We start from the raw sequence: 72,089 nt of genomic DNA, 5'->3' as shown, positions 1-72,089 counted from the left end.
TACATGAGAGGGGTGCAGAGTGTATAGCGGTGGGTAGTATGCACATGAGTGGGGTGCAGAGTGTATGGTGAGGGGTAGTATGTACATGAGAGGGGTGCGGAGTGTATGGTGGTGGGTAGTATGTAGTATGTACATGAGAGGGGTGCAGAGTGTATGGTGGTGGGTAATATGTACATGAGAGTGGTGCATATAGGTGGGTACTAGTATGTACATGAGAGGGGTGCGTATAGGTGGATAGTATGTACATGAGAGGGGTGTGTATAGGTGGGTAGTATGTACATGAGAGGGGTGCGTATAGGTGGGTAGTATGTACATGAGAGGGGTGCGTATAGGTGGGTAGTATGTACATGAGAGGGGTGCGTATAGGTGGGTAGTATGTACATGAGAGGGGTGCGTATAGGTGGGTATTATGTACATGAGAGAGGTGCGTATAGGTGGGTAGTATGTACATGAGAGAGATGCGTATAGGTGGGTAGTATGTACATGAGAGGGGTGCGAAGTGTATGGTGGGGGGTAGTATGGACATGAGAGGGGTGCGGCGTGTATGGTGGGGGGGGGTGGTATGTACATGAGAGGGGTGAGGAGTGTATGGTGGGGGGTAGTATGTACATGAGAGGGGTGTGGAGTGTATGGTGGGGGTAGCATGTACATGAGAGGGGTGTGGAGTGTATGGTGGGGGGTAGTATGTACATGAGAGGGGTGCGGAGTGTATGGTGGGGGATCGTATGTACATGAGACTACAGTTCCTTGGTCCCAGAGAATAGTAGGCATATGCAGTTTAAGCCATGGTAGACCCAATACAATGGGGAAGAGAGGAGATGGGATAACGTCAAAAGACAAAAATTCACTCGGGTGGATTCAGGTACGACTTGAGCGGACGCATTCTCGATATGCGCCGCGTAAGTACGGATTTGCGCCCACGCAACTATGCGGATGACCCAGAAAAAGAGCTACGCCTGAAATTAGGCTTCTTCCTACGGATGTAGTTTGTCTCCGCCTGCGCATTTAATGTGCATTTTTACGCTGGGTGCATCTTGCGCTCTCATTGTTTTCCCTCAGCAAATATGCAAATGAGGAACAAACGCTGATTCACAAACCTGCGCATGTCAGCCGCAGTTTGCGCACAAAGCGCGCAAGCTGTTCGGCCAGGGCAAACTTGCTCCTCATAAAAGCAGGGGCAACTTAGCAACAGACGTCCACAGGTCAGCTGGAGAGCAACTACAGCACCACCAATACGGATGAGCTGAGCAAGCAGAGCACCCACTCTTTCTGGACCTCACATCTGTGTGCCAACATGCCAGGGGCAGCCATGGTCCTAGCAATACTACTGAGTGAACCGACTCGTAGGAGGGCACGGGAGAGGATATACCGAGTGCGCAGGAACATCTTTGCCATGGGGATTCGGAGGTGTTTCGCATGTTTAGATTCAGCCCTGAAGTCATCCTGGAATTAGCCACAACCCTGCATGATGACATCACCAGCAAGACACATCGTGGACATGCAGTGGAGCCACTGGTCAAGGTAGTGGCAACCCTGCATTTCCTGGCAAGTGGATCTTTTCAGCGTACAAGTGGAATTGTGGCTGGGATGTCGCAATCCTCCATGAGCAGATGTGTGCACCAGGTTGTCCCCGCAATCCTGAGACGCATGTCCCACCACTTCATCAAACCCACCCAGGAGGACCTGCGGCAGAAAGCAGTGACAGATTTCTATCAAATTGCCAGATTCCCACACACCGTGGGGGCCATTGATTGCACACATGTGGCACTACAGCCCCCCGGTGACATAGAGCACATATACTTCAATCGGAAGCATTGGCATTCAATCAATGTCCAGGTGATAGTGGATGCCCATGGCCTCATATGGCACGTACGTGCCAAACACCCCGGGTCCTGTCATTACAGCTTCATATACCGTCAAAGCAGCATCCCAACAGAATTTGAACAGAACGTGTATAGGGACAGCTGGCTGGTTGGTGAGTGACATGGGTGTCAGGCATGTCTGCCCCCCCCCCATGATGCAGACATCACGAGGGGCACATGCATGACTAACATCCTCCTGTCTTTTCCCTTCCAGGTGACTCTGCATATGCACTGGGACCCCATCTTATGACCCCATTCTGGAACCCCCAAACCCCAGGAGAGGAAAGATACAATGAAGCACACGCACGTACCCGTGCAGTGGTGGAACGCACATTTTGCCTCCTGAAGTCCCGTTTCCGATGCCTGGATAAGTCTGGGGGTACCCTGTTGTATTCCCCAAACTTTGTGTGCCAGATCATCGGTGCATGTTGCATTCTGCACAACTTCGCCATGAGAAAGGGCCTGGAGATTGAGCTACGTGATGACCTGACCCCCCAACCACACAATCCCCCCCCAAGAAACTCTACCGGGTCTACTGAGGGAAGAGCAGTCAGGAGTTGTCTCGTGGAACATCTCTTTGCACGTTAAACACACACCTTAATCATGTCACAAGTAAAATGCACGCGTGCACACCACTGTGGTCCCTAGCACACACACCCCACATGCACCAAAAATTGGATTAGACCCAAGGATACCGCACGGTATTAGGGAGCAGCAATGCCGCGCCAAGGCTCCAATTATGTTGCTGTACATTCATACACCTTTCACATGGCAGAGGGTGACACCCCTTTTCCAGCAGGAGTGACACCCCCCCCCATTCACACACCAGTCACACTGTAGTATACACTCCTCACTGTGTGTAGAGACTACAAAAGAAACCAGAAAACTCAAACTTTGAGCATAAAAAAATAATAATAATCTGAGCATACAAATAATAAAAAAAAGCTCATAATCTGAGCATACAAATAATAAAAAAAAGCTCATAATCTGAGCATAATAAAAATAAAATAAGCTCATAATCTGAGCATAATAAAAGTAAAATAAATAAGCTCATAATATGAGCATAATAAAAATAAAATAAATAAGCTCATAATCTGAGCAGAAATCGAGATTCCACAAAAAAAAAGATCCGCAGGAAAATCATCTTCTTTTCCTTTTGGACATCCTGGTGCCAAGGGTGCCCCAGCTCTGGCTCCTCAGTTGGCGTGGTGGAGACTGGGCTGAGGATGGAGCCTGGGGTGGGGATGGAGCATGGGGTGGGGATGGAGCATGGGGTGGGGATGGAGGGGGGAGGAGCAGCATCCCCTACTTGGTCACTCCTGGCAGGTGGTGCCTGCCTGCCCTCCATGGCGTTGGCCAGGCGGGTGAGGACAAAGTTAGTCTGTGCCAGCATCCGAAGCTGCCGGGTGGTATTGTGCTGCTGGTGCCGTCGGGTTAGTCTCCCCTCCTCCCGCACAGCGGCAGTGTTGGCCTCTACCGCCCCTGCCAACCTGCTCACCTCCGCTGTCAGCAATGCTGTGGCGCCCTGCTGCTCCACCATGCAGGTGACCATGGCCAGACAGTTGGAGCTCACTTCCTCCAGGCTCTCTGTGTCTTTTTTCCCCAGCTCTGCATGCAGGGTGAGGGCCTGCTGTACTGAGGAGGAGGAGGAGGCCAGGCTGTCCGCCACCCGCCTCAAGTCTCCCACCATGGCCCCTATATGGCGTGTCTGCCAGCCCTGTTCCTCCTGCAGCCCTTCTTGTAGGCCTGAGGGTACACCCCTCGTTTTAAATAGAGCCTTCCTGGGAGGAGAGGCTGGGGCCCATACTGAGGAAGAAGAAGGGGAGGGGGCTGGCCTGGAGGGGGCGACACTGGTGGGAGGGACACTGGAGGGGGCGACTGTGACGGTAGTAGAAAATATCCCCGTCAAGCATTCCCTTCTTCCCATAAAAGAAAATCACCCAATATTCCATGAGTAGAAATATCCCTGGAATCGCCGAATAATCCACACATGAGCCAAAGCTTAATGCTGGAACAAGACTGACTTTTAACCACTTCCATACAGGGCACTTACGCACCTTCCTGCCCAAGCCAATTTTCCGCTTTCAGCACTGTCGCACTTTGAATGGCAATTGCGCGGTCATGCTACACTGTACCCAAACAAAATTGGCGTCCTTTTTTCCCCACAAATAGAGCTTTCTTTTGGTGGTATTTGATCACCTCTGCGATTTATTTTTTTAACTAAAAAAAGACTGAAAATTTTGAAAAAAAATATTTTTTTTTGTAAATAATTAAGTTTTCTCTTTCAATTAAGGGCACTGATATGGCGGCACTGATGGGCACAGATGAGATGGCACTGATGGACATCGATGAGGTAGTACTGACGGGCACAGATGAGTTGGCACTGATTGGCGGCGCTGGTATGCGGCACTGATGGGCACACATAGGCGGCACTGATGGGCACACATAGGCGGCACTGATGGGCACACATAGGCGGCACAGATGGGCACTCATGGGTGGCACTTATGGGTGGCACAGATGGGCACTGTGGGGTGGCACAGATGGGCACTGTGGGGTGGCACTGATGGACACTGTGGTGTGGCACTGATGGACACTGTGGGGCGGCACTGATGGACACTGTGGGGCGACACTGTGGGGCGGCACTGATTTACTTATGTTGCCAGTCAGTGCCCATTTGTGGGCACTGATTGGCATCTTTTTTTCCAGACTTTTTTTTTCCAGACTTTTTTTTTTTTTTTTTCCAGACTTCCCCCCCCCTTTTTTTTGCCCTTCCCTGGTGGTCGAGGGTGGGCTTCCCTGGTGGTCCATGTGGCGATCTGAGGGGGGCTGCGCTGATAAACAATCAGCGCGAACCCCCCCTGTCAGGAGAGCCGCCGATCGGCTCTCCTCTACTCGCGTCTGTCAAACGCGAGTGAGGAAGAGCCATCAACGGCTCTTCCTGTTTACATCGTGATCAGCCGTGGGAGACTCTTTACCGAGATCGGTGTTGCTACACCCTGCAACAACGATCGCCGCGATGCGCGCCCCCGGGGGCGCGCAGCGGCTCAGAATCCTGGGGACGTCAGGATTCTACAACCACTTTGCCGATGTCAATATGTCATTGGCGGGCGGCAAGTGGTTAATGACACACTCTGCTTTTATGCAATTCTGATGTTTTGGAACTACATTTCCCATGATGCTCATCCACTCTGCAGTGTAGTGGAGCATCATGGGAAATGTAGTTCCAAAACATCTGGGGTGCCAAGGTTCGCCATCACTGATATAGGCAATTGCATAAAAGTCCTTCACAATGGCCCCCCTTTTTCTCCCTGCTCCGGCAACTCGGTTGGACCTTTCCTGGTCCAGTAGGGTTGACGGGTTCAGAGCTTTTAGTCCGAGGTTAACTCCGTTTGGCGTGACAATCCATCGGCATTCCCGTTTTGCTTGCCTGGGCGATAATGAATCGTAAAGTCATAGGGCTGTAAGGCCAAGCTCCAGCGTAGCAAACGGGCGTTGTCCCCTGAAACCCGGTTAAGCCACACCAAGGGATTGTGATCGGTGATGAGAGTGAAAGCCCGGCCATAAAGGTAAGGTGTGAGCTTTTCGAGTGCCCATACCAAGGCCAAACACTCTTTTTCAATGGTGGCGTAACTGACCTCCCTTGGCAACAGCTTCCGACTCAGGTATGCCACCGGGTGCTCTCCTCCATCCTCCCAGATCTGGCTTAGTACTGCCCCCAGTCCAAACATTGAAGCGTCTGTGTGGACAATAAATATTTTGTTAGGATCTGGGGTAACCAACACCGGAGCATTAACCAGAGCAGTCTTTAGTGCTTGGAAAGCCACCTCGCATACCGTTAACCATGACCAGCTGACAATGATGTTTCCTGTTGTCCGTAATAACAGATTGTACCATGAGGGCTTCGTAAAGGGTTCTTCCTGACCCAGCTCCTGGGGATCCCAAGCCGAGTCTACACAATGGGCTGCTGCTGGTGGGCGGTACCCAGGTCGAGACCAATTTGACCTGGTGTTGTCGTCCATGGGGCAATTCTGCTTGAAGTGACCCAGCTGTTTGCACCGGAAGCAGCATTGTTCATTGTCCTCCTGGCGTGGATAGCGAGGGCTAGATGTCACTGGTCTGTTAGGAGGTTGGTATCTAGTGGCTGGTGGGTGTGAGGGCACCGTTGGTCGTGGAGGTTGTACCCGTGGTGTGACCTGGTTCGTCTTGCGAGTATCCGCATATCCATCCGCCAACTTAGCGGCCTCTGGTAGAGTCATGGGCCTGCGATCTCTCACCCAGTCTTTGACATCTGTCTGGATGTGATTGTAAAATTGCTCCAGGATTATTAGTTGCAAAATGTCCTCTGCGGTGGTGGCCTGGCTGCTGTTAACCCAGTTAGAGGCCGACAGGGATAACTGGCATGCCCATTCCACGTAAGAGTCTTTTGTGGTTTTGCATGAGTCCCTGAACTTCTGTCAGTAGGACTCTGGGGTTACTGCATAACGAGCCAGGAGCACTTCTTTAACCCTGGCGTAGCTGTGGATCTCCTGCTCTGGCACGGTCCGGAAAGCATCAGAAGCTTTGCCTGACAGTTTGCCTGACAATATTGAAACCCACTCTCCTCTAGCTATTCAGTGCAGGTTACATTGTCGCTCAAAATCTGCCAGGTAGTTATCAATTTCACAGTCTTTTTCATCAAAAGCTTTAAAAGCGCTAAACGGAATCTTCCTTGTGTCTGCTGTGCTGTACTCACTGTTTGGAGATTGTGCGGCTGCTTGTTGGACTGCTGCCAGTTTTAACTGTAGCTCTGCGTCTCTTATTCCGCTAACAGGTCCATCACTTTCAGCACCACATCCGCCGTTGAGTTCGGACCGAACCATGCTAGCTTCTCTCTCATTACCTTGTTGGCTGGTGATTCCTCCTCCTGAATCACTGGTGTCTCCATCTCTTGTACTGCTGGCGTTGCTGCAACCAGGTTCTCCTGGTCTAGCTCCATTAATTCTGCTATGATGACCTGCTTGGTTTTGTTGCTAGCAATCCTTCCACGAACTTCCAGTAGTTCTTTCAGTGTATTTCTTTTAAGCCGGGTGTACCAGCCTTCCATTCACTGTTCCCAGTGTCTGCTTGGAATCCTGGTGTAAAGGAAAGTAGAAGGGAAAATCCCGCCACTGCCAACCAGTTGTGACGGTAGTAGAAAATATCCCTGTCAAGCATTCCCTTCTTCCCATAAAAGAAAATCACCCAATATTCCACGAGTAGAAATATCCCTGGAATCGCCGAATAATCCACACATGAGCCAAAGCTTAATGCTGGAATAAGACTGACTTTTAATGACACACACTCTGCTTTTATGCAATTCTCCCATGCAAGAGAGACGCCCACCGACAATTATGAATTACCCAATTACACCATGGTTACATCCCACACATCTCCTCCCCTTAGCCTGAGAGGTAACCCAATTACACATACAGTTAGTAAAAGTATATTTTGTCCCTTACTGGCAGCATGGCAATCTGGTTTAAATATAAAAAGAAAAATGAGCAAAACCTCCTCTGACACGCTGCGACAAAAATATTATCCCAGTTTTTTACAAGTAGTCACTTCCACCAATAGGGGGAACACCGCCGCAGCCAACAACAGGCATATACAAAAGAGAGGATGTTGCCCCTACAGGGAAACCAAAGACAACCAAGTCTTGGGGGACAACCAAGAGGCTACCAGGGCAGTGACGGACAATAAATGTAGTTAAAATTATGTATTTAATAAATAGTAACAAATTTCATAGTATAATTTATACACCTGGGACAATCGTACAAGAATGACACTATAAGAGCTGGAATAGCTCTAATTTCAACCTGTAATCAATGGCCGGCCAAGAAATGCAAAGTGCAACAAACAGCACATAAAGGGACACGGACAAATGACAGACATGTAGGACATAAATAGCTATGGTGATCCGGACACCAAATGGGTCACTTTTGCTGTCAATTCTATTCGGAAATCCGATATGGTTAACTTGGCAATAAGCCTGTGTGAGAAAAAAAGAGAATTGGCAGTAAGAGTGCCCCCGCAGTGGATAACTGAAGTTACCGGACCTGAATTCCCTAGGAATAGTGGTCTTGCATTCATGAACCAAATGGCAAAATCTGATTTAAAGTTCATGTGTAAGAGGCTTGAGCGTACACTCTGAGTATAAATACAAAATAGTAGAAAATAGAAAATAGTTCTGTGTGGACTGCCCTGCCTGCAAGAAAGATGTATTGTACAGTTCCTTTTGGGTCTCCAGGGGTTCCGATGTATGAAGCGGTTGGATGCAAAGTGTAATTGGAGAATTTATGCACTACCACCGAAGATATGCATTGTAGACTTCCTGACGTTAGCAGAACATGTGAAAAAATTGGAACGATCTTACCAGTGAGAGGTTCACAGTGATACGGAGTCCGTTGGCTAATTATTGCCTCCTGACTGTTATGTTGTCCAATCGCTGTAGTCGGCGTCTGTAATCAGTCAGATGCGCCTGTGTGTGTCAGCGTACGGGGAGGATGATGCGACCAAACAGTCCGGTCATGTGATTCAGTTCACACAGATCCACTGAGCTGCCAAGTCCGGCTATGCAATTCAGGAAGTAGGCGATATGTGACTCCGGTGCGCACCAAGTTTTTGGTGCTCTCTAGTGGTATAGAGCATCCGCTCGCTTCATCTCACTCGCGAATTCCCGCGAGTCACCGCTTCAGTTTCCTGCTGCTGTGGGGCATCGAAAGAGTGGCGTCCGGAGCCATGATGACGTCAACGTGTTTCGTAGTGTTAATACGTAACTTCGTCTGGACGGTGAGAGAGAGGCGTGCGTCGCTCCTTTATATGCTATCGGCGCACGCCTGTCTCTCATTAATTGAGAAAGTGAAGAAATATACGGAGTTCCGTTTAATAGACTTAGATGCCATTTCTGTGCTGAATGCCTCCATCCAATGGCGGAATTTCGACAACAGCGCTAGGAGCACTCTGATTGGCTCAGAATATTCGTGATATTGTATCGAAATTTCGCAAAATGCGAATGTGATATTGATTGTGGAATTTCGACAACTGCTGGCTCTGATGCAAAAGAAGGGCGGAGAAAATAATCGCGCAATATTCCTATTGCCGAATAATCGCAATGCGAATTTTCGGCAATATAAAATGATGGCTTCAGCTACTCGGCCCAAGCTCTCTAATCATACCAGCAATGCTTTTAGACGTCGATGGAGATCTCTAGGATGTGATCTGTTCTAAAAATAAAATTGAATCGAATATTCGGAATAGCGAATATTGACCGCGAAATTTGAAATATATCGCGAATACTCGAATATGCCATATTCGAGCCGAATATTCGCAATACGAATATTCGTGAGCAACACTAATTGTTATGGCCCCTACAGAATACATGCTCATAATCAGATCACACTTGGCATGTATAGTACTAGTGCCCCCTGCAGGACCCATACAGTAAGCCAGATACTATGGAAAGACTTGTAGAGACTAGCAGAAGAAAAGGGGAGTAATAAGCAAAAGATTGTTAAATAGAGAGTCTGCATAAGTAGGCAGACACAGACAGATCTAAACACTGACAGTACAGCATGTCAATAGAACTGATCTGGTCACGGATGCTATTGAACAAAAGCCCCTATACTGATGTGTGTATGCATATAACTGTACAAACACACACTCATACATCCTCTGTGGACATGTGGATGCATATAGGGAAAAAGGGAGAGCAAAAGCACAAGGCATGAGGACAGAAACAAGGCCCCCGCCCCAAAGGGGACACAGTATACAGGCATGAGATTATATAGTTGCTTAAAAAGGATAATTATTGCAAGCCCCGAGTTTCTAGGTCTATTCTCTTGCGAGATAAACTTAGCGGAGGCCTGGGTATCCCAAATTTTTCTCGTTACTATCAAGCTGCGCAACTTGCCCAAATTACACTATACCACGCTACGTTGGAAACCCCTATTTGGGTTAGCTTGGAAGCAATAGATATTTATCCCCTTTTAATTTCCAATCTTCTCTGGTTACCCCCGCTGGCCCGTAGTCCACTACATAATCCGGTTACTCGCCATTCACTCAGACTCTGGGACAGTTTACGTAGTCGTTTTAGATTACTGTCCACCCATGCTCCACTACTATCGTTTTTTGGCCATCCACATTTTTATCCCGCCTACATAGAGCCTAATTCGTTTCATCTTTGGCTCCAGGCAGGACTACACAGGATAAGCGACCTTGTTACTGATACATCTCTCAAATAATTTTTAGACCTACAGACTCTGGCTAAGTTCCCCCTAGGGAATGTTTTCACTACCTCCAAATAGCCCATTTTGTTCGCTCAATTATAGGTGACTGTTCCTCTCTGGGCAGTATGTCCTGTTTTGAAAACATCTGTCAGTCAGATCCTCATGCCCCTGGTATCATTTCCCGTCTATATGCCCATTTCACTGCTGACTCCACTGACCTTCCCCTGTACGCTGCACAATAGTCTAAAGACCTTCAGATATCATTGGACAAGGAGGATTGGATTGCCATATGGAACCGTACAAAATCCTCTTCCCAAAATATTGTGGCCCTAGAAGCCAACTATAAGGTTCTGATGCGGTGGTATTTGGTCCCTGCTAGGATTTCCAAATTTTTGCCTTCTTACCCAGCTGTCTGTTTCCGTGGATGTGGAGGGAGGGGTACGCACAAGCATATCTGGTGGTCCTGTCCGATAGTACAGCGGTTCTGGGCTGTAATATTCCAGATGGCATCAACCCTACTGAATGACACAATATTACCTAACCCATCCCTAGCTCTTTTAAACCACATTCAACCAGACTATACTAAGGCCCAGGTAAAACTTCTACTCCAACTGACCACGGCTGCCAAACAATCCATTGCAAGAGCTTGGAAGACCCCAACCATACACGTTGCAGAAGTTAAAAACAGGGTAACCCAGGCAATGATTCATAGTAAAATAGAAGCTATGATTCTTGACCGAATGGTCCAACATGACAAGACCTGGACTCCCTGGGCAGAACATTTTCTACCCCCGGAATTTGATATGACCCTGCTGACATTTTAAAAGTTTGAAGCAGTTCTAACCATACTGTATTATGGCACTTTGGGGCTCATGTGACCCAGCCGACCCTTTCCCCATCCTATACTGACCTTCTTGGTCCCTTCCCTCCCTCCCATCTCTCTTGCTCTTCCTTTCTTACTCTTCTTCTTTACTTTTCCTCTGTATTTTCTCTTGAAATGTTCTATATATAGATCAATAGGCAAGGCTCCTAGCCCTTGCCTAGTTATATACAACGTTGTATCCTTGGTCAACCTGCGGAGTACCTCTTCGAAAGATATATCCCCGATGGTATATTCCCTTCCCCTTTCCCTTCTCCCTCCCTTCCCTTCTCCTGGTAGGGATCTACTTTCATACTCCCTCTTTGTAACTCAAAGGTCCTTTTCATTTTTCTGTGTTGTAATCGACAACCCATGTCCCCGTATATGTAAAAATGTACGTTATGTTATATTTCTGTTCCGGGACAATATTTGCCTCTTTGGATATGTACCATTATGTGCTCTTTCATGTGATACTGTACGAATGACTGTTATTGTACTCTGTGCTTTGATTTTCAATAAAAAATTTGAACAGTAAAAAGGATAATTATATGGTTATACTAAGACCGAAGCAAAAAATAAATAAACTCTAATCAGATGGAAATAGATTAGAGATTTAACCAGAAAAAGAGGATGACAGCCTACTGGTCCAGAAAGGGTTGCATGCTAAGTTCCGTGTTCATGCCAAGAGGCATGAGAGTTTTAAGGGTGAAGATCCACCATTTTTCCTTCTGGAGAAGTATTCTGTCAAAATCGCCTCTTCTGGTGGGCAAATGCAACGCATATATGCCCTTAATTTTCATGCCATCCGGTTTGCCTTGATGGCATTCTGCAAAATGCTGTGCTACTGGGCTTTCCTGTTTAAGTTCCTTGTTTCTGTCTTTCTCTTTCTTTATTTCTCGCAAGTGCTCCCCTATTCTGATTCTGAGCTGTCTTTTGGTTTTCCCTATATACATCTTTTTACAGGGGCAGGTTATCATATAGACAACCCGTTCGGTCGAGCAGTTGATGAGATCCCTGATCTCGTACTCTTTGAAGCCAGTAGCATCCATAAAGGTACGTGTTCTGTCAACAAAGGGACAGACTTGACATCTCGTACAGGGGAACATACCCAGGCTGCGTGGGTACTCGGACAGCCATGTTTTATTAGGTTGCCTGACATAATCCGATTTGACCAGAATGTCGCCCAAGTTTTTCGCTCTGCGAGCCACCATTTTGGGACGCTCACCAACGATGCCTGCTAGGTTTTTATTACTGGTGAGAATGCCCCAGTGTTTTGAAAGTATTTCTCTTACCCTGTCCCATTGGGAACCATAGGTGGTGATTAACCTCACTGGTCCACTCTCACCTTTCTTGTCAACATTACTGTTGTACGTTTTTTTGAGAAGCAGGCTTTTTCTACTACGTGCGGCTACCTTCCGTTTCGCTGTTTTAATTTGCCTATGGGAGTACCCCCTTTCCCGAAATCTGGCATACAATTCTTTGCCTTCCATCTGGAACGTAGAGGTGTCCGAGCAATTGCGTTTGATCCTGACAAATTCCCCCATTGGGATACCGTTTTTTTTGCCACTGTGGATGGTGGCTTTCCGCCTGTAACAAAGTGTTTGCGGCGGTGTCCTTCCTGTAAGTACTGGTACAGATCCGGCCATCCTTTAGACCTATTTTAAGATCCAAAAAGGAAATTTGAATTTTGTCAAAAGTATAGGTGAGTCTGATGTTTCGCTCATTTGCATTAAGCTGTTTGATGAAGTCATGTAGACTCTCGATATCACCTCTCCAGATCACGAAAATGTCGTCGATGTATCGTAGCCATGTATGTACATGACTACGATACAATGTGGATATATAGACCTCCTTCTCCTCCCAAAGGCCCAAATGCAAACATGCATAGGCCGGAGCCCAGGCTGCCCCCATGGAGGTACCCTTAATCTGCTGGTAAAAGCATGAAGCAAATTGGAAGTAGTTGTGATGTAATGCAAATTCTAGAAGGTCTAAAAGGAATTCATTTTGCTGCCCCAATGATGGGAAATGATTCTCCAAAAAGAACCTTACTGCATCGACTCCAACTTGATGAGGGATCGAGGTGTACAACGATTCTACGTCGATTCCGATTAACCACACCTCTCCCTCATCAACTTGTATTTCGGAAATCTTGGACAGCACGTCCCGAGTGTCCTGGACATATGATTTCAGTCCGTAGACCATCTCCTTTAATAGGGAATCCAAATATCCACCTATTCTGTCCAAAGGACCTCTGATTGCCGAAACAATTGGGCGTCCGGGGGGTTTGTGGAGAGACTTATGCAGTTTTGGGATGCAGTAGAAAGTCGGGATGTTGTAATCGTCAACCATAAGGTAGTCAGATTCCCGCTTTAGGATAAGACCTGCTTCCACTGCATCATCCAGCTTGCTGTTCAGTTCTCCAACTACTATTGGGAAGGGATCACATCCCAGTTTGCGATACGTTTTTTGGTCTCCTAACAAACGTTTAACTTCTACTTCGTAGTCTTCATTGTTCATCAAGACCACGTTCCCCCCTTTATCGCTTTTTTTGATGGTGACTTCCTTGGCGTTTTTTAATTCCATGAGGGCTTTACGTTCCGTTTTTGAGAGATTGTCCTGGTTGTTAATTTGCCACGGCAATCCCTCCAAGTGCCTCTTTACTACTTCTAGAAAAATATTGAGCCAGCGATTCTTATTAAATGGGGGCATTTTGCTAGACTTGATGTTTAAGTTAGCCTTTCTTAATGATGGTGAGCTATTTACAGGGGTGCCTTCCGACTCTTCCAGCAAAGCATTGAGAATTTCCAATGCCTGCTGGTCAGCCGGATCCACTTGTGAATTAGAGATTACAACATCGGTGTCCCCTGATTGATACAAAGATCAAAAAAAGACCTTCCTCAGGAACAGAACCACGTCTTTATACACCGTGAATTCCTCCATATTAGAGGCTGGGGAAAAAGATAAACCCCGTTGGAGTAGTTGGACGTGTCTCAGTTCAAGGGGAAAGAATGACAGGTTGACCACTTTTTTGTCCTCCATCATTTTAGTACTAGGGGTCTGCGAGCTCACTGATTCTGGCTCCTTGTTCGATAGCCTCCCTTTCCCCGTTTTTGGGGTTTTCCCCTCTGAGACTTCTCCAAGCGGGTTTTCTGTGATTGTTGGTCTCCCTGTGAGGGGACGTGGGACATGCCGCCCCCAGCCCCCTCTTTCTCTAAAAAAGTCACCGTACGTTGTGGGTTTTCGTCCTCCTGTTCTGATGGAGACTCCACTCTCTTGTTACGTGAGTGTGAGCCTACCCTCCTTCTTGATGACCCACTTCTACCTCTTCGAATGGTCAGGTCAAATACCTGGCCACTTTCGAAGTCAAGGAGGTCCCGTCTGTATTTGGACTGCTTAATGATTTTTAGATTCTTCTGTGCTTTTTCTATCTCCTTTTTTAGGTTTTCATTTGTCTATTGAACTCTTCCTCTTCCTTTGATGAATCTAAGGTCTTAGCGCTTTCTTCAATCAGAGTACGTAATTCTATTAGTTGGGTTTTTTCCTCCTCCACAATTAAAGCCATGACCGCTAGGCCATGGCTGATGCAGAGATCTTTCCACTTAACAAGAAACCTCTCGTTATGCAGATGTTCCGCTGGGATGGTTTTTTCCCTTAGGCCTCTAGGCACAATCTTATGTTCAATATATGTCTCGAGGAACGAAATATCCCATTTTCTGTTTAGATGTTTGGTTACTATTTTTTTGTGCTCTTTAAAGCCATTTTTTATCTCCTCGTCCTTATTGGTAAGTTGGGAGATGTTTTTATCAAAGGCTTCCCTGATTTCTATGTCGATGTCTTCCCCAAGCATGAATGCCATTAAATAATAGTATGATATGTGTAAAAATAGTGCGAAATAGTAGCGCCTGTCAGGTGTCACAGGCTGTAGGTAATGTAAAAGAAAGGAAAAAAAAAGGGGGGAGAGGGCCGTAAGTATAAGGTCAATTGAAAAAAGGTTGCGTGTGGTTAAAGGTGGTTATGCTCGGAAGGATCACAAGAGAATCCAAGAACTGTATGCATATGAAAAGAAAAATTAGCAAAACCTCCTCTGACACGCTGCGTCAAAAATATTATCCCAGTTTTTTTACAAGTAGTCACTTCCACCAATAGGGGGAACACCGCCGCAGCCAACAACAGGCATATACAAAAGAGAGGATGTTGCCCCTACAGGGAAACCAAAGAGTGGTGTCCCCTGGGACAACCAAGAGGCTACCAGGGCAGTGACGGACAATAAATGTAGTTAAAATTATGTATTTAATAAATAGTAACAAATTTCATAGTATAATTTATACACCTGGGACAATCGTACAAGAATGACACTATAAGAGCTGGAATAGCTCTAATTTCAACCTGTAATCAATGGCCGGCCAAGAAATGCACGTATGAACCTCGTTCATATAGCGTGCAACAAACAGCACATAAAGGGACACGGACAAATGACAGACATGTAGGACATTAATAGCTATGGCGATCCGGACGCCAAATGGGTCACTTTTGCTGTCAATTTTATTCGGAAATCCGATATGGTTAACTTGGCAATAAGCCTGTGTGAGAAAAAAAGAGAATTGGCAGTAAGAGTGCCCCCGCAGTGGATAACTGAAGTTACCGGACCTGAATTCCCTAGGAATAGTGGTCTTGCATTCATGAACCAAATGGCAAAATCTGATTTAAAGTTCATGTGTAAGAGGCTTGAGCATACACTCTGAGTATAAATACAAAATAGTAGAAAATAGAAAATAGTTCTGTGTGGACTGCCCTGCCTGCAAGAAAGATGTATTGTACAGTTCCTTTTGGGTCTCCAGGGGTTCCGATGTATGAAGCGGTTGGATGCAAAGTGTAATTAGAGAATTTATGCACTACCATCGAAGATATGCATTGTAAACTTCCTGACGTTAGCAGAACATGTGAAAAAATTGGAACGATCTTACCAGTGAGAGGTTCACAGTGATATGGAGTCCGTTGGCTAATTATTGCCTCCTGACTGTTATGTTGTCCAATCGCTGTAGTCGGCGTCTGTAATCAGTCAGATGCGCCTGTGTGTGTCAGCGTACGGGGAGGATGATGCGGCCAAACAGTCCGGTCATGTGATTCAGTTCACACAGATCCGCTGAGCTGCCAAGTCCGGCTATGCAATTCAGGAAGTAGGCGATATGTGACTCCGGTGCGCACCAAGTGTTTGGTGCTCTCTAGTGGTATAGAGCATCCGCTCGCTTCATCTCACTCGCGAATTCCTGCGAGTCACCGCTTCAGTTTCCTGCTGCTGTGGGGCATCATAAGAGTGGCGTCCGGAGCCGTGATGACGTCAACGCGTTTCGTAGTGTTAATACGTAACTTCGTCTGGACGGTGAGAGAGAGGCGTGCATCGCTCCTTTATATGCTATTGGCGCACGCCTGTCTCTCATTAATTGAGAAAGTGAAGAAATATATGGAGTTCCGTTTAATAGACTTAGATGCCATTTCTGTGCTGAATGCCTCCATCCAATCAAACAAAACCCACTAAACCTGTCACATATAACGATACACACATAAAAAATATATAGACATATAGGTTGATAAAATAGATTGATAAAATAGATGTGAGGCAACTATAATTATCGGGGTGCACAGGGAACTTCATTGATGGGCAATCAAATTTACAGATTAGAACCCCTCATATTTATTGTTTAAACCATAGTGTGACTATAAGGGGAGAAAATGTATTGTTATTAGTGTTGAGCAGAATACGCCATATTCGATTTCGCGATATATCACGAATATATAGCCGAATATTCGAGAAATATTCGCTAAATTCGAATATTCGTGATATTTTATCGAAATTAAATTTTTGCGAAATTTCGCTATTGCGAATGCGAAAATAATTGCGAAATTTCGACAACAGCGGAAGGAGCACTCTGATTGGCTCAGAATATTCGTGATATTTTGCACTCTGATTGGCTCAGAATATTCGTGATATTGTATCGAAATTTCGCAAAATGCGAATGCGATATTGATGGCGGAATTTCGACAACAGCGGAAGGAGCACTCTGATTGGCTCAGAATATTCGTGATATTTTGCACTCTGATTGGCTCAGAATATTCGTGATATTGTATTGAAATTTCGCAAAATGCAAATGCGATATTGATGGCGGAATTTCGACAACAGCGCTAGGAGCACTCTGGCTCAGAATATTCGTGATATTGTATCGAAATTTCGCAAAATGCGAATGCGATATTGATGGCGGAATTTCGACAACAGCGGAAGGAGCACTCTGATTGGCTCAGAATATTCGTGATATTTTGCACTCTGATTGGCTCAGAATATTCGTGATATTGTATCGAAATTTCGCAAAATGCGAATGCGATATTTATGGCGGAATTTCGACAACAGCGCTAGGAGCACTCTGATTGGCTCAGAATATTCGTGATATTGTATCGAAATTTCGCAAAATGCGAATGCGATATTGATTGTGGAATTTCGACAACTGCTGGCTCTGATGCAAAAGAAGGGCGGAGAAAATAATCGCGCAATATTCCTATTGCCGAATAATCGCAATGCGAATTTTCGGCAATATAAAATGATGGCTTCAGCTACTCGGCCCAAGCTCTCTAATCATACCAGCAATGCTTTTAGACGTCGATGGAGATCTCTAGGATGTGATCTGTTCTAAAAATAAAATTGAATCGAATATTCGGAATAGCGAATATTGACCGCGAAATTTGAAATATATCGCGAATACTCGAATATGCCATATTCGAGCCGAATATTCGCAATACGAATATTCGTGAGCAACACTAATTGTTATGGCCCCTACAGAATACATGCTCATAATCAGATCACACTTGGCATGTATAGTACTAGTGCCCCCTGCAGGACCCATACAGTAAGCCAGATACTATGGAAAGACTTGTAGAGACTAGCAGAAGAAAAGGGGAGTAATAAGCAAAAGATTGTTAAATAGAGAGTCTGCATAAGTAGGCAGACACAGACAGATCTAAACACTGACAGTACAGCATGTCAATAGAACTGATCTGGTCACGGATGCTATTGAACAAAAGCCCCTATACTGATGTGTGTATGCATATAACTGTACAAACACACACTCATACATCCTCTGTGGACATGTGGATGCATATAGGGAAAAAGGGAGAGCAAAAGCACAAGGCATGAGGACAGAAACAAGGCCCCCGCCCCAAAGGGGACACAGTATACAGGCATGAGATTATATAGTTGCTTAAAAAGGATAATTATATGGTTATACTAAGACCAAAGCAAAAAATAAATAAACTCTAATCAGATGGAAATAGATTAGAGATTTAACCAGAAAAAGAGGCTGACAGCCTACTGGTCCAGAAAGGGTTGCATGCTAAGTTCCGTGTTCATGCCAAGAGGCATGAGAGTTTTAAGGGTGAAGATCCACCATTTTTCCTTCTGGAGAAGTATTCTGTCTAAATCGCCTCTTCTGGTGGGCAAATGCAACGCATATATGCCCTTAATTTTCATGCCATCCGGTTTGCCTTGATGGCATTCCGCAAAATGCTGTGCTACTGGGCTTTCCTGTTTAAGTTCCTTGTTTCTGTCTTTCTCTTTCTTTATTTCTCGCAAGTGCTCCCCTATTCTGATTCTGAGCTGTCTTTTGGTTTTCCCTATATACATCTTTTTACAGGGGCAGGTTATCATATAGACAACCCGTTCGGTCGAGCAGTTGATGAGATCCCTGATCTCGTACTCTTTGGAGCCAGTAGCATCCATGAAGGTACGTGTTCTGTCAACAAAGGGACAGACTTAGGATGAAGGAAAAAAGGTGGGACAGCCGCACTCCAAAAAAACTCCTCCTTTAATTAAAAATCACAAAATACATGCCACAGCAAAAAACAGCACAACAAAAGAAAAGCTGACGTTTCGCACTATGCCTTAGTGCTTCTTCATAGCTCGGACAGCCATGTTTTATTAGGTTGCCTGACATACTCCGATTGGACCAGAATGTCGCCCAAGTTTTTCGCTCTGCGAGCCACCATTTTGGGACGCTCACCAACGATGCCTGCTAGGTTTTTATTACTGGTGAGAATGCCCCAGTGTTTTGAAAGTATTTCTCTTACCCTGTCCCATTGGGAACCATAGGTGGTGATTAACCTCACTGGTCCACTCTCACCTTTCTTGTCAACATTACTTATGTACATTTTTTTGAGAAGCAGGCTTTTTCTACTACGTGCAGCTACCTTCCGTTTCGCTGTTTTAATTTGCCTATGGGAGTACCCCCTTTCCCGAAATCTGGCATACAATTCTTTGCCTTCCATCTGGAACGTAGAGGTGTCCGAGCAATTGCGTTTGATCCTGACAAATTCCCCCATTGGGATACCGTTTTTTTGCCACTGTGGATGGTGGCTTTCCGCCTGTAACAAAGTGTTTGCGGCGGTGTCCTTCCTGTAAGTACTGGTACAGATCCGGCCATCCTTTAGACCTATTTTAAGATCCAAAAAGGAAATTTGAATTTTGTCAAAAGTATAGGTGAGTCTGATGTTTCGCTCATTTGCATTAAGCTGTTTGATGAAGTCATGTAGACTCTCGATATCACCTCTCCAGATCACGAAAACGTCGTCGATGTATCGTAGCCATGTATGTACATGACTACGATACAATGTGGATATATAGACCTCCTTCTCCTCCCAAAGGCCCAAATGCAAACATGCATAGGCCGGAGCCCAGGCTGCCCCCATGGAGGTACCCTTAATCTGCTGGTAAAAGCATGAAGCAAATTGGAAGTAGTTGTGATGTAATGCAAATTCTAGAAGGTCTAAAAGGAATTCATTTTGCTGCCCCAATGATGGGAAATGATTCTCCAAAAAGAACCTTACTGCATCGACTCCAACTTGATGAGGGATCGAGGTGTACAACGAGTCTACGTTGATTCCGATTAACCACACCTCTCCCTCATCAACTTGTATTTCGGAAATCTTGGACAGAACGTCCCGAGTGTCCTGGACATATGATTTTAGTCCGTAGACCATCTCCTTTAATAGGGAATCCAAATATCCACCTATTCTGTCCAAAGGACCTCTGATTGCCGAAACAATTGGGCGTCCGGGGGGTTTGTGGAGAGACTTATGCAGTTTTGGGATGCAGTAGAAAGTCGGGATGTTGTAATCGTCAACCATAAGGTAGTCAGATTCCTGCTTTAGGATAAGACCTGCTTCCACTGCATCATCCAGCTTGCTGTTCAGTTCTCCAACTACTATTGGGAAGGGATCACATCCCAGTTTGCGATACGTTTTTTGGTCTCCTAACAAACGTTTAACTTCTACTTCGTAGTCTTCATTGTTCATCAAGACCACGTTCCCCCCTTTATCGCTTTTTTTGATGGTGACTTCCTTGGCGTTTTTTAATTCCATGAGGGCTTTACGTTCCGTTTTAGAGAGATTGTCCTGGTTGTTAATTTGCCACGGCAATCCCTCCAAGTCCCTCTTTACTACTTCTAGAAAAATATTGAGCCAGCGATTCTTATTAAATGGGGGCATTTTGCTAGACTTGATGTTTAAGTTAGCCTTTCTTAATGATGGTGAGCTATTTACAGGGGTGCCTTCCGACTCTTCCAGCAAAGCATTGAGAATTTCCAATGCCTGCTGGTCAGCCGGATCCACTTGTGAATTAGAGATTACAACATCGGTGTCCCCTGATTGATACAAAGATCGAAAAAAGACCTTCCTCAAGAACAGAACCACGTCTATATACACCGTGAATTCCTCCATATTAGAGGCTGGGGAAAAAGTTAAACCCCGTTGGAGTAGTTGGACGTGTCTCAGTTCAAGGGGAAAGGATGACAGGTTGACCACTTTTTTGTCCTCCATCATTATAGTACTAGGGGTCTGCGAGCTCACTGATTCTGGCTCCTTGTTCGATAGCCTCCCTTTCCCCGTTTTTGGGGTTTTCCCCTCTGAGACGTCTCCAAGCGGGTTTTCTGTGATTGTTGGTCTCCCTGTGAGGGGACGTGGGACATGCCGCCCCCAGCCCCCTCTTTCTCTAAAAAAGTCACCGTTACGTTGTGGGTTTTCGTCCTCCTGTTCTGATGGAGACTCCACTCTCTTACATAGTTACATAGTTAGTCAGGTTGAAAAAAGACACAAGTCCATCCAGTTCAACCACAAAAAATAAAAAAAACAAAATAAAAAACACAGTAAAATCCTATACACCCGACTCCATACCCACAGTTGATCCAGAGGAAGGCAAAAAACCCCAGCAGAGCATGATCCAATTTGCTACAGCAGGGGAAAAAATTCCTTCCTGATCCCCCGAGAGGCAATCGGATTTACCCTGGATCAACTTTACCTACAAATCTTAGTACTCAGTTATATTCTGTACATTTAGGAAAGAATCCAGGCCTTTCTTAAAGCAATCTACTGAGCTGGCCAGAACCACCTCTGGAGGGAGTCTGTTCCACATTTTCACAGCTCTTACTGTGAAAAAACCTTCCGTATTTGGAGGTGAAATCTCTTTTCCTCTAGACGTAAAGAGTGCCCCCTTGTCCTCAGTGTTGATCGTAAAGTGAATAACTCAACACCAAGTTCACTGTATGGACCTCTTATATATTTGTACATGTTGATCATATCCCCCATTATTCTCCTCTTCTCAAGAGTGAATAAATTCAGTTCCTCTAATCTTTCCTCATAGCTGAGCTCCTCCATGCCTCTTATCAGTTTGGTTGCCCTTCTCTGCACTTTCTCCAGCTCCCCGATATCCTTCTTGAGAACTGGGGCCCAAAACTGAACTGCATATTCCAGATGAGGTCTTACTAATGATTTGTACAGGGGCAAAATTATATCTCTGCCTCTGGAGTCCATACCTCTCTTAATACAAGAAAGGACTTTGCTTGCTTTGGAAACCGCAGCTTGGCATTGCATGCCATTATTGAGCTTATGATCAACTAAAACCCCCAGATCCTTCTCCACTACAGATCCCCCCCCAGTTGTACTCCCCCTAGTATGTATGATGCATGCATATTCTTATTCCCTAAGTGCATAACTTTACATTTATCTACATTAAACCTCATCTGCCACTTAGTCGCCCAATTAGACAGAGCATTGAGGTCGGCTTGTAAATTGGAGACATCCTGCAAGGACGTTATTCCACTGCATAGCTTGGTGTCATCTGCAAGACAGAAATGTTACTTTGATCTCAGACCAATATCATTTATAAATATATTGAAAAGTAAGGGTCCCGGGAGCCTAGCGGGTAGGCAATGCTGAGCTAGAGCTCCGCTCCGTGACAGAGATTGACCCGCAAATAACGGAGGAACACCGTGGGCATAACCACCCAGAATACTGGGCAAAGCTTCAGGAAGGGTGAGAGAACATTTTTATACGCTATGGTGCTGAAAGGAACGAGAGGAAAGGGGAAATTTCTTCACAGCAGCGGCGCGCAGCATCCCCAGTCTCCTCAGCATCTCAAAATCACCTCAGAGAGAAAGGCACCAGCCCCCTCTGAGGGATTCACCTCAGTGAAGCAGAAAAGGCCATCATTAAAAGCGCAAAACAAATGGCTTCTCTCAATACTACTGTCTCAGATAGTGAGGAGGATGACAATGTGACAAACCCCACAGCAATATGTCACAGCACAGCGGTACCCACAAGTCTCCTGAGGCAATTGAAAAGATGCTGCACAAGGCGCTCCAGACCACTTCAGATCAGATAACAAATAGCCTGACTAAAGAAATTAGGGAGCTTGGGGCCGCACAGAAGTACTTGAGACTAAAATGGATGATTTAGAAGCTTACACTCAGGACTGTGTATCTGAAATTGACACCTTAAAAGAGGAAAACTTGATATTGCAAAATAGATTGGAGGAATTCGAAAACAGAGCAGGAGATCAAAATTTGAGGTTCAGGGGACTACCGGAATCTATCATTGACCTAAATGGTACAATGTTGGCACTGTGTCAGGAAATATACCTGGGATACCAGCTGACAGGCTGGAAATGGACAGAGTTCACCGAGCACTAACGTCCAGGAAGGCTGATGGTCCCCCTAGGGCAGTGTTTCTCAATTCCAGTCCTCAGGCCCCCCCAACAGGTCAGGTTTTCAGGATTTCCATTATTTTGCACAGGTGATTTGATCAGTTTCACTGCCTTAGTAATCACCACAGCCCTTTTCATCTGAGGGAAATCCTGAAAACCTGACCGTTGGGGGGGCCTGAGGACTGGAATTGAGAAACACTGCCCTAGGGACATCATAGCTAAATTTCATTTCTATCGAACAAAGGAGCTGATTCTGCAGACCACCAGAGAGAAGAGCAAGCTAACTTTTCAGGGGAATAAATATCAAATCTTTGCGGACATTTCGCAAATGACAATCAACAAAAGGAGAGAAATGAGACCCCTCCTATACGAATTGCAGCAACGCCAAATCAAATATCAATGGGGCTTCCCTTTCTCCCTGCGATTCACCTGTCAAGGCACAAAAATTGTGTGTAGAACACCAGCTCAGCTTCAACAGGCCCTGCTGGACTTCAAAATAATTGACAGGACCTCCGTCGGCAACTGCAGCCCGCAGAAGATCAGCTTCCACTTCGCACGGGGACAACCTCGCCCGCTTCAGAACCACAACAATGGCATCCAGCGATTACATAAGAGAGGCAGATTTGTGGAACAAGCACAGGAGCAAGAAGACACGATGGACTGAGATCTGCAAGCAAGTCAGTCTTACCTACCTTTAGACTTCTAGTCTTTCACCCAAACCTTGGTTGTATGACTCAATGAGTTTACAAGTTTAAGTAGAAGTTCATGAGTTTCTAAGTTAGCAAATTTATTAGAGCAGAAGCTCCTTATTATCATTTTTAATTGAGTTAGTGCTTTCCCTTTTCTCTTTATTATCAATCTCCCCAGACTTTCCAGGCTCAGGGGCTATATATCTTGCCTCATATTCACTCAGCAACTCCTAATCCCTTCGCCGCGTGATTGGCACACTACCCCACCTACTGGGTGGCCAAACCACCCTGGTACCCTAGATGTACCTAAAGCAATTCTCCATCATCCTTTTTCCACAACACTTTGCATACCAACAGTAAATGGGAATGCCGGCACTTAGGCCATTCTTCACAATAGGCCGTCTGTTCGATAGCATCAGTCCATCGCCCCAACCATAATGTTTCGGATGTAGGATTCCTCCAGTACCCTTAATTCAAACACAGACACTTCTTGATGCTCCCTTTATCACCTTATCACTTGACTTGCAAATTACCCTCCCATAGATAGACTAGTAGCCCCTACTTTTCCACGGAATCTCCTATAACGTTGCACTCACGGTTTCCATTAGGGATGCTTACCGGAAATTTTTAGGACGCGGGTCTCCCTCGATCGGAACCCCACATGCGCCACACACGGCTCCCCTCTGACCCCCGCAGTTATTTGCGAGGGTCTGACGTGGGCCCCAATTCTCCCTGACCGGGCACCTCCCCCCCGTTCACGGACCAGACTTACAAGTTTGTTCTACTTATTGATGCACATATGTTTATTTTATTTTAATGTGCTGTCTTTTTTCTTTGGAAATTTTCGTTTTTAGGTCTCCCCCCCCCCCCCCCCCCCCCTTATCCTCAGTCTGCATGGATTAGATCGGGAGATCGATGTACAGGACACCAAGGTAAGAACATTGAGATGGTTTGGCTATCATGGCCTCTTTGAATGTATTAACCTTAAATGTACAGGGCCTCAACATACCACAGCATCGGGTTAAGGCGTTTAGACACTTCCAAGCTAAGAAAGCACATATCATATGTTTACAGGAGACGCACTTCACTCCCAGTACGACCCCTAAATTCTTTCATGCCTCCTATCCACAGATCTTTACCGCATCAGCTAGTTCCAAAAAAGGGGCACCCCTCATAGCCTTTCATAGATCAACGCCATTCACAATTAAGTCTGAAATCATAGACCCTGAAGGTCGTTACAACATCCTGACTGGCCACATCTTGGATAAGGCGGTAACAATTGTATCGTATTATGCCCCAAATTTAAATCCCTTGCCATTCATGTCGCATCTGCTGCAAGTGATAAACTCGCATAAATTCGGATCCCTTATTATTTGTGGGGACTAGTGTTGAGCAGAATATGCCATATTCGATTCGAGATATATCGCGAATATATATTCGAATATTCGAGATATATTCGCTAAATTCGAATATTCGTGATATTTTATCGAAATTAAATGATTGCGATTTTTCGCTATTGCGAATGCGAAAATAATTGCGATTTTTTTAATAACTGCGGTAGGAGCACTCTGATTGGCTCAGAATATTCGTGATATTTTATCGAAATATCGCAACATGCGAATGCGATATTTATTGCGCAATTTCGAGAAATGCTGGAGGAGCGCTCTGATTGGCTCAGAATATTCGTGATATTTTATCGAAATATCGCAACATGCGAATGCGATATTTACTGCGCAAATTTCGACAAATGCTGTAGGAGCACTCTGATTGGCTCAGAATATTCGTGATATTTTACAATACAAAATAATTGCGAATATTCGGCAAATGCGGAAGGAGCACTCTGATTGGCTCAGAATATTCTTGATATTTTACAATACAAATAATTGCGAATATTCGGCAAATGCGGAAGGAGCACTCTGATTTGGCTCAGAATATTCTTGATATTTTACAATACAAAATAATTGCGAATATTCGGCAAATGCAGAAGGAGCACTCTGATTGGCTCAGAATATTCTTGATATTTTACAATACAAAATAAAAAGTGTTTTGCATTGGTGGTGATTCTTTACTCTATCCATCTGTCACAGCCGTTTGTCAATCAAACACCTTGAAGATTGAACACGTTCATGCTGCATGCTTTGGACTTTTTTTCACTTCACATATCAAAGACATTTTTATGAAAGATTATTTTTCTATTATTGGGACTATATTTCTTTATATATTTGTTTCACTGTGTATTTCACAAGTTATTTGCGCTTGCTTATTTTATAATTTGCCCACATGTCTTGTCACTAGACTATTTTTTATTCTTGTAGAGCCGACTCCATTTTCTGTCTTGTATTAAATTATGTTGTATAACATTTTTGAGTTGCTGCTGTATTCTCCCCTTTTTTTAAGGTATGCGCAATTTTTTCCTTCTTACAAAAAAAAATAATATCAAACATACAAATATTCATAACAGAAACATACACAAAGCCCCCCCCTTTTGCATCTGAGACAATCAGAGTTCTCCTACCACAGTTATCGGAAATTCGCAATCATTTTCGCATTCGCAATAGCGAAAAATCGCAATGTTTTTTTTTTCAATTTGGCAACATAAAAGGATCGCCTCAGCTTAGCTACTCGGCCCAGGGGTCTCTAATCATACCAGCAATGCTTTTAGACGTCGATAGGATGTGACTGTTTTTAAAAATCAAATTGAAAAAATGCGAATATTCGCAATGCGAATATTCACCGCGAAATTCGAAATATAGCGCGATTTCTCGAATATGCTATATTCGAGTCGAATATTCGCAATGCGAATATTCGTGAGCAACACTAGTGGGGACACTAATCATGTCCTTCTCCCTTTTTTGGATAAAACACCCTTCTCCCCCCGCGAAACAAGTCAAAAGAACCCTATCCACCTTGCTGGCTAAATATAATTTAGTGGACTCCTGGAGGGAAACAAACCCCACATAAACGCAAGTACACGTACTATTCGAGCCCCCATCAGTCGTCCAGCCGCATAGACCACATACTCCTGACGATAGGCATGCTGCAGGAGGTGTTGGATTCCCGACATCGTGCCTATTCCCATGGTCGGATCATAACGCGGTTCTCACTACATTAGCCTCCATAATCCCCAAAAAACAGGACCCCCCAACATGGTATCTACCAGAACAAAATTCTCAAACACCCCATGTACAGGACTATAGTTGAGCAAGAGTTAAGTGAATATATAACATTAAATAAGACCCCTGACGTCTCCCCGTTAACTCTTTGGGAAGCCCCACAAGCAGTGCTAAGAGGGAAAATACAGAAGCACGCTGGGACTTTTAAAAGAGAACGAAAGCAACTTTCCTATAAATTAGAAAAAGAACACAATTTTGCTTTGAGGCCTTCCAATTCGATCACTCACCTAAAGCAAAAGCCCGACTAGATAAAGCTCGTACGGAATATGACCCTATTCCTCTCGGGACTCGGCGGACAGGGCGATACCTCCGGACCAAGCACTTTTTTTACAAAAAACGCAAATAAATCAGGAACTCTTCTTGCGAAGTCGATCAACTCCATTAACAAAGCATATAAGCCTATCAACTTAAAACGGCAACGGTATAATCTCTAGAACCCAGTCAAAATAGTACAAAAATTCAGCTCTCACCTTAAAAAACTGTACGCAGAAGAACTAACACATTTAGCAAACAGGACACGGAAGACTTCTTTTCTGATTTACATTTGCCACAACTAAACACGTCTCAAGTGCTCTAATGGATGAACGATTCACGCAAGAAGACGTCCTACAGGCTGTCGCTGAACTAAAATTAACTAAAAGACGGGTACGGACGGGTTCACTGCCCCGTTATTATAGATCATACAAAGACCTACTCTTCTCCCATGCTGGTGGAAGCCCTTTAATGATCTACTAAATCGGAGGTCCTTTAGGACAAGAGTCTCTCACGGCCACTATCTGCATGATTCCCAAACCGCACTCCGATTCCACCTGCTGCTGCGACAATTACCGCCCTATATCCATGTTAAACACAGACGTAAAATTACTAGGTAAGATTTTAGCCAATAGATTGAACAAAATCATAGGAACCCTGATACACGTGACCAAGTGGGCTTCATGCCCAATAGGCAGGCAGGGGACCAATATCAGAAGGCATGCTTACAGGCAAATTATAGCTAAAAAGAGGAAAATTCCAGCTTGCTTTCTTTCCCTAGACGTCAGGGCAGGCCTTCGACTTAGTTCATGGTCATATATGGAATTTACGCTGAAGAAATGGGGCTTTGGCCCCAACTTTACAAATTGGGTCCTGCAATTAACCAGAACCCTAGAGCGTACGTGAAATATGCAGGCTACAAATCTGAAACCTTTAATATACAGAGGGGAACAAGACAAGGCTGCCACTTTCCCCATTATTATTCGCCCTCCTGATAGAACCCCTTAGCCCAAAAGATTAGAGTGGATCCTAAAGTACTCGGTATCGAGGTTGGGCGGCGTTACTCACAAACTTTGCCTCTATGCTGACGATATACTGTTTGTTCCTCTCCTCTCCACAAGTAACGGTCCAAACTTACTCCCAATCTTACACCAATTTGCGTCCATATCAGGCTTGGCAATAAACCCCAGGAAATGCTCGGCATTGAACATTTCTCTTTCTAGTACGGAACTGTTGGCAGCAAAAGTGGGCCTCCCTTTTGATTGGCCAACTAGAAGCATTTCATACCTGGGAAAACATTTGGACTGCAGACATTTCAGATCTCTATGCGCAGAACTATCCAGTCCTCCTGAAACATTTGACGACTTTATTAAAATCCTGGGCCCTACTCCCTCTTTCCTGGTTTGGAAGAATCGCGGCTGTGAAAATGACCTACTACCCCAAGCTCCTATACCTTTATAGAGTGCTCCCTATTATCCATACCGGCCCACTACTTCAGGATAATACAAAGGAGAGTTTCATCCTTCGTATGGGGTACCTCCAGGCCAAGGATCAAACCAAAATATACATCGGCCTAAGTCAGCAGGAGGGCTAGGATATCCTAGCTTCGTAAATTATTACGAGCAGCACAAATGGCCACAATAGTCAAATACCATGCTAAGCAAGAGGCACCATTATGGGTGTCTATCGAGGCGATGGAATGCGACCCCAATTTCAATTTCGAAACCTATTGTGGATCACCCCTAAACAAGAAAGCACATAACTAATCCCATCATGAAACATTCACTCTCCCTGTGGGACAAAATTAAAAATAAACACGCTTGATGTCTCCTTCAGCCCCCCTGCTGTTATTATTAAAAACCCTGCTTTTTACCCAGCCTGGGTCTATCCTAACTCCTTTAAGGAATGGACGGATCGAGGGCTGCATACGAAAATATCAATTCTTCGACTCAACAGTAGTGACCCCTTTCCCAACCTTAACACAAACTCATGGCATACCCCCCGAAGGAAATTTTTCGATACCTCCAGATAAAAAACTTCTTTCAACCCTCAGCCGACACGACAATAGTGTCAAACCAATTATCGCCTTTGAAACTATTTGTAACGGTAATCCTCATGCCAGAAAGTAATTTCTATCTTATACTCCCAGCTACTCACGCACCCGAGGTCAGGGAAGTTGTCTTACATGAGTAAATGGGAAGATGATTTAGGCATTGAACTGGCACAAACGGAAAGGGATCAAATATGGAACAATACCAAAACGGTATCACTAATATAATAGCAGCAAGAAACAAACTACAAAGTACTCTCCAGATGGTACTTAGTCCCGACCAGGGTGGCAAAATTCTCGCAGACATATTCTGATTTATGCTTTAGAGAATGCTCAGGACAAAGGAACTTACTTCCATACCTGGTGGTCGTGTCAAAAGTGCACGAGTTTTGGCTGGAAATTTTCAAATTAATCAAAGTCCCTCACGAATAAAAACAATCCCCATGGACCCCAAAATTGGCCCCTGCTCAATTTTAAGCCAGACGGTATTTCACATGCTCGATTCACTTTGACAAGGCAGCTTTTAAACAGCAGCAAAACAAACATTGCGAAAGCTTGGAAGTCCCCAAATGTGAATCTAACGAAAACTATCAACAGAATGAACACAGCTATGATATACGCCAAGATAACTGCGATAGAGGTGGACACGATCGCCAGGTTTGAGGATACATGGAAGCCCTGGTTGGAATATGTCACGAAAAAAAACGTTTAATGGTGATGTTTTGTGCCATGGTAGCCCAGCCATTACACAGGTATCCTGTCAGAAACTTCTGCTCTACTGAAATGTCCCCGATCTAGTACTGCAGACTCCCTGACCCCACCCCTTCCCTCTCCTCTCCCTCCCCTTTCAGTTCTCCTTCTCCCTTTTATTTTATTTACTTATTTGTTTTCTGTTACTTACAATACTTTCGAATGTGTTTCACCTTATTGTGTAGTCTTTCTCATAGCACTAAGTACCTAAATAATAAGCCATACCTCTTTGATCGACCTGAGGCTTGGTCAAGATGGAAGTTCCATGAGACGCATAGAACCGAACCACAAAGACTAGCAACAATTGCTAACAATAACCAGAACGTTTTTGGACAATAAACTGTACTGTTTGTCTCCCTCTTGATCCCTGTTTAGTTAATAGTTAAGCCCATTGATGCTAGAGAATGTAATGAGCTAAGTAAAGACACCCTCTTTATTAGTTAATTCACTTGTAAAAGCAGGACTTTCTTTTCGCCTAAGGTCGATTTTGTTTGATAACATGCTTGTACAAATGTCAACTACACAAAAAGATCTTTTGACAAGGAAAAGTAAGGGTCCCAGCACTGAAACCCTTGGGGTACACCACTGATAACATTGGACCATTCAGAGTAAGAATCATTAACCACGACTCTCTGAATTCTGTCTTTCAGCCAGTTTTCTATCCATTTACAAACTGATATATCCAATCCTGTAGAACCTTACCTTACACATGAGCCGTTGTCGTGCGGAACTGTATCGAACGCACATTGTACGTGAGTGTGAGCATACCCTCCTTCTTGATGGACCCACTTCTACCTCTTCGAATGGTCAGGTCAAATACCTGGACACTTTCGAAGTCAAGGAAGGTCCCGTCTGTATTTGGACTGCTTAGTGATTTTAGATTCTTCTGTGCTTTTTCTATCTCCTTTTTTAGGTTTTCGTTTTGTCTATTGAACTCTTCCTCTTCTTTGATGAATCTAAGGTCTTAGCGCTTTCTTCAATCAGAGTACGTAATTCTATTAGTTGGGTTTTTTCTCCTCCCACAATTAAAGCCATGACCGCTAGGCCATGGCTGATGCAGAGATCTTTCCACTTAACAAGAAACCTCTCGTTATGCAGATGTTCCGCTGGGATGTTTTTTTCCCTTAGGCCTCTAGGCACAATCTTATGTTCAATATATGTCTCGAGGAACGAAATATCCCATTTTCTGTTTAGATGTTTGGTTACTAGTTTTTTGTGCTCTTTAAAGCCATTTTTTATCTCCTCGTCCTTATTGGTAAGTTGGGAGATGTTTTTATCAAAGGCTTCCCTGATTTCTATGTCGATGTCTTCCCCAAGCGTGAATGCCATTAAATAATAGTATGATATGTGTAAAAATAGTGCGAAATAGTAGCGCCTGTCAGGTGTCACAGGCTGTAGGCTTTTTCCCCAGCCTCTAATATGGAGGAATTCACGGTGTATAAAGACGTGGTTCTGTTCCTGAGGAAGGTCTTTTTTCGATCTTTGTATCAATCAGGGGACACCGATGTTGTAATCTCGAATTCACAAGTGGATCCGGCTGACCAGCAGGCATTGGAAATTCTCAATGCTTTGCTGGAAGAGTCGGAAGGCACCCCTGTAAATAGCTCACCATCATTAAGAAAGGCTAACTTAAACATCAAGTCTAGCAAAATGCCCCCATTTAATAAGAATCGCTGGCTCAATATTTTTCTAGAAGTAGTAAAGAGGGACTTGGAGGGATTGCCGTGGCAAATTAACAACCAGGACAATCTCTCTAAAACGGAACGTAAAGCCCTCATGGAATTAAAAAACGCCAAGGAAGTCACCATCAAAAAAAGCGATAAAGGGAGGGAACGTGGTCTTGAATGAACAATGAGACTACGAAGTAGAAGTTAAACGTTTGTTAGGAGGACCAAAAAACGTATCGCAACTGGGATGTGATCCCTTCCCAATAGTAGTTGGAGAACTGAACAGCAAGCTGGATGACGCAGTGGAAGCAGGTCTTATCCTAAAGCAGGAATTGACTACCTTATGGTTGACGATTACAACATCCCGACTTTCTACTGCATCCCAAACTGCATAAGTCTCTCCACAAACCCCCGGACGCCCAAATTGTTTCGGCAATCCGAGGTCCTTTGGACAGAATAGGTGGATATTTGGATTCCCTATTAAAGGAGATGGTCTACGGACTAAAATCATATGTCCCAGGGACACTCGGGACGTGCTGTCCAAGATTCCGAAATACAAGTTGATGAGGGGGAGAGGTTGTGGTTAATCGGAATCGACGTAGAATCGTTGTACACCTCGATCCCTCATCAAGTTGGAGTCGATGCAGTAAGGTTCTTTTTGGAGAATCATTTCCCATCATTGGGCAGCAAAATTAATTTCCTTTTAGACCTTCTAGAATTTGCATTACATCACAATACTTCCAATTTGCTTCATGCTTTTACCAGCAGATTAAGGGTACCTCCATGGGGGCAGCCTGGGCTCCGGCCTATGCATGTTTGCATTTGGGCCTTTGGGAGGAGAAGGAGGTCTATATATCCACATTGTATCGTAGTCATGTAATACATGGCTACGAACATCGACGACGTTTTCGTGATCTGGAGAGGTGATATCGAGAGTCTACATGACTTCATCAAACAGCTTAATGCAAATGAGCGAACATCAGACTCACCTATACTTTTGACAAAATTCAAATTTCCTTTTTGGATCTTAAAATAGGTCTAAAGGATGGCCGGATCTGTACAGTACTTACAGGAAGGACACCGCCGCAACACTTTGTTCCAGGCGGAAAGCCACCATCCACAGTGGCAAAAAAACGGTATCCCAATGGGGGAATTTGTCAGGATCAAACGCAATTGCCTCGGACACCTCTACGTTCCAGATGGAAGGCAAAGAATTGTATGCAGATTTCGGGAGAAAGGGGGTACTCCCATAGGCAAATTAAACAGCGAAACGGAGGTAGCCGCACGTAGTAGAAAAAGCCTGCTTCTCAAAAAAACGTACAACAGTAATGTTGACAAGAAAGGTGAGAGTGGACCAGTGAGGTTAATCACCACCTATGGTTCCCAATGGGACACGGGTAAGAGAAATACTTTCAAAACACTGGGGCATTCTCACCAGTAATAAAAACCTAGCAGGCATCGTTGGTGAGCGTCCCAAAATGGTGGCCCGCAGAGCGAAAAAACTTGGGCGACATTCTGGTCCAATCGGAGTATGTCAGGCAACCTAATAAAACATGGCTGTCCGAGAAGTACCCACGCAGCCTGGGTATGTTCCCCTGTACGAGATGTCAAGTCTGTCCCTTTGTTGACAGAACACGTACCTTTATGGATGCTACTGGCTCCAAAGAGTACGAGATCAGGGATCTCATCAACTGCTCGACCGAACGGGTTGTCTATATGATAACCTGCCCCTGTAAAAAGATGTATATAGGGAAAACCAAAAGACAGCTCAGAATCAGAATAGGGGAGCACTTGCGAGAAATAAGAAAGAGAAAGACAGAAACAAGGAACTTAAACAGGGAAAGCCCCAGGTAGCACAGCATTTTGCGGAGAATGCCATCAAGGCAAACCGGATGGCATGAAAATTAAGGGCATATATGCGTTGCATTTGCCACCAGAAGAGGCGATTTAGACAGAATACTTCTCCAGAAGGAAAAATGGTGGATCTTCACCCTTAAAACTCTCATGCCTCTTGGCATGAATACGGAACTTAGCATGCAACCCTTTCTGGACCAGTAGGCTGTCAGCCTCTTTTTCTGGTTAAATCTCTAATCTATTTCCATCTGATTAGAGTTTATTTATTTTTTGCTTCGGTCTTAGTATAACCATATAATTATCCTTTTTAAGCAACTATATAATCTCATGCCTGTATACTGTGTCCCCTTTGGGGCGGGGGCCTTGTTTCTGTCCTCATGCCTTGTGCTTTTGCTCTCCCTTTTTCCCTAAATGCATCCACATGTCCACAGAGGATGTATGAGTGTGTGTTTGTACAGTTATATGCATACACACATCAGTATAGGGGCTTTTGTTCAATAGCATCCGTGACCAGATCAGTTCTATTGACATGCTGTACTGTCAGTGTTTAGATCTGTCTGTGTCTGCCTACTTATGCAGACTCTCTATTTAACAATCTTTTGCTTATTACTCCCCTTTTCTTCTGCTAGTCTCTACAAGTCTTTCTATAGTATCTGGCTTACTGTATGGGTCCTGCAGGGGGCACTAGTACTATACATGCCAAGTGTGATCTGATTATGAGCATGTATTCTGTAGGGGCCATAACAATACATTTTCTCCCCTTATAGTCACACTATGGTTTAAACAATAAATATGAGGGGTTCTCATCTGTAAGTTTGATTGCCCATCAATGAAGTTCCCTGTGCACCCCGATAATTATAGTTGCCTCACATCTATTTTATCAATCTATTTTATCAACCTATATATCTATATATTTTTTGGGTGAACATGAGAGCATACAGGATAGTACAATGATACATCCAGAAAAAGAAAAAAGTACCGAGAATATAGCTTATTTTGGCTTTGAACAGAAATTACTGCAAACATTTTTTTTTTTTTTTTTTTTTAAACTTCAGCATACAATCATGTGTTGCACGTCAATCCTCATCTGAAGAGGGCATATAAAAGGCATACAAGTAAGACATAGAAGATTGTACAATATTCATTATGCATTATGAACCATAGGGTTCATCCTAGAACATTTTTGTTATGTCCATCTTGACCAGTATATAGGGTTTTTAGTAGTAGTAATTCTTTAATGGTCAAGAGGGGTAGGGAGGGGGGTTGAGGAAGGGAAAGGGAAGGAAGAGAGAAGAAAGAAGAGGAGGAGAAGAGATAGAGAGAAAGAAAAAAAAAAAAAAAAAAGGGGGGGTAGAGGGTTTAACACAGATCTGCTTGACTTAGGGTGTTTATCAAGTATAATCCTTCCACTTCAGTGTACATTTTTTATAGTTTTGTTGCTGATACTTTTGAGTCTCAATGAATATTTGTGCTAGTTGTCTGTGAGTTCTTGAAAATCATCCAATCACGCCATGTTTCTGAGAATTTCATTATTTTCTCCTGGGAAATGCTTATAAGTTCCTCTATTTTCTCTATGTTATTTATTCTCCTGAACCATTCTGTCTTGGAGGGAATCACATCGGAGCACCAATGGGTGGGAATACATTGTCGTGCAGCATTGATCATGAACATTGCTAGCGATTTCATGTAGCGTTTTCTTGGAAGAGAGTTAAAATGTAAGAGATACTGTGCAGGAGTATAGCAGAGGTTCTCTGAGGTGACTAAAGTGATGGTCTCATGAACTGTTTTCCAGAAAGTTTGTATCAATGGGCAGGACCACCAAATGTGGATCATCGAGCCTTCCTCTGACTTACATCTCCAACATCTGTCAGAGATAAGGGGAGAGAATTTGTGGAGAACTGATGGTGTTCTGTACCATCTGGTAATGATTTTAAAACTGCATTCTTGTGTGGCTACGTTGAGTGACCCTTTATGTGCGTACGTAAATTTTTTTTCCCAGTTTTCATCTGTTAGGGATAAGTCTATATCTCTTTCCCAGTTTCGACATGACGAACTTGAGAAGTCTGACACATCCTCAAACAGGGATCTGTATAGATACGAGATGATGTGTCTGTGGGGTTTTTTTTTGGTACACAGATCTTCCAGTTTTGTGAGTGGTTTTGTCCAGAGATGTGTACTGTCGGCTTTGGTCAGGTAATGTCTGATTTGTATGTAGTTCCAGTGTGGTATTACGAAGGGTTTAATGATATCGTTTAGGTCTTCTCTAGATAATACTTTCCCTTTTTTATAGAAATGCATGGATAAGATTCGCTCATGGGGCCAATGGAATTTTAGAAAGTTTTTCTCAAGCCCGGGGGGGAATTCGGGGTTGTTTCTCAGTGACGTCAGGGGACTGAGCCAGGGGGTCGCATTAGATTGTTTGAATGTGCTGTGAAAGATTTTTAAAGTAGGACCTATCATGGGGTGCGCTTTTATAGCCTTCGAGTGGTATTTAGGGTGGATCCATGGTAAGATATGCAGGTCTTGGGGGAACTGGATACGCTCTAATTTAACCCAATCTTTGACTGCCTGGTGAATATTCCAGTCTACTATCCGTGTGAGGAGAGTCGCCTGATGGTATTTTTTAAGATCTGGTAGTGCTATTCCACCTTTGTTCTTTGGTAAGTTTAATCTGCTAAGTTTAATCCGAGGTGATTTGCCTCTCCAAATAAAGGAAGTGCAAGCTTTACGGTATGACGAAAAGAAAGATGAGGGTAGAAAGATGGGTATTGTCTGCATAGCATATAAAAAGCGAGGCAGTATTGTCATTTTAATTAGGGAGGCTCTACCAAACCAAGAGACGTTTAGAGTATTCCATCTTTTCAGATCCTCATGCGCTTCTTTTAGTATAGGTAAAAAGTTAAGTCTAAAGAGGTCATTTAGATTAGAAGGGATTTCTATTCCTAGGTAGGTTATATTATGTTTGGCCCATGTGAACGGGAAATTCTTTTTACACAGATCTACAACTTTTAAGGGGAGTGTAATGTTTAGGGCATTGGATTTAGAGTGGTTGATTTTTAAGTTGGACAATAACTTAAAGTGATCTAGGTCTTTTAAGAGGTTAGGTATGGATATGTGGGGTTCTGCGAGGGTTAGAAGCATGTCGTCAGCGAATGCAGCAATTTTATAAGTGTTTTTATGAATTTCAATTCCTTTGATGTTCTGATTGGATCTGATTCTGTTTAGGAGTGGCTCAAGAGTTAGAACAAACAGTAGAGGGGATAAGGGGCATCCCTGTCTCGTTATCTATATATTTTTTATGTGTGTATCGTTATATGTGACAGGTTTAGTGGGTTTTGTTTGATTGGATGGAGGCATTCAGCACAGAAATGGCATCTAAGTCTATTAAACGGAACTCCGTTATATTTCTTCACTTTCTCAATTAATGAGAGACAGGCGTGCGCCGATAGCATATAAAGGAGCGACGGCACGCCTCTCTCTCACCGTCCAGACGAAGTTACGTATAACACTACGAAACGCGGTTGACGTCATCACGGCTCCGGACGCCACTCTTTCGATGCCCCACAGCAGCAGGAAACTGAAGCGGTGACTCGCGGGAATTCGCGAGTGAGATGAAGCGAGCGGATGCTCTATACCACTAGAGAGCACCAAACACTTGGTGCGCACCGGAGTCACATATCGCCTACTTCCTGAATTGCATAGCCGGACTTGGCAGCTCAGCGGATCTGTGTGAACTGAATCACATGACCGGACTGTTTGGCCGCATCATCCTCCCCGTACGCTGACACACACAGGTGCATCTGACTGATTACAGACGCCGACTACAGCGATTGGACAACATAACAGTCAGGAGGCAATAATTAGCCAACGGACTCCGTATCACTGTGAACCTCTCACTGGTAAGATCGTTCCAATTTTTTCACATGTTCTGCTAACGTCAGGAAGTCTACAATGCATATCTTCGGTGGTAGTGCATAAATTCTCTAATTACACTTTGCATCCAACCGCTTCATACATCGGAACCCCTGGAGACCCAAAAGGAACTGTACAATACATCTTTCTTGCAGGCAGGGCAGTCCACACAGAACTATTTTCTATTTTCTACTATTTTGTATTTATACTCAGAGTGTATGCTCAAGCCTCTTACACATGAACTTTAAATCAGATTTTGCCATTTGGTTCATGAATGCAAGACCACTATTCCTAGGGAATTCAGGTTCGGTAACTTCAGTTATCCACTGCGGGGGCACTCTTACTGCCAATTCTCTTTTTTTCTCACACAGGCTTATTGCCAAGTTAACCATATCGGATTTCCGAATAGAATTGACAGCAAAAGTGACCCATTTGGCGTCCGGATCGCCATAGCTATTTATGTCCTACATGTCTGTCATTTGTCCGTGTCCCTTTATGTGCTGTTTGTTGCACGCTATATGAACGAGGTTCATACGTGCATTTCTTGGCCGGCCATTGATTACAGGTTGAAATTAGAGCTATTCCAGCTCTTATAGTGTCATTCTTGTACGATTGTCCCAGGTGTATAAATTATACTATGAAATTTGTTACTATTTATTAAATACATAATTTTAACTACATTTATTGTCCGTCACTGCCCTGGTAGCCTCTTGGTTGTCCCAGGGGACACCACTCTTTGGTTTCCCTGTAGGGGCAACATCCTCTCTTTTGTACAATCTGGTTTAAACAGGTTTTACAGAGGCCTCTATCCTGGAGACAAAGGGGAAAGTAATCCAATTATCCAGGGCTAGAGGCAGACTCCATTGAGCACATGGTTGCAAAATGACATAAAATGGGGGCGTATGCGCGGCGCGATGCTGACCAGACTCGCCTGAGCCGTGCTCCACGAGACCCGGGCCTTCTAGGCGGATTTCCCAGGGCAATTTAGCACCCTAATTGGCGTTTTCACCCAGCACCCCTGTGGGAACACACAGTGTATGCCATCCACTAGGAAGAAGCAGAATCGGAGCTCCGGGCACTCCATAACAAACTTTCTCCTTACAATGGAGCAGAGGAACAAGAAGGCATCCCAAGATGGCGCCGACCAGCACATGTGGACACAAGCCTGCACGGACGTTCACTTACCTATGACCGCTCCTTCACAGCACAATAACAGTGAGTACAATCCCCCTCTATCTAAGGCGGACTTGGATGACAGCTGTATTTAATAAACTGGTGGAGAAAATTGAGCATGAAGTGCACAAATCCACAGCGGCTCTGTCCCAGGAGATTGCTAGCATTGGCAGCCGCACTGATCTCCTAGAAACTAAGCACGATGAGCTCTCCCTGGCTCACAATGATCTCAGAAAGGATTTTGAAAATTTAGCAGACAACTTTGCATTTATGCAGTCGCAGGTCGAGGACCTTGACAATCGAAACCACCGCCATAATATTAGACTGCGTGGGGTCCCTGAAACTGTCATTAATCTGATGCCTGCAGTATCTAAGTTTTTTCACGACCTTTTACCAGATAAACCTCCATCTGCCTTTATCTGTGACAGAATCCACAGAGCACTCCGTCCCAAACCTCCCCCTGATGGTCCACCCAGGGACATTGTGATGTGCATGAGGGATTTCCTTATTAAAGAGGATATCATGCGGGCCTCCAGAAACTCCCCTAATCTCAACATGGATGGCAAGAGAATCCAGATTTACCCAGATATATCCCCTGCAACCCTGGATAGGAGACGCAGGATGAAGGAAGTCACCACTGTTCTACAAGCTGCTAGGATCAGGTACCGCTGGGGATTCCGCTTTAAGCTAACGATCCCACATAATGGATCTACTTACACGGTCTACAATGTCATAGAGGGAAAGGAACTGCTGGTGAAATTGGGATTGCTTAACCAAGCCCCTCCTAGTAGACCCCCTGCCACCCCCAGACCTTCACCGATTTGGTCAACCCCGTCCTCCAGACGCAGCCAACGAGACCAAAGAAGATTAATCCAAGCTTTTCAGAATTAACTTCTTCAGATCCTGAGAGGTCTCCTCTTTTTTGAAGCACTGTTACTTCTTGGTTTTTGGTTATTCTTTTTTCTCATATATTTCAGCGTTTGACTCCAAAAAATAATTACTCATCATCCCATTTTTCAAATACTCACCCTGAACTCGCTCTTTAGAACTGCTTCTGAATAACTACCAGCTGAGATGCTATGATGAAGTAGGTCCACACACCTTCGTTGAGACCACACCCTTGCTCCAACACCGACTAACGAGAGCTCGACTGATTCTAGTTTTTTTTTGGGACTATACCTCTGCCCCAAATCGTTTTGATCCCACTCCATACACCCTGGGGCAACTTTTCCGCTTCATAACACAAGTCATTTGGGTGGGGGCTCCCACCCTATGCACATTTTTTTTATCTTTTTTTCCTGCACAGGTTAATCAGTACTATTACTATGTTTATCTTTTTCTTTTTTCTCTTTTTCAAGATGCCTAGAGCATCCGTCGTCGCTAGATTGACCCCACTTCCACGACTGTTCTCGACTGCTGCTCCGTTCTCGGATGGGGCACCACTCGGGCGGTTTGTGGTTCAGGGACATTTTTGTCCCACCTCTTACAACTAGCAGTTGTAAAATGTTGGACAGGCTTTTTCCTGTCCCCAAAATCTGTTTTACTGTTTTGATAATTTTATGGTTTATGGTATGGGCCAATAAGGCCTTCTCTCCATGGTTAAATTCATCCAATGACAGATGCCTGATGAGAACCTTTTTAGTGTCTTATTGCTCAAGCATGGTACTCTTTATGGTTTCAATGCTCCACATTAAATGTGAAAGCCTGTTTCACGTGATCCCCACAGCTATACTCTGGCTAGAGATGATAGTTACTACAATTGTATTTGTGTATTGTTGCCTGAACCAAACCTTGTGGTTGTACGTCCTGATAGATTTTGCTCTGTTGATAGTCCATATATTGTTTACTCATGGGTCTTAGAATAATTTCCCATAACACACAGGGATTTAACTCACCCCACAAACGTAAGAAAGCATTCCAACATTACAAGAGAATTGGAGCAGACATTGTCTTACTCCAAGAGACGCATTTTGCTACCGCCAAACACCCCACCTTTTTTGATAGAACATATGGTCAGCACCACTACACCACATTCTCTAACACGTGGGGTAGCAATTTTTATTCGTAACTCAGTCATTTTCGACATACAACATATTTTTAAAGACCCAGATAGCCGTTTTATAATCCTAAAGGGTACTGTCAACAACAAAGGGATCACCATACCATCTGTGTATGCACCAAATGAATCACAAACGACTTTCTTCTCAAACTTCTTTAATATTCTTGATAGATATCACTCCCCCCATATGATCCTGGGTGGTGATTTTAACCTGACTGCTCACCCAGCCCTAGATAGAAGTAAAATATCATCCTCCTCAAAATCGTTCTCTAAAACAATTAATAGACACATTAACAAAAATCAACTAATAGACTCCCGGAGGGCTCACAACGTAGGAATCAAAGCCTTTACACACTACTCTCACCCACACGACTGTTACGCTAGGTTGGACTACATCTTTTGTACCCCTGTTCTGTTAGCCAACTCGTCCCACGCTCATATACATCCATGCCCATGGTCAGACCACAACATCATATCTTTCGATACATCTCACATAGGCCTTTCCCCTTCAACATTTAATTGGCGACTTAACGATGCCTTTCTGGCAGACTCAGTAAATAAAGACTCCATTGCTACCCATATCAACAATTATTTTGAAGACAACATCAATGAAGACACTCCTCCTACCACAATTTGGGTAGCCCATAAGGCGGTCCTGAGAGGTCAGATCATACAAATAGCAGCAAACGAAAACAGAGAAAGACTGGCCAATATCAAAAGTCTGACAAATGATTTAAATCAATTATACAATAAACTACAACATTCAACTTCACAGGAAATAACACAACAGATCCAATCCAAACGTAGTGCTCTGGATCTTATTTTATCAGCCAACACAGAAAGGTCTTTGAGGTTCTCAAGGGCCAAATTTTTAATACACAGTAACTCCCCATTGGCAATGTTCGCCAGGAAGCTGAATCAAGACATTAATCCCACTCATATTTACAAGCTTCGGGACACTCAGGGTAATCTAGTCACACATCCACGAGAAGTTCTTAATATTTTCACAGACTTTTACAAAAAACTACTGTCTGACCCAGGTGCGAACTCAGATACATTGGCAAACTCCTGGTTAAAAAATCTACGACTCCCATCTTTAGACCTTCACCAGACTGAATCCCTAAATAGACCCTGTACCACAGAGGAAATCTCCCAGGTAATTAAATCCCTCAAAGTATCCACGGCCCCGGGCCCGGATGGTTTTACAACATCCTACTATAAAAAATTCTCCCCCCTATTAGCCCCTAATCTTATGAAACTTTTCAACCATGTCCTGGAAGGTAATCAATTCCCAGAGGAGATGCTTTTGGCAAACCTCTCCTTGATCCCTAAACCAGATAAGGATCACACTCTCCCTCAAAATTTTCGGCCCATATCGGTATTAAATATTTGGTAGAATCCTCGCAGACAGATTGGCCACAGTTATTTCCCCCCTAATCCACTACGACCAATCAGGCTTTATCCCAGGAAGACAGATAGTGGACAACATAAGATTGGTGACAAATGTTATCCAGGATGCTAACCTGAACTCCAAACAGGCCTGCCTTTTGAGTTTAGCACAAAGCCTTTGATAGCGTGAGCTGGTCCTATTTGAACAAACTTCTCCCTAAATTTGGAATCACAGGCAATTTTCTACAAGGTTTTAATGCCCTTTACCATGCCCCTCAGACACGTATCAAAATCCCTGGTAATAATTCGGAGTTTTTCGGGCTGGGTAGAGGAACCAGACAAGGCTGTCCCCTTCCCCCCCTCCTTTTTGCGCTGGCCATTGAGCCCCTTGCTCAAACCATCAGACATAACACAGACATACGTGGATACACAAAGGGAGACTCGGAGTTTAAGATTAGCCTATACGCTGACGACGCACTAGTGTTCCTTACGGAACCCCTCCTTTCCATCCCAGTGCTCTTAGACACATTAGACACTTTCCATGCTGTCTCAGGGCTTAAAATTAATCCTGCTAAATGTTCAGCACTATCAATTTACCTACCCCCCGATTTACAGTCTAGATTAAGCAACAACTTCCAGTTCATCTGGTGCACAGACTCATTCAGATACCTGGGAGTCAATATTACCCATTCATATGCACAATTATACAAAGTTAACTACCCCCCAATCATTGCACGCATTAACTATCTTATGAACTCTTGGTCCTCTTATCACATCTCATTTCTGGGCAGAGTTTGTGCAATTAAGATGAGTATTATCCCTAAATTATTGTACTATTTTCGCTCCCTTCCCATACTGGTTCCCAAAACCAAGATTGAGGGCATCCAGAGAACTATCAACAAATGTATCTGGGTAAAAAACCCAGATATAGCTATGCTCTCCTACACCGTCCTCAATCAAAAGGCGGCCTAGGCCTTCCCAACCTTTGGCACTATTATCTGGCCACAAAACTCTCCCAGTTGTCACAATGGTTCTCCCCGCTGCAAAATATACCATGGAAGAGGTTTGAAACTGCTTCTATCTTCCCATACCATCTCCAGGGCATATTATGGTCCAAAAATGTACTTTATAGGAAACTCTCTAAACTTAATTTAGTAGTGGCTCACCTCTTTCAATTATGGATGAAAATAAATGACACTTATCTTCTCTCCTCACCCATATCCCCTCTTACCTCATTCCTGGGCGACACCAGACTCAACCAGGCATACACCAACAGGAGACATTTCTCTCTATGGATAGACAAAAACTTATCTACTCTATCCTCACTACAATATAAATGGAAATTTAAAACGTTTACAATGATACAAAGAGACCATGGTCTCCCTTACGCAGAGATAGAAAATTATAGGCTTATAAAATCCTTTTTTGCAAACTATTTTTCACTTTCCACCCTCCCTACCAAGACACTATTTGAAAAAATATGCCTCTCCTCCTCACGTGACAGAGGGATGATCTCCCTGATATATAGCTACCTTAATAATCTCAAACTGGAAGAGAAATCCTCCCAGATGTTACATTGGGAAAAGGACTTAGGAGTGACAATTCCTCCGGAATCCTGGTACTCTATGGCGGAAAATCTCAGGAAATGCAATAAAGCTATCTCTTTTAGAGAAACACCAATTAAAATATTCTCTCGGTGGTACTTCACACCCTCCAAGCTGCATACCTTTTATCCATCGATCTCTCCAAATTGTTTCAGAGGTTGCACTGAACAGGGCACTCTGCTACACATATTTTGGAGCTGCCCACTTCTGAATCAAGTGTGGAAATCTGCTGCAGCACAGTTTGAGACTGCCTCAGGTCACATAATCTCCCTCTCCCTTCAAATTTGCATCCTCTATGCCGGGATACCTGATATTCCCACACCATACATTGGACTACTACACTCCTTGTGTAGCTCAGTTCAGTGGATGGTTGCACTGAACTGGAGAACCAGTACCATTTCCTGGCAACAGGTGTTAGACCGAATGGAAATTATCAAACTCTCGGAGAGAGTATACCACACCCTAAATGATAGCTTACAAGTATATAATTCTAAGTGGTCCAGTTGGTCCTCCAGTTAATAATGACACCTAGGGTTACCCTCTTTTTTTTTCCTTACCCTTTACCCTTTGCTACTAGATAACTTCAAGATAACATAATTTGAGTCACAGTACTAAGCAACGTATCTGATCTCTAATTCACAGGTTTTACAATGTTATCACACAATGCTTGATATACTTATCTGTCTAAGATACTATTTTGAACCATGTACTATTCATATGTTTATAATGTATGTACACTTGTCCACAGTTATACTTACAATAAACTTTGGTAAACAAAAAAGACATAAAACACTTTAGAATACAAAAAGTCACCTTTTACACATAACACACAGACATTAAAATAGCAGGGAGAGAATTAAACTGAAGCATATAGGCAATTGCATAAAAGTCCTTCACAGCGACAATGGTGGGAGGGACACTGGAGGGGGCGACAATGGTGGGAGGGACACTGGAGGGGGATGACGTGATGGTCGGGGAGGTGGTGGGGAGGTCAGGGCTGGTGGGATCCTCCTGGAGGTAGATGGAGTCCTCCTGGTGGAGGTCAATAGACTCCTCCACCACTTCCTCCTCCATAGATGGCCTATGGGCGCTCTCCTAATCCACCAACATGGCCAGGATCTCCATGGGGGCTGACTGGACCCCATGATGATGTGGGGATGGCATGGGTCGCCCTGCAGCTGACGACGGCCCAGCTTCATCCTCAACATCTGTGGATGACACAAATAAACACATGTTGGTGGAGCCACACACTTGTCACATGTTCCCTTCTACCCCCTCACATGTTCCCTTCTACCCCCTCCCATGATACACACCAAATAGGAGATAAAACACACTTACCTGTCCCCAAGTCCCCAACAGTGGAGTCATAGCCTGGGACTCCCTCCACCTGCTCCTGCGACAAACTTTGCGCGATAACCTCCTCCTCCGCAGTCAAACGCAATGGGCAGGCTGGTCCTCCTCCCGTGCCCCTGGCATGTTTGCGGATTAGGACAAGTTTGTCACGGACCCGATGCCGCATGTCGTTCAGTTTCTTCTGAATCTCCTCCCATGTCCTCTCCTCATTCCCAATCGCATTTCTGTCCAGGGTGATGGCTTCATAGATAGCCCTCCTTTGGGCTATGCTGGTGTTTTTCCACTGGGCACCATACAGGGCAGCATTATGCTTAGTGAGTGCCGCCAGCATGACCTCCATCTCTGAGGAATTAAAATTATTCTTCCTCTTTTTTACCCTCTGAGGAGGTGCCATCGTAAATTTGGGGCAAAATTACCTTGCTCAGGGGGGGGGGGGTGAAAAAAGCAGGATGTAATTTTGCGCAGGACGTGCGCATGTCTGCCCCTATTTATTTGCTCTGCGTAAGCAGGTGGGCCGGCATAGCCCAGGAAGTAGGACAGGCGCAGTTGCAGGCATGCGCACATGGAAGCGTTCGATCTGCGCATGCTCCGTCGAAGATACGCCGGGCGTAAGCCACTGCTGAACGGTCAGCCCATCATTTGCATAGGGGCACACCCACTTTCACTTGCGCCCTCAAATTTACCTTACGCAGGCGCAAATTTACGCGAAAAGGCATCCTGAATCAGGTGGCAACCTCACACGATTGCGCCGGCGTAGCGCAATTGAGCTGCTCTGCGCATGCGTGAGAATGCGCAAATCTACCTGAATCTACCCCACTGTGATTATCTCCACAAGTTGTAAATAAAGGTTGAGTTTGGTATAAGATAGGCCCTGATGCAGAAGTTGTTCCATCAATAAAACTCACAGAAAGAGGAGATGATTTCTTCAGGCCTGAATCAATAAAATTACCACAAGCACCTGTATCCAACATAGCTTTAACAGGAATTCTAACATGGTCCCACTGTAAAATAAGAAATAGAAAAATGTAAAGGGTGTGCTTGGAAACAAAGCGTGTCAATTTGCAAAGGTGAATTGGCTTACGTTCATCCTTTTTCTTTTTTACAAGAGGAGATTGTATGGTCCGATGAAGCACAATAAAGGCAAAGATTCAATGAGCGTCGACGGGCCCTCTCGGATGAGGTAAGTGGAGCACGCACAGTCCCAATGTCTATTTTTTCATCAAAAGAGGTCAAACTCAATTTTTGAGGTGTAGGGACAGGTGCTGTGGAACTTGATTAACATTCAGCTCGTCTATCTCTTAACCTACCATCTATAGTGATAGAACGTTGTATGATGTCATTAAGAGATTGGGGGAGATCTGCTCTAGCCAACTCATTCTTGAGTGGTTCGGAAAGACCAAGGCAAAATTGGTTATGGAGAGTAACATTGTTCCACTCAGTCTCGAGGGCCCACCTCTGAAATTCCGCTATGAAGTAATCAACTGGTCGTCTACCTTGTTTGAGATTCCTAATAGCATTTTCAGCAGTGAGTTGAAGTCATCATAGAGCAAGGACATAGTTGCCAAAAATTGTGGACAAGAATTTAGGATTGGATCCTCTTTTTCTAGATAGGTATTTGCCCAAGCATGTGGTTCTCCACTTAAATAGGATATAAGGGTAAGCACCTTAACCCTATCATTGGGGAAAGTGCAAGGGCGTAATTCAAACATTAATTTACATGCATTAATGAATTCTCTGTAGGTCTTTCGATCACCAGTGAAGGGTACAGGAGGATTGACCTTAGGTTCTGGAGTAATACGAGCCACATTTGGATTCTGAGCAACTAAATCTTGCAGAGTTAGATTCTACAATTGATGGTATTGTACAGTTTGAGCAAGAGCGTCTACCTTTTGAGTAAGGGCGACAACATGGTTAGCAAGTTCCGCTGGGTTCATGATAAGATTATATTATTCAGTCACAAACTACGGTGAACGAAAGTGAACCACAATGGCGGGTTAGGAAAGATTTCAATGCATCTCTCTATGCAATGTAAATTTCAGTACTGGCCCCAGGCGTCACTCCAATCAGAGAATAGGAGTTTGGGGGTTCACAAAATCATCTCTCTCACATACAAGAATGCGTTGAGCTACTAAGGGTGGAGGTATAACCACATACCTTCAACCCCTAGCCATAAAAGGTTACGATAAACGTGAGTAAAGCACAACTACATTAAAGATTTCAATGCACTTCTCTATGTAAAGTGATTATCAGTACTGGACCCCAGGCATCACTCTAATCAGAGAAAAAGAGTTTGGGGGTTCTCTACATCATATCACTCACATAGAGGAATGCATTGAGCTACTAAGGGGGAAGGTATAACATACCTTCAATCCTTAGCCCAAAAAAGATACAGCGAACATGTTCAGTATTTTAGGGTGGTAGCCCGTATACAAGTAATAACGAATGTCAAGCACGTAGCATATGAAAATACTGTATGCAATTAGCAATTACTTGAGAGAGGCAACTTTAGCTTAAATGATCTGAGAGTGTATGTCCCTTTAAGATATTCCACAGCTGTCAGCTAAAGGCATACTAAGGCCTAGATTCACGTACGGCCGATCTACGCTGCGCGGGCGTAGCGTACCATATTTACGCTACACCGCCGCAACTTAGAGAAGCAAGTGCTGTATTCACAAAGCACTTGCCTCTTAAGTTACGGCGGCGTAGCGTAAATGGGCCGGCGTAAGCGTGCATAATTCAAAGTAGGCTGTAGGGGGCATGTTGTATTTAAATGAGGCTTGACCCCATGTAGATGCATGGCCGAACGAACGGCGCATGCTCAGTATCACGTTGTATTTACGCCCAAAGATACGCCTGCTCAATGCCTGTGATGTAAACGTAATTTACGCAGAGCCCTATTCGCGTACGACTTACGCAAACGATGTAAAAAGATACGCTTGTTCCGACATCCATACTTTGCATGGGATGGGCCACCTAGAGACCAGCTTTATCTTTATGCCGGCGTATCTCTAACGTAAACGGCGTAACTAATTGCAACGGGCGCACGTACGTTCGTGAATCGACGTATCTAGTCATTTGCATATTCTACGCCAATCTCAACGGAAGCGCCACCTAGCGGCCAGCGTAAATATGCACCCTAAGATACGACGTTGTCGGAGACTTACGCCGCTCGTATCTTAGCCTAATTTAAGCGTATCTGGTTTCCAGAATACGCTTAGATTTATGACGGCGTAGATTCAGAGTTACGACGGCGTATCTACTGATACGCCGGCGTAACTGTACCTGAATCCACCTGTAAGTAATCCCAAGCAGCAGGATAGTATTAATAAAGCCAGATTTAACCACCCAACCCCCGGACCATATTGTTGGTCAAAGACCAGAGCACTTTTTGCGATTCGGCACTGAGTTGCTTTAACTGACAATTGCGCAGTCGTGCGACGTGGCTCCCAAACAAAATTGGCATCCTTTTTTCCCCACAAATAGAGCTTTCTTTTGGTGGTATTTGATCACCTCTGCGGTTTTTAGTTTTTGCGCTATAAACAAAAATAGAGCAACAATTTTGAAAAAATTTATATATTTTACTTTTTGCTATAATAAATATCCCCCAAAAATATATAAAAAAAAACTTTTTTTTTCCTCAGTTTAGGCCGATACGTATTCTTCTACATATTTTTCATAAAAAAAATTGCGTTTATTGATTGGTTTGCACATAAGTTATAGCGTTTACAAAATAGGGGGTATTTTTATGGCATTTTTATTCATATTTTTTTTTACTAGTAATGGTTTGCGATCAGCGATTTTTTTTCGGTACTGCAACATTATGGCGGACACTACGGACACTTTTGACACATTTTTGGGACCATTGGCATTTTTATAGCGATCAGTGCTATAAAAATGCATTGGATTACTATAAAAATGCCACTGGCAGTGAAGTGGTTAACACTAGGGGGCAGGGAAGGGGTTAAGTATGTTCCCTGGGATCAAGTTTGGGGGGCGGAGCCAACGGCCGACATGTGAGAAGCGCTGGTCCGGAGCTCCGTGCAAGGCTGAGTGATCCTGTAACCATCCTGGGCGTCAGAGCAGCCAAACACCGCTGAAAGAGACACCCCCCGACTCCTGGACCTGTGCTGCCCGCGAGGGGATGGTCAAATACGGCCGAGCACCGATGGAAACACCCGGTAAGCGCCTGGCTCAATTTGCCTGGGGATCTCAAGATGGCGGCGGCCATGAGGCGGAGGAACAAGGCCCCAGCGCGGCGCGGACAACGGGTGACGAATGGCCCCCACTGTCTGACACCCAGGTGAGCCAGCTACCCCCCAGAACTAAGGGGCAGAAACGGGGTACACAACAGGCCGGACCACAGCCACAGGAGGAGGGAGATGGGGCCTCTGAGGCAGGAGGAGGGGAGCCCTCCCTGAAGCAGATCATGGAGGCCATATGTAACTGCCAGGCCACTTTGACTGAACACATAGATGGCATAAAAACTGAAATGTCATTCCTTAAACATGATGTGCAGACCATCAGGGAATGAGCTGGGGAGGCTGAGCAAAGGATTAGTGACCTGGAGGATGTGGTGCGCCCCTTGGAGAATAAACTGCAAAATGTCCACTGTGAGGTGGGGGCTCATACTGATAAGTTATGGGACATGGAAGACCGCCAAAGGAGGAATAACATACGCCTAGTGGGCTTCCCTGAGAAGGTGGAGGGCAAGCCGCCTGAGGACTTCCTTGAGCTATGGCTGAAAGATAATATGGCTGACACTACTTTCTCCCGTTTATTTGCTATTGAACGAGCCCATCGAATACCATCAAAACCCCCTCCCCCGGGCTCCCACCCGCGCCCTATGATTGCTCCTATCCTGCATTTTAGAGATCGTGGAAATATTCTCCGGGCAGCTCGCACTGTGGGGGATCTTCAATTCAATGGGAATAGAATTTCTATTTATCCTGACTTCTCTGCAGCTACGCAGAAACAGAGGGCCAGCTTCCTGCATGTTAAGAAGAGGCTGAGAGATGTGCATATGGCCTACAGTATGATGTACCCAGCGAAGCTTAGAGTGGTTGATGAGGGTAAAGTGTTTTTTTTCAACTCTCCTATAGAGGCTTCACGTTGGTTGGACACTAGAGGGTGCCCTAGCCAAAGAAATGACCACTAACTGCTCTTTATAGGCTTAGCCTCCAATCTGCGCTGTTTGTTTCTACCTCTGTACTGTCTGACACTGAGACTGGTGGGGGTCCGACCCACTGTGATATCTGCTCTGACGCCTTAGCTTTCCTGAGCCATGCCTTGTCCGGAATCACCAGCATCCTGTCTTTATTGGTTCCTGTTTTTTTTTTTCTCTCTCTGTTGATCTGGTCGGACTGTTGCTGCTCGATTCACGACCGAACTTTCCCACTGCCCCCTCCCTTCCCCATCCTCCCCCCCCCCATTTGTCCCCCCCCAGGGGGTTTTCTCTCTTCCCCAGTCTTTTTGCTCCCCCCCCTTTTTTTTTCTATCCCATTTTTACTCCCCCTCCCCCCCCCCTTTTTTTTTGGGTGTTTTTTTTTTTTATCTAGAACTGGGACTCAATGACTCCGTGCCAACAGCACTGTGAATTAGCAGCGTAGACTCCTTAGTGGGAGTCTGTGGACAGGGGGTAAAGCCTTTATAACCCCCTGACAACTTGTTTTTTGTAGTTATTAGGGATGAGCTTCGCGTTCGATACGAACATATGTTCGACTCGAACATTGGTCATTCGATGAAACCCGAACAAAACGGGTCGTTCGCGCCAAATTCGAGTGACGTAAAACGTCCCATAATTCGTCCCATAATTCACTGATGATTGGCCAAGCATGCTGTATGTCCCGCATGCTTGGCCAATCACAGCGCGCCAAAAACGAAGAGCCATAATTGGCCAAAGCCAGGGTGGCTTTGGCCAATTATGGTTCAGGGGGATTAGTACACGCCCCACACGGCCTCGTGTAGTGTGTTCTGGCTTTGTTACAGAGCAGAGCAGTCAGACAGTTTGAGAGAGAGAGATAGATAGAGACACAGTGTCTTTTCTGATAGATAGATAGATAGATAGATAGATAGATAGATAGATAGATAGATAGATAGATAGATAGATAGATAGATAGATAGATAGATTGATAGATAGAGCAGGAAGGCTAGTCAGTATAGTTTAATCTACAGTTTGTAGAGAATATATTCACATCCCTAGGAGTTGTCAATATATTTATAAACTGTATAGCTCAGCTAGATCTGCTATTAGTATCTGTCAGGCAGGAGTTTGTTCTACATGCAGTGCTCTAACGTGTTGCATTGCCTGCATTAGGGATTAGCTTTAAAATATTAGTCTGTGTTTTTCAACGTGTGCTAGTTAATTGCACATACACGCATTACCTATTACTGCATGTGTGCAACTTATTTACACATATGCAGTCGCTGTTAATGCAACTGGGCTATTGAATTGCACAGAAACACAGTCATTCTTACTGCGTGTGTGCTGTTTAATAGCAACTAAACTACTGTTAAATAGCACTTGAGCGCAGTCGCTATTACTGTGCGGGTGCTGTTTAATACCACCTAAACGCAGTTGGTGTCACTGTGTGTGCTGTTACACTTGATCTCTCAATACTACACCAGGGGGTCACCTGAGGATCTGTGAACCACATCCTGATTTAGAAGGTAGGCACGGTAGTAGACTCTTATGTCCGTGAGGCATGCCCACAGATCTATGTCTAGTTAACAGTAGCTTAGAGCATCTAGGCTTACGTGAGCTCCAGACATGGGACCTAAGGATAGAATTTAATGATCGGAGATGGGGGGGTTTCAAAAGAATAGGGAGCGTGCGAAAAATGTACAGGATCTGGGGAAGTAGCAGCATCTTAAAGGAAGCAAGACGACCAGCCCAGGAGAGTTCTACTTTGGAAAGGCGCAATGACTCCTTATTGAGTTTCGCTATTAGCGCTGGATAGTTGGCATCAGCTAGTCCATAAGGGTCTGCTGTGATCTGAAGACCTAGGTATGATATACTTTTTTTGGCCCATGTATAGGGGAAAGTTCTTTCTAGATAAACCTGGGCAGGGGTTGGAAGGTGCATAGGCAGGATAGATGATTTGGAGGCGTTCACTATATAGTAGGAAATATTGCTGAAGTCGGGGATGTTAGGGACAAGATAATATCATCAGCAAACAAATTAATTTTATGGGATATACCTCGGATAGAGAACCCCGTGATGCGGGGATGGGCCCTGATCTTTTCGGCCAAAGGCTCAATTAGGAGGTTGAATATGGAGGGAGAGAGAGGGCATCCCTGACGCGTCCCGTTGGATATATGGAAGGGTCTTGAGAGGCAGTTGGAGGTAAAGACCTGGGCTGAGGGGTGCGAGTAGAGGGCCAGAATAGCTGACATAATAGGGCCATGGAACCCGAATTTAGTTAGGGTATGGGACATATATGTCCAGTGAACCCTGTCGAACGCCTTCTCCGCATCCAAAGAGAGGAGCAGAGAAGGCGTCCGAGAGGCCCAAGCATATTGCACAACTCCAATGATCCTGCGGGTGGCGTCTGATGCCTGTCTGCCAGCAGTGAAGCCGGACTGGTCAGGATTAACTAAGGATGGTATAACAGTCAGAAGTCTCTGGGCTAGAATTTTGGCATATAACTTAACGTCTGTATTTAAAAGTGAGATGGGGCGGAAGTTCGAGGGAACATCAGGAGGTTTACCAGGTTTAGGGATTGTGACAATATAGGCGGAAAGCATCTCTGGAGGGAAACTTGCAGAAACCATGGCTTGTGAAAAAACTGAGCACAGTGAGGGTGCAAGAATCCCACCAAACGTTCTATAATACTTAGGTAGGCCATCGGGGCCAGGGGATTTGCCTAGGGGCATCTTAGATATAATTTTCTGGATTTCCGCAGCTGTGATGGGGGCGTTTAAGGCGTTTAGTTGTGTAGGCGACAGGGTAGGGAGGGATATGTCAGCTAGAAAGTTCTGTATGTCTTGATCTGAGGGCTGTGGGGGTGGAACTATCCTTTTTAATGTTGTACAGGGCAGAGTAATAATCTGCGAAAGAGTTGGCAATATCTCTCGGGTCGTACAGTTTGCTATTGTTAAGTGGACTGCGGATGAAGGGAATTTTCGTACGAGTTCTCTGGGCCTTCAGGCGACGTGCCAAAAATTTTCCAGCCTTGTTTCCAGAGGAGTAGTACGTTAGCTTCAGGGCGTTAACAAATTTGTTGTGTGATTCTAAGGCCGGGTACTCACGACCAAACATGTTCGCTGGAAAGTGTCCGACGGGCTGTTTCCGGCGTACAAGGCTGTTTTGTCTTTTGGCCCGCTGGCTTGTACACACCAGCGGACCATATTTCCCGGCGGACCAGAACGCGTGCACGTAAACCACGTTTGACGTCACTATAAAGGGAAAGGCCAAAGTCAATGGCAACGCCCTCTGTTCCGCTTTTGCTAGTTACGGCTTTGCTCGTGTTAGTGAAGGTTTGGTTAGAGCTGATTCGCGCTTCTCGGTCTCCGTGCTTTAGCAGGTAGTATTTTCTGGTTCAGTGCGTGTGCTTGTGGGTACGTAGTTGGCATTCGGGTACAGGCGTGCAGTTCGTTCTGCTTTGCAGCTTCGTACTGTGCGATCGTATCTGTGTGTCGTGCGTTCTTTGCAGGTACCGCTGGATTTGATTTTGCTTTCTGTTGGAGTGTGTTCTTGACTGACCAGCCGGCCGGTTTGAAGCCATGATGGAGCAGCAGCGGCAATTTTCGCGAGTTGGTGCTGTTTATGGGATGGCTGCTGGATATGTTCATTATTCCAGTACTTTGGCCAGAAACAGGGGGCGGAGGCGTTTCTGGACCAAGAATTGGTTGCGCCAGCGTGACCAGTTCTCACATATGCCTCTGCTTAGGGAAATCCAGGAGAATAATCCTAATGACTATAGGAACTTTCTCCGCATGACGGACCCCATATTCAACAGTCTGTTGGATCTTCTGTGCCCCTATATCACGAGGCAGGACACTGTGATGCGCCAAGCCATCACGGCCGAGCAGAGGCTTATTGCCACGTTGAGGTACCTGGCGACTGGGAGGAGCCTGCAGGACCTCAAGTTCTCGACAGGCATCTCTCCGCAGGCGCTTGGGGTCATCATACCGGACACGTGTGCTGCCATCATCAAAGTTCTGCAGGAGGAGTATATTAAGGTAAGTTCCCTCATTTTAACCTCACAATGTGTCTTTAATAATGTGGCAAACTAACTTTTTATTTTATTTCCCAGATATGCTGTGTTTTTAACTAACGTTCCCTTTTCTCCCTATGCATGTTGATATAAGCTTTCCATGTAATTTGTATTTTGGCCTACCTGCATATTTGGACCTTACCCAATATTAACCTGTCCAGCATGCTATCTTAGGGCCAACCCCCACCTTGCCTCTTTTAATTAAATATTTTGGATTTTTAAACAGTTTAAACTCCCCCCACCCCCCTTAAAAGTGTTTTGGTCCCCATCAGAGGGCTGTGGAGTCTCTTATTAATTAAGTGGGCCTATCTATTTGTGCCCCTAAATTCTCCCTTCACAATTTGAAAATGCTATTTAAAAAATGTGAAGTTGCACAAGGATGCTTGTAGGATTATGTTTGCAATGTTTATGTGCCAAAGTACTAAATCTCTTTTTTTGTTTGTCCCCACAGCTACCCTCCACACCACAGGAATGGCAGTCTGTGGCTTCCCAATTTGCCCAGCGGTGGGATTTTCCTAACTGCGGTGGAGCAATAGATGGGAAACACGTCCGCATTGTGCCCCCACCCCACTCGGGGTCCTTCTATTATAACTACAAGGGTTATCATAGTATTGTGTTGATGGCGGTGGTGTCGGCACAGTATGAGTTTCTATATGTGGACGTGGGGAAGAACGGCCGGATGTCAGATGGGGGAGTGTTCTCACGGACTGATTTCTATGATCGTCTCCAAACTGGTGGTCTGGCATTGCCACCAGATGAAGATAAAGTGGAAGGACTTCCGTTTGTGTTCCTAGCGGACGAGGCTTTCGGGCTTGGACCTCACCTAATGCGGCCTTTTCCCCAGAGGACCCTCACCTTAGAGAGGAAGGTGTTCAATTTTCGGTTGTCCAGGGCTCGGAGGGTAGTCGAGAATGCCTTTGGGATCCTCACCAACCGGTTCCGCCTGTTCCTGACATCGATACATTTGGCGGAATATAAATTGAACACCATTGTATTTGCCTGCTGCATTTTGCACAATTTTCTACGCAGGCACTCCCAGTCGTACCTAACCCCCATGGGCTCTGAGGCAGGACTACCCTCAGATAACATTCCTGGGCTGGACACTGGTCGCACTGGCTTGCCCCCCCAATCTGCTCGTGAGGTATGCGACAAATATGTTGAGTACTTCATGGGTGGGGGGGCCATTGCTATGCCAGATCATATTTCTTTCTAATTCGGTCCCCAAAAGAAAGGAATATTCTCAGAACTAATAAATAATTAGACCATTGGACTTTATACAGTTGTTTGTCATTACTGCTTTTTCTCTTTTTTTCTGTCTTCCTGGTTATCACCAAAAATAGTGCACTTCTAGTGCCAATTTTACTTACTCAGATTTATTAACTAACCACATTTGCACATTATTCACTCATCTACAAACTGGGTATTCAGTCTAGAAATAAGAAGCCACTCATTTTTCAGCTTTTGATGTCACCAAATTTTTTTTTATTTTATTCCTTACTCCAAAAAAAATGATGCATTTTTGGATTCCAACATTTTTTAGTAATTTTGTGGTCTAAATTTTTTTGTAAATTTTTTTTTTACTTTTTTTAATTTTTTTTACAGTGATTAGCAAGAATACTGATAGAAACACAATGTAATAATTATTTTTAGGAAAATCTACCTAAGAATTTGCTGGCTTGTCTCTATCTATCTATCTATCTATCTATCTATCTATCTATCTATCTATATATATATATATATATATATATATATATATATAGATATATAGATATATAGATATATACACACTTCAAAACGTCCTTTTTTTTTTTTTGGCATCAAAATCAAGGTTTTATTTTGTTTGGTTTTCAGTAACCAAGATGTATTATTTTTCTCATATTTTTTGGTTTTCTTTCTAAAAATAGAGCTATTTATATATATTTTTTGGGGTCCTTATTTAAAATTTTTAAGCAAAATAATTTATTTTTCCTGGTCGTCCTACGGCGGCACACAATGGGTTAAGCTTTCCATCTAACCCCTGGAGGAAGAAAACTTAAACAAGCAGTGAGACAAGTTTAAATTGATTAATTGAACACAGCAAGACTACCTGTCCTGCCCCTATAAATTCCCCCCAAGAACACACACAGACGTATTTTATTTTTCTTCTACCTACAGATGAAGAATTCGTGAGGCAAGTGCTCACACCCGGTGCTTCTGGGTTGCTGAGCGTAGGGGCGGCCGTATACCGGATGCTATCTCCGGTCCCTCAGCCTGCACCCCGACATCCCTCGGTCCGGTATTGGAAGCCGCCATGTTTTCCCGTCGAAAAGACCGGTACGAGATGGACACCGAGGGTGTATACACGCCGCAGTACCGGAAGTCTCCGGAAAGGTCGGCGCAGTGTTATGACGCACTTCCGGGAGTGCCGGAGTTCGCGTCAGCAATGGGGACCACAAGCGGAGGAACATGGCTGCAAGGTAAATTACAATTTTACTTCCACTGATAGTTTGATGTACGGGCAGCCGGAATTGTTTGTGTGGGATCCCAGGGCCTTCCCTCTATCCGTGTCATTTCCTGTTTTGGGGCCTTTTCTGACTGGTGGGATCTGCAATCGCTGCACTCAGCCTAGGCAGCAGATCCCTTGGCCGGTCAGAGGTAAGACACTGTCTGAGGTTTGTCTCTCTGTGTTCTTTTTCTGCAATTGTATTACAGAAGTGGGGGCCTTTCTCTGTTTGTTTTTCCAGATGGCTCCCTCTGGTAAAGCTACAAGGAAGTCTAGACATAATATGTGCAGCAAATGTGAACAACCTTTGCCAGAATCATATACTAGAGACACCTGTGAAACTTGCTTGAATCAATCAGATAGAGGGCAGACCAATGCCTTCCTAGCCTGGTTTAAAGATGAGATGTGTAATACCTTTAAAGAACTTAAAGACTCCCTGGGGCAAAGGAAAAGAAAGAGGGTTCCCAGAGATGTGTCCCCTGCTGCATCCAACACTTCTGGGGAATCTTCTGCCTCTTCATCCAGTCCGGAAGTATTATTTGACGATTTGGATGATGATTTATACTTATTGCCCAGGGATAAGTTTCCCAAATTACTCTCTGCAGTAAAGGACACTATAGAGTCTTCTAAAGACGTGTCAGCCAGACCAAAGAAGGATCAGTTGTACTACTTTCCACAGATCCCGGATATGAGATTGCCTTCTCACCCTATTTTAAATGACTGGTTTAAGAAGGACTGGGCCAACCCTGATAGAAGGTCTGATGTGGGGGCCCGCTTTAAAACTACATATAGGTTGGACCCCAAATGTTCATCCGAATGGGAGAATCCACCTAAGCTTGATCTGGCGGCTGCCCGGATGGTTAAAAAATCTCTATTTCCCTCAGACGAATCCTCCAAATTGTCCGACCCATTAGAGCGCAAGGCAGATGGCCTGGCTAAAAAGAACTACCTAGCCGCAGCTTCCGCTTCCAAGGTAGCGGCATCCTCAGTTCCTGTAGCTAGAGCTCTTAGGATCTGGCTAAGCCAATTATCTCTGGATATAGAAGAGGGAGTGTCCAGGGACTCTTTGCTGAAAGGGGTTGACATGATGAAGTCTGCTGCGGAATTTTTGTGTGATGCACCTGTGGATATTTTGAAGTTTTCGTCCAGATCCCTCGCTTTGTCCAACGCAACCAGGAGAGCGCTTTGGATAAAGCAGTGGACGGGTGACATGCCATCCAAGTTTAGTTTCATTAACATGCCTTTTCATCCTTCTTCTATGTTTGGTCCTCATCTAAAAGATATTCTCAAATCTTACAATGAGGAAAAAGACGCTGCTTTTCCCTTAGAGAAGAAAAAGTCTAATAAGCCATTTTTTGGGAGATCCAGATACTCCCCAAGAAGAAACTATTCCTTTCGGGGCAGAAGATCCTACTATAAAAAAAGGCAGGATCCGGCGACAGCCAAGAAGCAGCCCTTTAATAAACCCAAGGAATCTTGACGCCATCAGCACCTCTCCTCCAGTGGGGGGCAGGCTGAGGTTTTTTTCTCAGGTCTGGCAAAAGACGTCATCGGACTCCTGGGTGACGGACATCATCACAAGAGGGTACTCTCTGGAGCTGAGTTCTTTCCCACCTCAGAAGTTCATGCTCAACAAACCCTCCAATCCAGTAGTTCTAGAGTTAGTAGAAGACTTCATAAGAAAGCACGCTCTAGAAAGAGTTCCAGATCAAGAGAAATTCCAAGGTCTCTACTCCCCGATATTTCCGGTACCCAAAGCCTCGGGAGGATGGAGGCTAGTAATAGACCTGTCTTATCTAAATCAGTTTTTGTCAAACACAAATTCAGAATGGAGTCAATTCGGTCTGCCATCGCGAACGTGGAAAGAGGAGACTTCCTAGCGTCAGTCGACCTTCAGGATGCATACTTGCATATCCCTATCCTCAGAGCACACAGGAAATATCTTCGGATCGCTCTCCTCCTCGATCACCAGATTCTCCATTTTCAATTCACATGCCTTCCATTTGGCATCACCTCGGCGCCTCGAGTTTTTACGAAAGTGGTGGTGGTCCTGACTGCGGCTCTGCGGTTACAGGGGATATGTGTTACTCCCTATCTAGACGACTGGCTAATCAGGGGCCCCTCAGAAGCCGTCTTGAAGCAACATCTTCACAAGACTCTTCAAATGCTAGATACCCACGGGTTCTTAGTGAACCTGAAAAAGTCTTCTCTGGACCCTACTCCAGTCATTTCCTACCTCGGGTTCACGATAGACACCTTTCTAATGAAGTTGTCCCTCTCAGATCAGAGGACTACCAATCTCCAACGGGCGGTGCAAGGTCTCCTGCAAACCGATCACTGCTCAGTGAGGAAAGCGATGAGAATACTAGGAATGATGACATCATCCTTAGAAGCCGTTCCATGGGCCAGGGCTCATTTCAGGATGCTACAAAACTGCATTTTGACCCAGTGGGACAAGAGCCGAGACTCTTTGGAGAGGAATATCAACATTTCTCTTCCAGTGAAGAAAGATCTCCTGTGGTGGTTGCACCCTCAACGCTTCCTACAGGGCAGATCTCTCAAAACTCAGATTCAGACGGTCCTCACCTCGGATGCCTCAGGCTCAGCCTGGGGTGCCCATGTAGAGGATCATTGGGTACAAGAAGCCTGGTCACAGAAGGAGCTTCAAATGTCATCGAATTTGAAAGAGCTCACGGCCATCAGGAAAGCGCTCATCCATTTCAAGTCCAAGGTTCTCCACAAGGCTGTTCAGGTACAATCAGACAACTTAGCTGCAGTGTTCTACCTGAACAAACAGGGGGGCACACGAAGCCCCTCCATGCAGAAGGAATGTGCCCTCATCATGCGCTGGGCGGAGGAGAACCTCCTTTCCCTATCGGCCATCCACATCAGAGGAGTGGACAATGTGAGAGCGGATTGGCTCAGCAGGAATTCGATCTGCCCGGGAGAGTGGGAGCTGAACCCTCTGGTCTTCAGGAAGATCACGTCCATGTGGGGTCTGCCAGATTTGGATGCGATGGCCAACTCTCGGAACAAGAAGCTTCTCCAGTTCTGCTCCCTATCCAGAGTGGGGAACCCGCTAGCGATAGACGCTCTGTCAATAAACTGGAAGAAGTTTTTCGTCTATATCTTTCCCCCGATTCCGATGATCCCGAAAGTGCTGCAGAAAATTCGGGACGAGAAGGTGAGGGCAATAGCAATCCTGCCATTTTGGCCCAGGAGGGCATGGTTCCTGCTAGCCTTGAATATGGCAAAGAAGCAGGTCTGGAAATTACCCATCCAAAAGGACCTTCTTCTTCAATCGGAGATGCTCCATCCAGACCTCGGGAAACTCCAGCTTGCGGCATGGAATTTGAACTCAGAGCCTTGACGGCTCAAGGCCTATCTCAGGAGGTTATAGCTACCCTTCTAGCCTCTAGGAAGCCTTCTACCCTGAAGGTCTACAATAGAGTGTGGACCCTCTACTCGGCCTGGTGCGCCAGGAATTCATCTTCTCCTGAGCAAGTGGCATCTCTCTTGCAGTTCTTACAAGAGGGCTTCCAAAAGGGTCTGAAGCCGAACACTCTGAGGGTACAGCTGACCGCCATTAACTCCTGCCTGAACGGAATATTTTCAAAAACACCTCTCGTCAGCAGGTTTTTCAGAGCAATTATTAAATTACGACCATCCTTCCATAAGCCATTACCAGCTTGGAGCTTACCTTTAGTGCTAAAAAGGCTAACATCACCTCCCTTTGAGCCTCTGGAGAGTTCATCCATAAGGTTCCTCACTTTCAAATGTATCTTTCTGGTAGCAATTACATCCGCCAGAAGAATAAGTGAGCTTCAGGCCCTGTCATCCAAAGAACCCTATCTCAGGTTGCTTTCGGATGCAGTTGTTCTAAGAACTATGCCAGGTTTCCTTCCCAAGGTCTCCACGTCCACGAATGTCAATCAGGAAATTGTTTTGCCTGTATTTGAAGAGGATTCTGAGGATGACCTACACCTTTTGGATGTAAAGAGAACCATATCTACTTACTTACAGAGAACCTCGGAGTTCAGACAGTCTGAGGCCCTGTTCCTACAGTTCCAAGGGCCAAACAAGGGGAAAAAAGCGAGTAAATCTTCGCTAGCAAGATGGATAAGAGACACCATCAAACATTGTTATTTTCTGGAAGACAAAGAATCCCCTCTTCTTTTGAAAGCTCACTCCACAAGGTCTACAGCTGCGTCTTGGGCTGAGAGGTATCATGTTCCAATGGACCAGATCTGTAAGGCGGCTACGTGGGCTTCACCGAACACGTTCATAAAACACTACAGAATCGATGTAGTATCGTCCGAGGGATCGGCCTTTGGCTCGAGAGTGCTTCAGGGTGCCTTAAAACATTGATGTCCCTCCCTTTCTTTCTTGCACTGCTTTGCAAATCCCATTGTGTGCCGCCGTAGGACGACCAGGAATAGGAAAATTTATTCTTACCTGAAATTTTCTTTTCCTGTAGTCCGTAGGCGGCACAGGTTTTCCCTCCCATTAAAATTACTATATTGCTGCATAAGATACGTCTGTGTGTGTTCTTGGGGGGAATTTATAGGGGCAGGACAGGTAGTCTTGCTGTGTTCAATTAATCAATTTAAACTTGTCTCACTGCTTGTTTAAGTTTTCTTCCTCCAGGGGTTAGATGGAAAGCTTAACCCATTGTGTGCCGCCTACGGACTACAGGAAAAGAAAATTTCAGGTAAGAATACATTTTCCTAATTTTCTGACATTTATTTCACGTTTTTTTTTTGTGATATTTATTGTTCGTTTTGGGATCTGAAACTGTAAACATTTACAACCAAAACAAGATCAACACCCAAAAAAAATATCTTTTCAAAACAGCAGTCAGTCATGGATGGTGTGCTTTCACACTGGAACACGCCAAAATTTCAAGATGCACACATTCAGTGTGAATTCGCCAAATGTCATTGGTTAAACAGACAAATGGCCACATGTGCTATCTGACATCATGGGTGATCAATGTCTGTGTTTTGTGGGAGCAAACCCTTCTTCCTCTCAACTACTTGAGGATCGAGGAGGGGTTTGTACCCACAAAGCACAGACAATAGATATTCTGTGATGGCAGATAGCACATATTGGCACACTGTGTGTGCATCTTGAAATTTTGGCGTATTGTAAAGTACAAAAATTAAAAATGGTTTGGGGGGCGGGGGATGGGCGGGGGGTGATTCAGTCTTTGACACGGCCCATCATGTCAATGATATTTTTGAAATTCTGTTTGATGACTATCATCCTTTGGCGCATGTTGTCCATTTCCGTGCTGCACTCTGAAATGACATTTCGAACATTCTGCTCCATGACGACCATCCTTTCCCGCATATTGTCCATTTCCATGCTGCACTCCATTACCTGCTGTACAATTATTGAAGCACTTGCACATGAAAAATGTGCTACACCATCTTCATCCCCTAAAAACAAACAAATTGGCATTCAAAATATGTACAGAGTTTCCGGCCTATCTGCATATCTTTGGCCTTATTAATGTTGGGGTGACACTGACCTGATGGCCTGATCATTTCAACATCCTCAATTTCGCCATCTTCTATGACTCCTCCTTCTTCCACCACCTCCCCCTCATCATCCACGACTCCTCCATCTTCTTCCAGAACTCCTTCTTTATCCTTCAATACCCCTTCAAAATCACTCAATTCTGCTTCGTCCAGTTCCGCCTCATCTTCACCGAATTCTAACTCCAAATTTAAGTCTTCCTCCTCTCTTCCTTCCTCCTCTCTTCCTTCCACATCCTCCTCTCTTCCTTCCACATCCTCCTCTCTTCCTTCCACATCCTCCTCTCTTCCTTCCACATCCTCCTATCTTCCTTCCACATCCTCCTCCTCCTCCACATGTGGAGGTGTTTGATTTTGGGGTTGTCTGGCCCTCTCTGCCTCCTCCAATTGCTGGCGTCTTCTTTCCCCTATAAGAAATAATAAAAAACAAAAGGTATACTCATCAGCACACAGATATTGTATAGCAGAAATCGCACACATTGCATAGACGAGACATTTTTCTGGATTTTTGTTTGTTTCTTCTTTCAGCAATCCTACATTTTTGGCGGAGTTCTAGGCCAAGCTCTGATCCTGCCCCTTTTTTGATAAGAAGTGACACACATGGATGTCCCCCCAAAACATTAATTCTCGTCGAGCCTCCAAATAAATCTCCTTGGATTGTTGAGACACAGGTGCTTTGCATTTCCAGATGTTAAAACATATGCTTTATTCGCATTTTTGAGAATAAATCTTGTTTGCCTGTCACATTCACTCAATTTTATTTCTGTGATTTTGCTTTTCAACAATGTTTGCAAACAAAGTTTGGGGCCAGTCAGCCATGTCCAGGTGTGTTGTTCCTGGACTAACCTCACATTTCTGCGAAACAATGTCATATTACGCATGTTACTATTTCACAATATTTGGTAAAGGTTGTTATTTGACATAAACACAATACAGTATCTACACGTGTTCAAAAGTACAAGCAGGCCAAGGAGGCAGATGTCAAAAACTACATGTCAACACATTCTTGCAGACATTCCCCAACCCCCTCCCTTAAATAATATGGACTTACTTTTCCGCAGAATTTTGAGAATCTTCTTCATGTGATGTGGCTCCCTCAATTTCAAGTCGGACCAACGCTTCCTGAGTTGCTCCTTGGACCTGGTGACACCAAACATTCTCCTCATTCTCCTTGCCACCTTGTCCATAATGTGTGACTTTCTGCGGTTAGGTGTTTTGTAGGGCCCAAATTCACCATCATAATCCTTCCTCCTCATGATGTAAACCAACTCCACCATTTCTTTGAACGCCATATTAGTGGCTTTATATATTTTTGGCCTGGATCGGGACGGTCCTGCCTCTGTCCCTTCACTTGCGCCATGAGAGCTCCGTGCCCGCTCGTGTGACATCGCCATCTTTCCTTCCCACAGAGCTTAGGGGCGTGGAAACGAGGAAATGTCCCGTCATGGGCGGAGATGAGGGCGGGGATTCATGCATATGCGGAGTGTCACGAATGCAAACAACGTGTTGATGTAGGTTACGCGGAGAATATTCGCGCGATTCCAGAACCTGCACAGTTAACGCCAAATTTACATTTTCAATTGATTAGGGGCATGGCAAAGGTGACGAGGGCGGCGTTTCATACATACGCGGAGTGGATAAAAGGCGCACAACGTGATTACGTAGGTTACGCGGTAATTCATCGAGCGTGACAAACAAGGAATTTGAGAGAGGAAGATAAGAAATTTAAACATGGGATCAGCAGCGGGCAAAAAAATGGAGAGCCATGGGATGGGGGTTTGGTCTGTTGGTTGTACAGTTTTATTAAGCTATTATGTCTCTTGTATCCCAGAATGTGATTTTAGTAGCCAGATGCTTTTGTAGACATCACAAAATATAGGTGTGAAAAATGCTCTACCTCATTCCAATTTATGTAGGGTGTATTCAGATCAGGTCAAATATTGTTCTGTGTTGGTTGGACAGAGGTCATTAGGAAGTGTCTTTCATGTAATCAATGCTGAGGGGCAGGATATCTACACATGCAATAGTGCCTTGATGAATGCTTTCATTTGTAAGAATTGGGTATGGTTCTAGATTTCTATTAGTTCCTGCAATGGAACCAAAGGGGCGGCATGTATAAAAACAATGTTAGCTACAACCAATGGGGCAGAGCTGGCCAGCATTTTGTAAACAAGAGACACTGGGCCTGATTTACTATGCTCTGTGCGCTGCGCTGGTTCATGCCTTAATTAGTGCGCCGGGTGGAGGCTTAATTGGGCGCATGAACCAGCGTAGCACCCGGCGCATTGAAAGTAATATGTAAAGCCGCGCCGAACTCCCTATAGAAGTCTATGGGAGAAATCAAAAGTGTTCATTTTAAAGGCTAATCTGCTAGTTTTGTCCTAAAAAGTGTTTGGGGACCTCAGTCCTGCCCCAGGGAACATGTATCAATGTTTTTTTTATTTTTTAAAACAGCCGTTTTTTCGGGAGCAGTGAAATTAATAATTCTTAAAGTGAAACAATAAAAGTGAAATATTCCTTTAAATTTCGTACCTAGGGGGGGTGTAATGTCAGCATGTGAAATAGCGAATTTTTCCCGCACTTAGGACTGCCCCTGCACAAAATGACATTCAGAAGGAAAAAAGTCATTTAAAAATTCACACGCGGCTATAATGAATTGTCGGCTCTGACAATTCTAAAGGGATTCATTCATAAAACAAAAACAAAAAATGTGTAGGGGTTCCCCCAAATTAAATTACCAGGCCCTTCAGGTCTGGAATGGATATTAAGGGGAACCCCGCCGTAAAAAACAAAAAAAAAAAGACGTGCGGTTCCCGGCAAATATCCATTCCAGGCCCTTCAGGTCTGGTGTGGATTTTAAGGGGAACTCCACCCCAAATTGAAAAAAAATGGCGTGGAGTCCCCCTAAAAATCCACACCAGACCCTTATCCGAGCACGTTGACCTGGCCGGCCGCAGAAAAGAGGGGGGGACAGAGTGCGCCCCCCCCCCTCTCCTGAACCGCACCAGGCCACATGCCCTCAACATGGGGAGGATGTCCCCATGTTGATGGGGACAAGGGCCTCATCCCCACAACCCTTGCCCGGTGGTTGTGGGGGTCTGCAGGCGGGGGGCTTATCAGAATCTGGAAGACCCCTTTAACAAAGGGGACCCCCAGATCCTGGCCCCCCCCTATGTGAAATGGTAATGGGGTACATTGTACCTCTACCATTTCACCCCCAAAAAAATGTCAAAGTGTTAAAAATGACAGTAGCCGGTTTTTGACAAATCTTTTAATAAAATCTTCTTTTCTTCTTTCCTTCGGGTTTCTTCCGCTGCTTCTTTCTTGGGTCTTCTCGTCCACATCTTGCCCGACGTCTTCTTCTATCTTCTCCGTCCGTCCTTCAGCCTTCTGGTCCCGCATCTTGCCCGACGTCTTCTCCTGTCTTCTTCTCCGTCCGTCCGCCAGCCTCCTCATCCGCATCTTGTGTTTTCTCCGGTCTTCTTCTCGGTCCGCCAGCCTTCTCGTCCACATCTTTTTCTTCCCGGACCCAGCGTTTGAATTTGATTTGGCCGCCGTGTTGCGCTCCTGGGACCCGCCCCCCTCTGACGCCACAAGTAAACTCCTTAGAAGGTCATGTGCGTCAGAGGGGGGCGGGGTCACAGAGCGTCACACAGCGGGGGAATTCAATTTCAAGCGTGCTGCCCGGAGAAGAAGTTCCCGCCTTGTCACACTCATGTGACCCCGCCCCCCTCTGACGCACACATGCCACACGCGGACTTTTATATGAGTTTACTTGTGGCGTCAGAGGGGGGCGGGTCCCAGGAGCGGGAACACGGCGGCCAAATCAAATTCAAACGCTGGGTCCGGGAAGAAAAAAATGTGGACGAGAAGGCTGGCGGACCGAAAAGAAGACCGGAGAAGACACAAGATGCGGACGAGGAGGCTGGCGGACGGACGGAGAAGAAGACAGGAGAAGACGTCGGGCAAGATGCGGGACCAGAAGGCTGAAGGACGGACGGAGAAGATAGAAGAAGACGTCGGGCAAGATGTGGACGAGAAGACCCAAGAAAGAAGCAGCGGAAGAAACCCGAAGGAAAGAAGAAAAGAAGATTTTATTAAAAGATTTGTCAAAAACCGGCTAGTCATTTTTAACACTTTGACATTTTTTTTGGGGTGAAATGGTAGAGGTACAATGTACCCCATTACCATTTCACATAGGGGGGGCCAGGATCTGGGGGTCCCCTTTGTTAAAGGGGTCTTCCAGATTCTGATAAGCCCCCCGCCCGCAGACCCCCACAACCACCGGGCAAGGGTTGTGGGGATGAGGCCCTTGTCCCCATCAACATGGGGACATCCTCCCCATGTTGAGGGCATGTGGCCTGGTGCGGTTCAGGAGAGGGGGGGGCCGAACTCTGTCCCCCCCTCTTTTCTGCGGCCGGCCAGGTCAACGTGCTCGGATAAGGGTCTGGTGTGGATTTTTAGGGGGACTCCACGCCATTTTTTTTCAATTTGGGGTGGAGTTCCCCTTAAAATCCACACCAGACCTGAAGGGTCTGGTATGGATATTTGGGGGGACCCCACGCCATTTTTTGGGGGGGTTTTTACGGCGGGGTTCCACTTAATATCCATTCCAGACCTGAAGGGCCTGGTAATTTAATTTGGAGGGACCCCCTTTTTTACTTTACTTTAAACTTCCTTTTTTTTGTTTCACTTCAGAAATGACATCTTGTACAGGGACAGTTCTAAGCACGGGAAACATGCGTGTACCCCCCCTCCCCCCCTGTATGAAATTTAAAGGAATATTTCACTTTTATTATTTCACTTTAACCACTTCCATACCGCGCCTATTCTGGCACTTCTCTCCTTCATGTAAAAATTATATTTTGTTCCTGGGAAATTAATCAGGACCCCCAAACATTATATATAATTTTTTAGCAGACACCCTAGGGAATAAAGTTAGCGGTCATTTTTTATTTGATTTCCAACGGTATTTGCGCAATAATTTTTCTATCGGCTTTTTTTTGGCCCAAAAAAAAAACACGGTTCATGAATTAAAAAAAAAAAAACAGTAAAGTTAGCCCAATTTTTATGGATAATGTTAAAGATGATGTTACACCGAGTAAATAGATACCTAACTTGTCATGCTTTAATATTGTACACACTCATGGAATGGCGCCAAACTTCGGGACATAAAAATATCCATAGGCGATGCTTGTTTTTTTTTTACAGGTGACCAGTTCAGAATTACAGAGGAGGTCTAGGGCTAGAATTATTACCCTCGCTCTAACGCACCCGTCAATACCTCACATGTGTGGTTTGAATGGTGTTTACATATGTGGGCGGGACTTACATGCATATTTGCTTCTGAGTGCGAGCTTCTAGGGACAGGGGCGTTATTTTATTTTTTTGTTTCTTTTTTTTACCTCATATTTTTATTCTTGCACTTTTTTGACACTTTTTTTGATTTTGGATCACTTTTCTTCCTATTACAAGGAATGTAAACATCCCTTGTAATAGGACTAGTGTGTGACAGGTCCTCTTTATGGAGAGAGGCGGGGTCAATAAGGCTGGAAAGCATGGTATTGAAAAAAAAAAAAAAAGTTCTCATGCTTTCAGCTGCAATCATGTTCGTTCAGCACAGTGGTGTAGTGTATAGCACTTTGACCTAGCAGCAAAAGAGTCGTTGGTTCGAATCCCGCCCGTGACAGCATCTGCATGGAGTTTGCATGTTCTCCCTGTGCCTGCGTGGGTTTCCTCCCACAATATAAAAACACGCTGTAAATCGGATCCGGTCTAAATAAGCCCTAATATGCAGTAGTATATTTAGGTTTTGTTCTGCCCTAGGCCTGACTACATATCTGCACCTCCTAATAGAAAAATGACCCACCCCTTCCTGTCAAGGTCACACCCTGTTTTTGTATGACCCGCCCAGGAATTTTCAGGGGACCCACACACTAGTTCTGGGGGGGCACTGGATTCCCTTAACCACTTCCATACCAGGCACTTACGCACCTTCCCGCCCAAGCCAATTTTCAGCTTTCAACACTGTCGCACTTTGAATGGCAATTGCGCGGTCATACAACACTGTACCCAAACAAAATTGGCGTCCTTTTCCCCCACAAATAGAGCTTTCTTTTGTTGTTATTTGATCACCTCTGCGATTTTTTTTTGCGCAACAACTAAAAAAAGACTGCAAATTTTGAAACAAAAAAACGTTTTTATTTTTTTAGGTTAATTTTTTGGTAAATAAGTTTTTCTCTTTCAATTACGGGCACTGATATGGCGGCACTGATGGGCACCGATGAGATGGCACTGATGGACATCGATGAGGTAGTACTGACGGGCACAGATGAGGTGGCATTGATTGGCGGCGCTGGTATGCGGCACTGATGGGCACTCATAGGCGGCACTGATGGGCACTCATGGGCGGCACAGATGGGCACTCATGGGCGGCACTTATGGGTGGCACTGATGGATACTTATGGGCGGCACTTATGGGTGGCACTGATGGATACTTATGGGTGGCACAGGTGGGCACTGATAGGTGGGCACTGTGCATGGATGGGCACTGTGGGGTGGCACTGATGGACACTGTGGGGTGGCACTGATGGACACTGTGGGGTGGCACTGATTTTCCCAGGTTGCCAGTCAGTGCCCATTTGTGGGCACTGATTGGCATCTTTTTTCTTTTTTTTTTAATGCTTTTTTTTTTTTCAATATTTTTTTTTTTTGCACACCCTGGTGGTCCAGGGTGGGCATCCCTGGTGGTCCAGTGTGGTGATCCGAGGGGGGGCTGCGCTGATAAACAATCAGCGCGAACGCCCCCTGTCAGGCGAGCCGCTGATCGGCTCTCCTATACTCGCGTCTGTCAGATGGCCATCGATGGCTCTTCCTGTTTACATCGTGATCAGCCGTGATTGGACACGGCTGATCACGTGGTAAAGAGTCTCCGTCTCCGTGAGAGACTCTTTACCGAGATCGGAGATGCAGGGTGTCAGACTGACACCCCGCATCACCGATCGCCGCGCTGCGTGCCCCCACAGGCGCGCGCGGCATGAAATCCTGCAGGACGTCCTGTCAGGATTGTGTAACCACTTCCCGGACGTAAATCGGCCATAGGCTGGGCGGGAAGTGGTTAATTTGCATAGTTTTTCTCTCACTTCCTGTTTGGCTATGGGGCAGGAAGTGAAGGCAAATCTCCCCAATTGGACACAGATAATACAAAATAAACTGACAGGGCCTATAACCCGCCCTCACTCTATCCAAAATTAAAGAAAATAAAACTTGTTGATTATAGTTCTTGGCGGACTGACCATTGAGTCACTCGGGCACTGCCCGAGGGCCCCATGCCACTAGGGGGCCCCATCCGGGTTGCCAGGCTCAGTAAAACCAGGGACAGTATGTAAAAATCTGTGTTTTTTTTAGATCTGTCCCTGATATGTCCGAAAATGACATGCTTTTAATGTGAATATCCCAAGATTTTAGCTGCCCGCCTCTGCACTACCTTCTGGCGTGGTGGCCATCTGTAAGCCAGAGGGGCCCCATACTCTTCTATTGCCCGGGGGCCCCATGAGTTGTCAGTCCGCCCCTGGTTCTAGTTTAAGCACAAATTTCATAGAGTTATTGAGAGCCCTAAGAAAATATAACCATGCCAATAGGCCAGGATACAGCGTTGCTAATATGTAGGAATGTGTGTGTTAGAGCACCCCACCCAATGTTAACTAAAAAATTATTAATTTGCAAATAAGTATTATCTGCTCATTTTTTTGGGGATGTCTGCACCCCTGATAGTGACAACATTTGTGAGGTGTCTTCACCCTTTCTAATTCATTCACTTCCTGTCACATAGCCAAACAGGAAGTGAGGGTAAAACCTTACTAATATCTTTTCTTGGGGACACAGAGATCAATCTAAATAGTTTCCCATTATGTAAATTGCACTCTAGCATTTTGCTGTGTACAGTACACCCCAAATTATTAGGGATCTTGGACTTTGGGGTCCATTTACTAAAGGCAAATCCACTTTGCACTACAAGGAAGAAAGAAAACAAAACAACTTTGCTTCTACAGGATTGGATGAGTGGCTTTGCCTTTACTAAACCCCAAACTAAATAATCATTTGGGGCAGGGATCCTCAAACTACGGCCCTCCAGCTGTTGTAGAACTACACATCCCATGAGGCCTTGTAATGCACTGACATTCACAGACATGACTAGGCATGATGGGAATTGTAGTTCCTGAACAACTGGAGGGCCGTAGTTTGAAGACCCATGATTTGGGGTGTACACAGCAGTGCTGGAGTGCAATTTGCTTAATGGGGACACTAGTTAGATTGACCTGTGTCCCCAAGAAATGACACTGGTAGGGTTTTAACCTCACTTCCTGTTCAGCTGTGTGACAGGAAGTGAAGCCAATTTTAAGAAAAGGGACACAAAGCTCAACAAAAATAAAAAAACATAAAGCAGGGGTTCTAACACTCACTTGGCTTCCCTCAAACACCCACAATTTGAATAGGATTGCCTTGCGCTAGATTTAAGCACAGTGCTGTAAATCAGCACGTCAAGCCTGTCCACCAATAGCAAACCCCCCCCACACAGGCCATGTTTGCAGGTTTTCCTTCATCTTGCACATGTGCTTTAAAAGACAGTCTGGACAGCAATTCTTGATAAGAGAAATCCACAAAACATGTCCTGTCTGGGGTACTTGAGGGCTGAGGACCACTGCAGAAAAAAGAAAATACTTACCAGTTTTGTCTTTAAAGTCATGGAGAATAAACATGGCAAACATTTCATGATTACACACCAGGAAAGAAGCTTAGACAAAAATCACACATAATTTGTTAGGCCCAAACCGATTTCAGCTGCAGCTGTCAACATATGTAGCATGAAAAAGTAACAAAAGACAAACTTTAAAATTTTAAAGTAATTTTTATTGGTCAACAAAACAAGGAAAGCAAAAAAAGACAAACAAACAAACACAAACAAAAATACATTTCAAAATTCTAAATAACCATAGCTTCACACATTTTTCATAAAATAAGGCCACATAGACAAATACATCAAAGTGAACATCATTTAAAAATAAACCAAACCCATTGGCAAAATAAAACAAAACCCATGCAACAAACCACATTTGTGTTTAGCAACAGCATTTCTGCCAGCCTGCCCCTTCTGAGGGCAGCTGAGGACTGATCGATCCCTGCTTTTTATAACAGTGCTAGTAATGAAGCAATTGAAATCACATGAACAAATTGCAGTCTCTAGTTTGGGTGAGCTTGTAATTGGGCACACCTGCAATTAACCCAAACCACGCTCTATGAGCATCCAAGTAGTGTTTTTCACCTTTTAAAAAGAAAGGATAATTTTTTTCTAAGTGTTTGAGCATGCTAAGTTCATCACACATGTAGGAACCAAGCTGCAATGGAATGAGAGCTTTTTTTTTTTTTTGTTTCCCCTGATCTGATGCTTTCCAGCCTGAAGGGGAGGTGTTAAAGACAGAAGTAAACACGCACATTTAATAATCTATTTGTGGGAAAAAAAAGGTTGCCAATTTTGTTTGGGAGCCACGTCGCACGACTGCGCAGTTGTCAGTTAAAGCGACGCCGTGCCGAATCACAAAAACTTGCCCGGTCATTGACCAGAAATATGGTCCGGGCTCAAGTGGTTAAAAATTAACAAAACACAAAAGTGAGCCCAATTTTTGGGGATAATGTGAAAGATGATGTTACACCGAGTAAATAGATACCTTACATGTCACGCTTTACTATTGGAAACACTCCTGCAATGGGGCCAAAATTAATTCCGTGAATATCCCCATAGGCGACCTTTTTCTTTTTTTTCCAGGTTACCAGTTTATAGTTACAAAGAAGGTCTAGTGGTAAAAGTATTGCTCTCGCTCTAACGCACGCGTCAATACCTCACATGTGTGGTTTGAACGATGTTTATATATGTGGGCGGGACTTGC

This window comes from Rana temporaria, chromosome 6 (assembly GCF_905171775.1).
Source record: "Rana temporaria chromosome 6, aRanTem1.1, whole genome shotgun sequence".
NCBI lineage: Eukaryota > Metazoa > Chordata > Amphibia > Anura > Ranidae > Rana > Rana temporaria.
The sequence above is the reverse complement of the archived record's forward strand: the minus strand, read 5'-3'. Positions refer to the sequence as shown.